The following is a 60948-nucleotide window of genomic DNA, read 5'->3' on the forward strand; positions in this document are numbered from 1 at the left end:
TAGCTGCCCAGGACTCTGCACCTAGCTCTTCTCTCCCTGGTATTCCCAGGGTCACTCTGAGCTAGTTCCTGGACAAGGGTCCAGCCAACTGCTTCTACTGTTCCCTCCCAGTGTTAGGTTCTCTTTTCTCCTCAGTCCACTGTCATCCCCAGCCAGTTCAACCCTTCGTCCCCTGTGGGGAGTAGGCAAGACTTCCCAGGTCTTTCCTTGGGAGCTCACAAACTCTTAGTCATGCTTCAAAACCCAAGTCCCAATTCCTCTAGGCTGCCTTTGCTTTTCTTAACAGGTACTCATCATGCCAGCTCCACATTAGTTCCTTAACCCAAACATAGAGGATGGTGAAACACACACAATAAATGCTCAACGCTTTCACGGCACACACAGTGTTTTTCTCCCTCTGTCTCACAAATTGGGCCACAAACAAAGTTGTAGCAAATCCCTAACCATATCCCTCTCCTGTGCGCACATACACACATGCACAAGAGACACCAAAAAAACCCACAGGGATTTGCTCTCTTCTTGATTATAAAAGAGACACAAAGTCTCTTTCCACCACACCCTTGCACATACACAACATAAAGCAAATGTACAAATTACACATCATAAAAACATACAGAGAGGCATGTTTTCTGTTTTATTTTTCCTGCTTCACCCGCACCTCCACAATGTACATGTAGAGACAGTTTCTCTGCTGAATCTACCAATGCACACACCTGGAAAGCCCGTGCTCCTCTCTGCTTCCCTCCCACACCCACTCGTCCCCCCCCTCTCTCTCTCACACACACACACACACGTGCAGTAACAATCCCCAAATATAGCCGTCTGTCTTTCCTTCACACATAAACACACAGGCATGCAGAATCCACCCCTTCCCCCTTCTCTCTCTCTCTCTCTCTCTCTCTCTCTCTCTCTCTCTCTCTCTCTCTCTCATACACACACACACACACACACACACACACACACACACAGCTGCAGAGCACCGGGTCATACTCCAGTGCAGGCGCCAGGCAGGAGACAAAGGTCGCCAAGACTCCCGCGCCCCGCACAGGACACCACACAGCCTCTCCCCGACTCCTCCTGCCCTCAAAGCCAGTCTCGGCGGGTCTGGACTCTGCACCGCGAAGCCCGAGGCTGGAGCCCGCGCCGGCCCCTCTGAGGTCCCCAGGCAGCCCTGGACTCGAGCTCCCTGCACGCCAAGGGTTAAGGGGCTCACGGGGGGGGGGGGGGGCGGGCGGGGGGGCAGTCTGGCCTCCGCGTGTGATTGGCTGTGCCAACCGGCCCGGGCTCCCGCGCCCCGCCATTGGCCCGGGGCGGGCCCTGCCTTCCAGGGAGTGGACACCAGAGCCTCGAGCGCCAGCGGGGAGCCAGGCGCGCGGCCCGGGCCAGCCTGCCGCGCTGTCTGAGCTGCGCAGCGCGCTAGGAGCCGGAGACAGAGTCGGAGCCGGAGCCAGAGTCGGAGCCGGAGCCGCCAGCCGGAAGCCGCGAACCGGGAGCCCGAGCCGGGCCGGAGCCGAGCACACGCGCTATGGTGAGTGAGGTTCCAGCCTGCGCACTGTTCAGGTCCAGCCTCGACGGTCTCCGCCGGCCGCCGCGGATGGCACCCGGGCCCGCCCGACTCGCGGGGCCTGGGCGCCCGCTGCAGTGCAGCCCCCGCTCGGCCCTCGGGAGCGTGGAGCTGAGGGGCGCCCGGGCAGGGCTCGGGTCGCCCGGGTCCCCACGCCCCGCTCTGGCTTCATGGCCTGAGGCCGGTCGCGTGGAGCTTGGTTCTGGGCAGCCGGCCCGGGCTGGGTGGGGAGGACTCGCGGTGGCCGGTTCGGCTTGGGGACCGTTGGTGCGGCCTGATTTGGGACATCTGGAAGTCCTTTCACCCTGCTTGGCGTGCAGACCCTTGGCAGCGCGCTTGGTCGGGTTTGAGGGTGGTGGTGATTCCGAGGCTCTGAATCCACCTGGACCTGAGTGTCCGGAAAGCTGGGGGCATTCTGGGGCTCCATTGGGAAGTGGTGTGTGGCTGCACCGTGAGCATTCGCAGGGCTAGACTGGGACACTCCGAGACTGCTGATCCCGCTGTGGCATAAGGGTTGGTGATTGTGGCCAGGCCAGGATGGAGGCTGTCAGTGACCAGGGGCACTTGGAGGCTCCACGTCCAGAGGTCTGGTCTCCCCAGCGTCTCCCAGCAAGTCTTCAGAGGAGGGGCCAGGTGCTGGCAGGGATGGGCAGAGGCACCAGAGAAAAGTGGGACCAAGGGGAGGAAGTTTCATGGGGGTCTCTGAAGCCCTCAGGGAAATCCTTTTGGTCCAGGCTGATCCAACATGGTCCTTGTCTGGAGGGAGTTGGCTCCGCCCAGAGCCAAGGCCTCTGGTCACCTCTCCAGGGCCTGGAGATTTCCTCTCCATCACCAGGAAGAGGCCACCTGCTTCTCTTTGGCCCTTTTCCAATGGACAAGTCCCTCTGATTCTGTCGCCTACCAGTCAGGTTCTGTGCCCTCTGCAGTAGGCACAAGGCATCAGGTCAGGCCCCAGAAGAGCATGTGCCAGTGATGGTGGATGCCAGTCCCAGGGATGCAGCTCTTCTATTTCTCTTGTGATGCTGCTGCCAAGACTGAGGGGCACATTGGGAACAGCTGAAGAGCCCCCAGTGACTACCCAGGACCACTCCCTGCTCTGCTCAGCTCCAAGAGACTCCTTACAAACTCCCTTTCCCTGTCAGTCACTTCTAGAATTTTCTTCCTTATGCACCAACTAGAATCTTCCTCCTGTGTACCACCACCTACCTCTTTAGAGAACTGTGGCTTTATTCTACCTGCCAAAGCACCCAGACACGGTCTTGGACTCCACCTACCTCTGATTTAAGAATCCCACAGGAATGCTCTGCTTGGTCAGTTTCACTGTTAGGGTGCATTACCCGGGGACCAGCACTTGATTCAAAGTCTTAAAATATGAGTCATAAAAGAGGGTAAGTCTGTGAGATCATGTCACCCATTGTGCCTTCAAGCCCACTCTGACCTAAGTTACATGGAAGGAAGTCTTTTTTCCTCCTTAAAAACCATCATAAAGAGGAAGAGGGAGAGGTCCCCACCTTGTCTTGGTGACACTTTCCAGAACCTCACATCTGAGAAGCCTCCCAGCCCATCAGGAAGATTCCAGATTCTGGCATCAAACAGTTCTGGGTTCGAGTTCCAGCTCCTTTACTTCCCCACAGGGACTTTGGTCAAGTTGCACCATTTTCCCTGGGTTACAACTTGGCTCATCAATGACAGGAGATGATAAGTCTTATCTTCTAGGGATGACTTGGAAATTGGTTGAGATAACCCAAGTGAGAATGTTTTGCTTGGATATAGCTTAGTTTCCTTACTTTTACAACCTTGAGCTCAGGTTGGGAAGTTCTACCTAATGTCTGACCTGTTTGAAAGTCTGGAAGAAAGATTAATGTTTATCATGATATGAGGAGAAGAAGACAGTGATATGTAGATAATATTTTGTGTGTCATTCAACAGAGATTTATTGAACACTTATTATACCAAACCTTGTGCAGGGGAAGAAAAAACTGAAATACCATGTTAAGAGAGCGTCCACCAGTCCTTCAATGTCTACCTGGTCCTCAGGCTATGTGGCATGTCCTTAGGAGAGGTAGCAGTATCACACCAGGAGAGGGCTGACTTCTGGCTGGAGAGATGAGAGAAGGCATCACTGAGCAGGTGGCATGTGAATTGGAAAATTCATCCCAGTTCAGGGACCTGGGTGACATAGGAGCTGAGTGACATGGAACTCTGAAAGCCCAGGATGGAGCTGGCCTGGCAAGTGTGTGAGGGAGCCGGGAAGAGGGGGGGAAACAGGTAGAGGGGCGCAGGGGCAGAGAGCAGGGTGCAGCAGGCTGAGTGGAGGCCCCAGGGTGGATCCTTGACACACCACCTGTGACAGGCTTCCTTGGCCCCTGTCATTTAGCTCTCCCCCAAACAGGGGTCCCTGGGCCATCATTCCTGAGGTGGGGGTGATTCAGGACTGCCACAGCGTTTGCCCCTGATCTCCTGCTCTGTGGACACTGAAGTCTAGTGCCCTTCCCCTCCAGCGTGGCCAAGGTTCCCCTGGGTCCTGATGGGGCTCCTTGGCAGACCGTGTGGGCTGCTTCCTGCTCTGCTGCCTGACTCCCCCAAGCTCCGCTCCCCACCAGGTCTCTCCCCCGTGGCAGGGAGTCAGCACTGATCTTAAAACTCAGTGGAGGGTCTGGGCTGGGGCTCCCGGGGGGAGTGCTCCCCGGGTTCCAGCTTCAGCACCACCTGAAAATAAATAAAATAAAGGCATAAAAATATAATAACATTATTAAAAAGGAAAAAAAACCCAGTGGACCCACCCCACCTCCGTGCAGGCTGGGGATGAGGTGGCTTTTTGTACCCCGTGCCTCTGGCTGTCCTCAGACCACCCAACATCAGGCACAGAGAGGTGTGTGAGGCTGCCAGGGCACAGTGCCAGGACAGGCACCCATCGCCTGGATGTTTGAGACGTGAGCCAGACAGGCAGGCTCTGGGGAAGAAGACAAGCCCAGCTTCCCCTCTGCCCGCACGGTGCCTTCCCGTTCCCAGCGGGGACCTAAGAACTGCGGGCCATCTTTATTCCCAGTGGTGGAACTGAGGACAGGTCCAGGACCCAAGTTTGAATCCTGTTGAACTACCAACTTGCTGTGTGACCTTGGGTCAGCCACCCTCCCTGTCTGTGCACCTTCCCTACCAAGGGGGGCAGATTGCTCCGTTTCTTGGGGTACCATTGTGAGGACACAATGGGTGCGGACACCATTAAAAACACGAGGGGCAAGGTTATCGTTTGCAGGTAGGAGGACGGCTGCATGCCAGGCCACAGTCGCGCCTCAGCCACTTGGATGGCCAGCACCTGTCTGGTAACCGGGTTACTCATGTTTCCTTGCATTGCTAGGTTTGGGGTAAGTAAGGATGTTGTCGCTTTGTGTCGAGGGGTGAGCCCTCGTTTCCTGCCAGCAGCCGAGGGCTCACCCCTGGCAGACGAGGAGCAGGGCTCCGGTGCAAAGCCCTGGGGTCGGCGGCAGTGCCCTGGCCTGAGCTGAGATCGTGGCTTAGCTGAAGTCCACGCTCTGGGGTTTATAGGGAGGGGGACCTTCAGCAAATGGTGACGACCTTTTGTGCCTCTGCTCAGTGTCTTTTCAGCTGGCAAGGCCAGTGCCCGGGCCACGGCCAAGGAGCTTTGTTCCTATATATACTCAACAAGTGCCTGGCTCAAATGGCGCTGGGGCCGGGGTCAGCATGGAGGGCAGCAGGGTCTCTCTGCCACAGCTGGGGACAGGCTGATGTGGGCAGGAAATGACCAGTGTAGTTACAGTTGCCAAGGAGACATGCGGAGCCAGGGGAGCAGAGAGGGTACCTGAAGGCAGGAATGGTAGGGGGCAGTTAGGAGGCCACGAGAGGGGCCTGGGGGGACACCGGTGGTCGGTCGCCGGGCACTGCCCTGCACCCCCAGGCCACTCCATCACGCTGCCTAGAGGGTCACGAAGACGAGGAGCTGAGGGCCCCTGCAGCCCCTTCCCCTGTGGGCCCCGGCCTCCCCCCCCCTCAACCTTCCCTCCACCAGGACAACACCAAGCGCCATCCAGGGTGTGATGCAGGCCTCCCGCCAGGGTGCGCGCATCAGGGAAGCCATCCCGGGGAGGTGGCGGCTGGCGGCAGTGCCCCTAGGTGCTTCACTCATCCACAGATAAGAATGGGGGGCTGTCCATCCTTCCAGAGCCATGTCAGCAGGCAGTGAGGAGTGGCACCAGTCTCCGCCTGGGCTGCCACCCTGTCTCGGGGCCCTGCAGGTCAGGGTGGCTGGGGTGTCTGCAGGCCTGTCCTGGCCCCTGACAAGCTTAGGAATGGCTCCCCCCCCAGGGCTTGGGGGGATAATATACAGAGGAGCAGATTTCTGGAGAAAATTCAGGGAATCAGCTGAGGGAGGGGCTGCCATCAGGGCCCAAGAGGGAGCTAAGCCCAGAATGCTTCTGCTAAAGGGGGATTGAGAGCCATGGGATGTGTATGGGGGAAGACTGAGGCGTGAAATGAGCACCTACTACACGCCTGCCTGGCACCTGAATGTGCCCTTTGCTGGGCGTGGTGGTGCACTCTATCATCCTGGTGACTTGGGAAGCTGAAGTAGGAGGATCGCAAGTTTGAGGCCAGCTTCTGCAACTAAGCAAGGAACTGTCTCAAAATAAAAACTGAAAAGGGCTGGGATGAGGATCAGCAGTAGAGGGGCCCTGGGTTGGATTCTCAATCCCTCAAAACAAACAAACAAACAAACAAATGTAATCTCCCTGATCTTTGCACCACCCCCAGGCAGCAGCCACTTTTTGAGTTGTGGAAGCCAAAGGCGAGGCTCAGGAGCCTCTCAGGAGCCAGGGGCTGGTGTGAGGCAGCGCCTGCCACCCCATTCTTCAGAGCCGTGGCCTCACCCCAGGGTGCCACTAGATTTAGTGAAACTCCACTTTCCTGGGAAAGCCCCCCACCCCACCAGGGGTGAAGCTCTCAGAAGCTAACGGGGTGGACAGGGTGGACGCTGGCCATGCTGAGCTGCTGATTATTTATCTTTGACCTTTGTGCTTGTGACAGGTAGAAAGCCCTTTCGTCCCCATTCACTAAGTGTCTTGGAACCCACTGGCAGGGCCAGGACTCAAACCCAGGCCTGTGACCCCCATCTCCCAGACTCCAGGCCCCCCCAGCTGTGGATGTCCCGGGCTTTCTGACCCCATGCCCCTGGCCCACAAGCCTCCTCTCCCCACAGACTCCTTCCCTCCTTGTCTGGGAGAAAGGAGGCGGCAGCCAGGAGGAGTCCAGTTACCGTGTAAACACAGTCATATCAATATTTACCTCTGGCTGGAACCCCAGCCTCCCACCTCCCTGCTGCCTCCCACGCCCAGCCAGGTGCACGTGGCCTGCTCCTGGCTCAGGTCTGGCCACTGAGAGTGAGGCCAAGGGTGGGGACCTGCCTTCCAGCCCAAGATGGGCCACTCACCTTTGATGTGACCCTGAACCAAGCACTCTCCCTTCCCGGGCCTCAGTCTTCCCATCTGTAAAATGACACGGCTGGGACGGACCAACGCAAGGGCTGTTTTCAGCAGTGACATGTAGGGGGACAAGCCCAGTGCTGTGGCCCAGACTCGAAGCTACGCAGACTGGAGTTGGCCTCGGACCCTGCTGCTTCCTCGCGCTGAGGCTGCGCGCACATGCTTGACCCCTGGAGCCTCGGTTTTCTCATCTGTAAGTGGGATCCCGATGGCACCTGCTTTGGAGGCTGTCGGCTACTTGCCGTACCCAGCAGAGCTCTTGGCACAGGAGAGGAGAGGGACAAATGGTCGTGGTGGTAGTTGTTATTCCAAATAAACATTTTATGACTCTCTGAATCCAGACGCTGGGTTGCGTCACTTGGGAATCAGAGCCAAGGGTGGGGACTCTAACCTCAAGCCCTCCTGCCTCTCTGGGGCCACAGGCTGGGCTAGGTGATCCCAGGGGTGGAGAAAGACCCCTAGTCAGCACCGCCCCTGTCCCCAGCTGCCCTGTGTTTGGAGTTCCTTCTTATCGGACTGAGGTCCAGGGCTGAAATGACCTCAGAGATGTGCCCTTAGAGGAGCGAGGGAGGGTGGAGGGAGCGGGAAGGGGAGGAAGGATGCATTTCCTAAGCTGCTATTTTGCGCAAGCTCCTGTTCAGGCCTGGAGCGGAGGGTAGCTGTGGGGAGGGACTGGCAGCCCAGAGTGTGGACAGGGCAGGATGGGGACAGGGGACTGCCGAGGTAGTAGGAGTGGGCCTTGGAGGTCTTTTGCAATGGGCCCAAATTCAAACCTGGCTGCGTCACTTTTTGCTGTGTCACTTGGGACAACGTGTCCCCTCTCTGAGTGGTTGCCGCCTGTTTTGATGGGAGGGTTTCATCTGAAGTGCTTCAGAAGAGCCGGGCTCTGGCTGGCACACGGGGGCTCCATGGCAGTCTGCTGCTGTGGCTGGCGGCCCGCACCTTCCCCAGGGCGGAGTGGTGCGTTCTGCCGGAGAGAGAGGGTACGTCGCAGGCAGCTTGACTGTCCCAAGGGCACACCTGCACACCACTGGACCAAAGTGCAGATCATGTCCCCAATCCCCACGTGGCCCTTTGCCAGTCCCCTGCCCTTGCTTTCCCCTTGGCTGGCCTGGTTTGAAGCGCTGTCTGCCTGGTCCATGCAGCGCACCGTTTGTGCCTGGTTTCCTTCGGCGGCAGGTGGCACCGTTTCTGAGGCCCATCCCGGGGGCGTGGGCTCCGGCCTCTGGTCTCTTTAGGCTGAGTGTGTTGGGGGATGGACGTGGCAGTGTCCATGGATGACATTGGGTTGGCCCAGTCTGGTGCTGCTGTGGCCTTCTCGGGGGTCTCCGCAGACCTGTAACCCCCGTCTCCTGGCACATAGCCAGGAGCAGAAACTGGCCGTTGTGCGGGTGGCCTGAGTCTGACCCTCCCAGGAGCTGCCCAGGATCCCAAGGGGCCATCCATTCTCAGAGCAGATGGGTCTCCTCTACTCCTCAGCTAAGTGGGTGCTTGGAGGCAGGCGGGACTCTGAGGGCCTTCCCTGCCCCAGGGCCTCAACCCCACTCCAGCCTTCCTGTCCCCAGTGCCTGGCAGCTCCCAGCTGCATTCTGTCCCATGCTGAGCCTCTGCATCACCTGGCGCTCTCAGGGGTCCTGGCGCTAGAGTCCCTAGCCATGGGGCCTGCCACTGTTAGGCTCTGTGGCCTTGGGCTGTCCTTCTCCCTCCCCATCCTTGGTCTCCTCCCACCAGGAGGCTGAGGAGTCCCTGGTGTCTGGTGGCCTCCCTCCCTTGGTGCCAATGGCTCCTGCTGACTGCGTTCTTCCGCCGCAGGCTGGAGCAGGTGGCAGGTCCTTAGGAAGTGTGAGCGGTGGACCTGCGGCCTCCTGGGACGCAGCCTGGTGAATGGCTGCCTCCTCACTGTGCTGCTGCTAGGCCTGCGGAGCCCGGGAGGTGAGGGTGAAGCCAGCCAGTCTCTTCAGGAGGACCGCTGGGACAGTGGGGCGGGGCTCACGTCCTGGTACCCTCCCTGAGAGCGTCATTGTGGGCGAGTGTCCTGTGGGCAAGAGCCCCCGGATGTGGACACTGCCTTGTGAGGCTCTCTGGAGACCGCCTGGGCACCAGGCCACCTTGGGTTCGAATCCTGCCACCCTCTTGGCCGGGCCCGAGCAGTCCTCTCCACTTCTCTGAGCGACAGCATCACCTTCTGCCAGGCTGTGGGGACCCAACGAGGCCACGACTCATTGCTGAGACCAGCGAGTGGGCAGCCAGGTCCCTGCCCCTGGGGAGCTCCATTCCAGGGGAGGAAGCAGGAGGCTAAACGGGAACATCGGCCAGCCAGAAAGAGCACGTCGGAGAGGACAGGACGGTGCCTAGCGAGTGGCAGTGAGGGATGGAGCTGCTCCAGGCGGTGCCAGGGCAGGAGCCAGCACCTAAGCTGAGAGCCAAGGTCGTGGGACTTCCCAGCAGGAAAAACAGCAAGTGCAGAAGGACGGACCGGGAGCCTGGGTGTTATGGGCAGTGGGAAGGCCCACGCAACCGGGCAGAAGCAGTGAGGGGCAGGGAGTGGGAAGAGGTGGGCATGGCGGGGGGCCATCAGGGAGGGCCTTCCTTGGAATTGGGGGCGGTGGCATTTTGTTCTGAGTGATGGGAAATCACTGGAGGGCGCCAGGGAGATGACTCAGTATGGACTGTTCAGAGGCCCTGGCTGCCGTGTGGAGCGTGGACTTCAGGGGGCAGCAGTGAGGCGGGGAGGCTGGTGGAGTGAGGGGTGAGCCTGACCTCCGCTGTGCACCTGTCCCCAGGGCCAGGAGGCTCCAGCATCTGGAATTTTAGCTACTTCAGGGACAGGAGTGAGGGGACAGGGCCTCCCAGATGCCTCCAGACATTCCCAGCAACAGGGCAGAGTGGGCAGAAGTTCCCTCCAGAGCCACAGACCTGTCCCCAGACCTCCCCTTGAACTCAGCCTCAGGACTCTTCTAGAGTGACCTCCATCCCACTCTCTCAGCCCCCAGAGACCCGGAGGGCACAGAGCCTGATCCTGCCTCCTCTGCTCCTGTGCACCCTGCCTGCTGGGAAGTGGGGAGAGGAAGTCCTGACTGCATGGGGTGGCTGTCCCCTCTGCCCTCTGGGCTGCTACTCCCATGACCAGGGGCAAGGCAATCCTGTGGTTTTGTGGTTCCTGGTGTCCTGGGCTGGTTTGGGCAAAAAACAGTACTTCGTCTTTCCTTGCCCCTGAGTGTCCGGGGTGGTGACTTGGTGTCCTGCTGGAGAGCAGTGGGCAGGGGAGGGTGGCAGGGGCCACAAGGGCTCACAGGCCTGAGTGGAAATGAGCTTTGGTATCACCCACACTAACTTACTCCTGGAGAGGCTGAGACTCAAAAGGGGAAAGGGACTCTGTCTGAGGCCACATGGCAGGTTAGATGCAGCCAGACAGTGCCACTTAGTCCCAGCTGGCTGAAGCAGGTGTCCATCTCTGACCCTCAGTTTCCTCCTCTGTGGCCAAGATGAAGCTAAAGCCCTCCTCAGGGTGGCGCTGTGAGGAGTGGCGGGTGGCTTCTTCTTTGTGATCAAGTGGTAAAGATCAGGGACCATGGGGCCAACTTGAACTTCAGCTTGTGTGGAGTTGAGAAGCTTGTGGGCTGGTGTGTGCAGCAGGTGCTCAGTGAATGGGAGCTGAGAATACCAGGGAGGGTCTGTCACCTGAAGCCTGGGAAGAGCTGGGAGGGTGGCTGCCTGCTCGCTCTCCAGTCCCGAGGAGCGCAGGGAGGGCGGGAGGGAGTGAGATCTCCGTCCCCGGCCCATCTGCAGTAGTTTGTTCTGTTTGCTTCCCCGTTATAGGGGGCAGGCCCTTTGCCCAGGCTCTTGACTGCCTCCGTCACCCAGAACATGCACACACGCTCATGTGAGCTGGAGCTGTACCCTCAGCGTGGGGCAGACAGGCAAAACTGTCACCCCAGGTAAAGACCGGGTGGCTCTTCTCTTTCTGCATTGGTCCCTCCTTCTTGTCCCCAGTACCCGTTTGTGATCAAGTGGTAAAGATCAGGGACCATGGGGCCAACTTGAACTTCAGCCCTAGATCCCCACTTATCAGCGGGCAGGTGAGTCTCCCTCTGAGCCTGCGGTTTCCCATCTGTGAAGTGGGGTTGATGGCTTCCCTTGGTGATTGCAAATGTTAAATGAGAAAATACACCCAGACAGGCCTGGTGCGCGTGGACTCAAAAAAGTGGGCAGCACTAATGACAGATTGGATCCTAAACTCCCTAGGCCCATTCTTCTTTCCATAGCTGCTCTCCCAAGCTTTCTGGGTCACCTCCTGGACCCTCGTGCATTTCTGCACCGCCCCAGCCTGTCTCCTCCCAGCTCTTTTGCATTCTCTGTGCTCTGGCAGATGAGGAGCTGGAGCTCTGGCCCAGAAGCCCCCGTCTGAACTCCCAGATCCCGGGTACCTGAGCAGCCGTCGGCAAATTGCTTAAGCCTTGGCGGCAATTTGCTTCATGAACAAAATAGGATCAAATTCAGAGTTGTTTAAATAAGTGATCGAAATCTTGTAAGGTGCTAGGATGGGTGCCTGCCCTACAGCAAGTGCCTAATAAATGTTAAGTGATTTGACACTAGGCAGTTTTCCACTGGACAGAGCCCCTTGCCTTTTCACTCTGATCCCCAGCACCTGGGAAGGGTGGTATCGGCTCACTAGGGATCTGCACTTTGGGCAGTGGAGAATCCATTCCAAGAAGACTATGTTTGAGACTTTGGTCAAGGTCACACTGTGAACTTATCTAGTGGGTGGATTGACAGGCTTTTCCCACAACCCTGCACCACTGTGTGCTGGGGACAGGCAGGGGAGGGTGCTGCCCTTACTGAGCTCATATTCTGTGGAGGGATGTAGGGCAGAATGGCCCTGACACCGTTAGAAATGACCAGCCCGGAGTGGGTCAGGTTGCTTCAGATTGGTCGTCCTAGGACCAGTGACACTTGATTCCTAGATGACACCAACTCTGACTACACTGGGTTTTCCTGCCTCTAGTGTTTATTGGTCTTGGCAGTAATAGAATGGTGTCTGTTCAGTGTTTGCCAAGTACAGAGATAAATATTCTGTAATAAAGTCACTTAATCTTCCCATCAGTCCTACAAGGTGTTTTTTATTATCCTTCCTTTCTTGGTGGGAAACTGAGGGACAGAGCAATTGGTAGAACCTTCTGTCTGTTGGCAGCAGACCCAGACAGGTCCTTAACCCCATGCTCCCACGCCTTCTCTGCAACTGAGCTTTCCATCGTCCCTGATGACAGCCTCACAGGGACTCTAGAGAGCACTTCACCTGGAGAGATTCCACAGGGTCTTTCTGAGGCCTCCATCTTGGCTCTGTGGTGAGCTGACATAGAACTCAGGAAAGGGAGTCTGACATTCAAACACTGGAAGATAGAGAGAGGGTGCAAAGCGCCTAGCTGGGGGAAGGGGAGCTCAGAAGGGGAACGGCTGGGATTCCAGTTGAACCAATACCAGGCACGGGGGTGCCTGGGTCCCCCAGGAAGGCCCAGCCTGTGGGAGAGGTGAACAAGTCAGGGGGGGCATTGCCAAATGGTATTTGGTAAGCAGTGGACAGGAGCCCTCATGAGGCCCGGTGAGACTGGACAACTAACTGGCGCAGGGAGTCCACGAGTTGGGTCTTGAAGGATGAATAGGGGTTTACCATTCAGGGCAGTTTATCCCAGGGGACTCTGGTCTGTGTTCCCACTCACAGCGGGTGCTCCGCTCCGCTGCCCTGCAATGTCTGGTCTTGGGAAATGTGACTTCTGTGTCACTCAGTGGGAGCCAAAAGCAGTCCCTGTTCTGTGCCTCATGAATTCCACTCCCAGCGCCATCTGGCTCACAGGTGTGAGGCACTGGGTTTGATCCTCAGCACAACCTGAAAATAAAAAAATAAACATAAAAAAACATTTTTTAAAAGTTAAAAAAAATACCCAAGACTGAGGTGTCCCGAGCACACAGGGCCCTCACCCCTGGTGTGCCTGTGGCAGGGAGACCCCGGAGCGTTGAGAAATCACTGGTGGCATAGCAAAAGCCTATTTTCTGTGAGTACCAATTATTTAGACAAGAATTTGAACAAGATATGAATCTCTTGAAAGAAAGATTTAGAAAAGTGGTAATTTTTAGCTTATCGACATAATAAATGTTCATATTATGGGGTACCATGTAAAGTTTCAGTCTATTCAACACTGTATCATATTACCATCAGGACAGATTTTGAAGCATATTGACCTTATGTCATGGCTTGGATCTATATTGTCCCCTAAGACTAATGTGTTGAAGGCTTGGTTCCTAATGCAGCAATGACCAGAGGTAGGCATACAGCAATCTGTATACTGGGTAAAGTTGGGAGTTCATAACCCACTTGAATCAAACTGTGAAAGATGATGTATTAAGAACTGTGTAATGTTTTGAACGACCAACAATAAAAAAAAAGATGCCCACTCTTCTCATTCCTATTCAACACTAAAAAGAAAAAGCAATAAAGACACACAGATTGGAAAGAAGGTAATGAAACTGTTCTTCACAGATGACATGATTTTCCCTGAGGAATGAACAACAATACTCATTGGTAGAGCACCTCTGATTCAATCTCCAGAACTGGAAAAACAACACTAAGAACTCCTGCTCTTCGGAAGATGCTATGAAGAAAATGAAACAAAAACCACAGATAGCCAAAAAAAAAAAAAAAAGAAAAAGATTTGCAAAACATAGATTTGAATTTAGTATAGAGAACTCTTAAAATTCAATTAAGATTTTTTTAATATATGCAAAGATTGGAGCAACAACCTTACCAAATATGGCCAATACAACATGAAAATATGCTCAACATCATTATTCATTAGGAAAATACAAACTAGAGCCTTAATGAGATACCACTACTCATTTATTAAGCAGGCTACAATTTAAAACAAAATAACAAATGGCAGTGTGAAATGTTGATGAGGATGTGGAGCAACTGGAATTCCCACACATTGTTGGTAGAAATTGGAAATGGTACAGTTGTTTTGGAAGACAAATTTGGCAATTTCCTACAAAGTTCCACACACATTTTACTTTATGACTCAGCAATGCTACCTCTAAGAATTTACCCAACAGAAATGAAAACTTATGTCTGAGCAGAGGAGGAAGGACAATGGCCTATGGCCTGACCTATGGAGTCACAGGTGGAGGAGGACCAGATACGGCAGTGGTGGGGTGGTGACTAAAAGGATCGGAGGTGATGCCTGTGCATCAATGTTTGCAGCAGCTTTATTTATAACTGCCCAAAACAGCTGGGCACCATGGCCCACACCTGTAATCTCAGCAGTTTGGGAGGCTGAGCCAGGAGGATTGCAAACTCAAAGCCAGCCTCAGCAACTTAATGAGAACCTAAGCAACTTAGTGGGAATCTGTCTCAAAATTTAAAAATAAATTTTCATAAAGAAAGAAAAAAAGAGTGCTCAGGGGGTTGCTGGCAATGTGGCTCAGTGGTTGAGCACCCCTGGGTTCAATCCTTGGTACAAAAAAACCAAACCAACCAACCAAACAAACAAAAAGTACTGGCAAAAACTAGATACAATGTAAAAACAAAATCCTTCAATTGGTGAATGTATAAATAATCCATAGGGAATCCATACAATACTACACAGCAATAAAAGGAAATAAACAATATGAACAACAACATGGATGAATCTCAAATGCATTGAACTAAATGAATGAAGCCAGATGAAAATGGCAACGACCCCATTTATACGGGATCCTGGACAAAGAAAAAACAGAAGGGCACAGGGAGGAAATTGACAACAAAAGATCATGAAAGGATTTTATGGGGTAATCAAACTCTAAGCTTGATCATGCTGGAGAATGCAGGAGGATCCTTTGTCAAGATCCCTAACTCTAAAGCAAAAGGGTGAATTGTACTGTTTGTGAATTATTCCTCAATAAATGACTTAAAAAAATAAAAAGTGATTGGATCATGAGGACTTTGACCTCCTCATTGATGGATTCATAATTTGATGGCATTTTCTGGGAAGTGGTGGACACCTTAGGAGGTGAGGCCTTGTCAGAGGAAGTGGGTCACTAGGTGTGTCCTTAAAGAGTATACCCTGTCCCTCTCTTACTCTTGTTTTATTTGCTTCCCCATGACTGTAAGACAAGCAGTTATGAACTATCACATTCTCTCTGTTATGACATTCAGTCTTGCCTCCCGTCAAAGAGGTGGGACCAAGTGACCAGGGACTGAAATGTCTGAAACCATGACCCAAAAGGAATCATTAGTTGTTTTTCTCAGTCATGTTGTCACAGTGATGAAAACCTCCCCAGCACAGCTGAATTTTAAATAAAAGAAATCAAATAAAAGATGTCTGAGTTCCCCAAATATTAAAGCAGGTTTTCTGTTCAGTAGCAGATAACATTTAACTTATAAATCATTGTTGGATATTCCTGTTTCAGGTGCTAATTAAATTTGAATCCCAATATAAATTCATAATATAATAAAAGGTAGTTAGAAAAAGTAAAATGAATCTTAACATGATGCTAATATTTTGAAGCATTGGAAACTTCAGCTAATAAATTATCTTCCAAAAGCATAATTATAACACTTTTGCTGCAAACAGAAGCTTGATGTATATAAAATAAATCTGACTTGGTATCCTGACTATGATGCCAGTGGATCAAGAGCTTAAATACCTTAACACTGATGATGAAGATAATAACTGGTTGGTTGTTTGTCTTTAAAAAAAGAAAGGGTCCTGAGTATGGCCAGTTACCCTTCCAACTATGAACTGGCATCCTTTCCTTGTTGTGAAGGAAGAACAAACAATTGGTTCTCTTAAGTTGGTTCTCTTTGGCATTTGGGACTGGTAATGTCAATGTAAGTATATTTTCAGATTTAATTTGCCCCAACCACATGTTATTAGAGTGGTAAATAGTGGTGGTTAGTAAATTAACTTCTTTCAGTATAGATAAACACAATCTGATTTCAGTTAACGCCTTTCCAATGGAAAAATCTGTTTAAAAGTCATGGTATTTCCTCCATGCTGTGCCATAAAAGGAGAAAGTATTGGCTTTCTTTGATGGCTTCAGTTCCAGTCCTGCTTCATTTGGGACAAATAGAGATCATTCCCTAGTTCTTTATCCATTAAGTGAGAGGAATCAAAATGTTCTGTCTGATTTCATGTCTTCAGAGTGAACTTATCACTGGATGCTCACATAGCAGAAGCTAAACAGTTCCAGTTAATTTGATCTGTCTTTCAGGCTGGCCACCTGCCCTGTTACACAGTTCTCCTCTCATTGACCATTTAAAATTTATCTTGATCTTGAACCCAGTCTGGTCACTGGCTCCCCTGATTTAATCTATGCACTGTGTCTTTGCTTTCTCCCTGAGTCCTTGCTCCAGTAACTACTTGTATCAATAAGACCACTTACCTATCAATGACAAAATTATTTCAAATTGTTCTAATGAAAAAAAATCAGGGAATATTGGTCAATAAGATTTTAAATTTCAAAAGCAATGTTCACTGCAGGACTACTGAGATCTAGCAGCTCAACAATGTCAGTAAGTCTCCTATTGTCTTCTCTTCCTCATTTTCATCTGTGTCATATTAACAATATAAACCCTGGGCTTCCTAAGTTGTAGAGGAGATGGCCACTGTCAGCTCCAGCTGTGTAAACTACTAGCTTACTAGCTCCTTATAGTTCCAACAAAGTTGTAGGCTAGAGGATCATTGGTTCTTATTGGCTTAGTTAAATCACACGATGCTACTTAAAACACATAGATCATTACTGTGGTATATCAGATACAATTAGGTTGTTCTAACCATAAAAGGCAAACTGGATTCTAGATAATCATAAACATCTACCTACCATCCACCACATGCCTTGTAGGAGAGAGTGTCCTACTCAGCATAGACACTAGATGTGCTCAGTGTTCCTGGGTGTCAATATTTTCAGCTTGAAGAACAAGGAAAAGTGTATATACTAATGTATGTAGAGACACAGATCTATAAACTTTTTTATGTAACTGTATCTAAATTAAGCTAAATGTGAGTTCATATCGTTTTCTTCTACTCTAATTAATTAATTCATGGGACATTACAGTGACTTCCTTTTGCTTACCTGGCACTGAAAAATGTAACCCCAAATCCACCATCCATATACTTATTTGTTGAATTTCAGCTTTTATATATGATAACATCACAGTCATTAATACATGCACTATATTGGACTGCAGTGCTTATATACAGTTCCTCTTTTCTTTGGTCTTATAGACTTTATTCATTTCCACAGTTACATAGGATAGCACATTTCCCTCACATCAATGAGTTGTTTCATATATTTATGCCACAGTTAGCTTGTTAATTTATAATTTCATCCTGGATCTCTTTTCCTCCCAAATTATTTTTTTTTGTACCAGAAATTGAATCCTGGGGCACTGAGCCACTGATCCACATCCCCAGTCCCCAGGCCCTTTTTGTAGCACCACTGAGCCCAGCCCTACCTAGTGATTTTTGGATTTGCATACATTAAGGTTTGCTCTTTCTTTCTTTTTTTTTTTTGATATTAGGGATTGAACCTAGAGGCACTTTAAAACTGAGCCATATCCCCAGCCATTTTTATTTTATCTCTTTTATTTTGAAGTGAGAGTAGGATTTCACTAATTTGCTGAGGATCTCTCTAAATTAGCCAGGTGGCCTGGAACTTGTGATCCCCCTGCCTTTCAACTGCATAGTGCCATGAGTGTGAAACTGCAGTATCATACAGACTACATTCATTGCCATAAAACATTGCCTGTAGGCAGCCTATTCATCCATCCTCTGAATGCTTGGCAATCCATAGTTTTTATTATCTTCGCAATAGTTTTGTCTTTTCTGAGAGGTTTCAAATTGTCTTTCTAGACAGGCATCTTTCACTTAGCAATATACATTTAGGATTGATACATGTATTTAATTTTTGTTTCCTTGTCACTTTAAAGATTTCTACTTTTTTTCTATTTATCTCAAATGAGATTTAGCATCTTGAGTATGTGTCTAGGTGATAATTTGGATGCTTTTCCTGACCAGATTTTACTCAACTTCCTGAACATGTAGGGTAATATTTTGTGATGAAAATATTTTGGGATATTTTCTCACTATTATCTTTTTCAATAATTGTATGTACTTCCTCTATATCTTTTTGGACTCCAATTATATGTACGTTGTGGTGTTTAATATTATCCTATGTGTCTCTGAGGCTTTCCATTTTTTTCAATATTTCTATTATTTGAACTATAATTTTCTCTTATTCTTAATTTGATTTCCTACTATTTCTTCTCTATTAAATATGCCCTCGAGTTCATCTGATATATTTTTCAATTTAATTACTGCATTTTTTAGATCTAATTTTTCCATTGTTGTCTTTTTTTGTAGTTTTCATTTCTCTCTCACAATTTTTCATTTATTCATTATTTGAATATATCTCTTAGATTACCTTAACATGTTCCTTGTAACATATCTGTATCATGTGCACAGAAATATTTGCTCTAGCTAATATGTGGTCCCCCTTAGAATCATTTTCTATTGCTTTCTTATTTCCAAAGCAGATAAAACATTTTCCTGCATCTCTAAATTCTCAAAAATTTTTGGTTTTGAACTATGTATTACAGAGAGCACATTGTTACAACTTTGCATTCTGTCTTAAAAAAGTACTTTTCTTATCTATGAAAATTTTTCATTTATTTTCTTGTTTGTTTATTATTTCCTTAGTTTTTCTATATAATTAGTAGTCAACCAATGATTTGAAGTTAAATATTTTACACTTTTGTTGCTTGAATTTTGTGGAAGTTGAAGAATACATGTAGATGTATAGGGGATTCATGTTTCCTAGTGCATTCAATATTGCCAGACTCTTTTCCCCTGCATACATGTAATTTAGAAGTCAGATAGAAATGTGTGAAGAGTATATGGCCAGAGCTCTTCTACAGATCTCCTCTCTCCATGTCCGTGATTTAAGTTTCTTACTGTTCTACTACCTGACCCAAACTGAGTCCACCACCTCTTGCTAGCAAATATTTTGAGTTTTTATTGCTCAAGCTGAGAGAGAGACATTCATCAGACAAGAAAGTTATAAATCTGCTATTCCTGTTTAGAATAATAATGACACAATGTGTAGTAAAGACATAATGTTTATGTCAGTAAATTACTTATCTTTCTAAAAACATTTTATGTATGTACACACACATTTTGCTTAACAACGTGGATACACTCTGAGACGTGTTGTTAAGTGAACTTGTCCACACATGGACATGATACTCTGCACTTTCCAAAACCTAAATGGTGTGGCCTACTACATGCCTAAGCTAATTAGTCTGTATGGCATGGCCTACTGTTCCTAGGGCCATGATGAACAAAACAACATGAGATTGTATAAAGCACAAGAGAAAGTGATGCCATCAAGAGATGCAATACACATGGAATGTATAAGGCACCACCATCAGAGCTTGCAGAATGTCTTACAGTATACATTTTTTAAAATGTGTCTATTAGTGCATAATATTTACCATAATAGTGTTTTGACCTACTCATATATGCATGGAACGTGATTTGCTCCACTTCAGTCCCCAGTGCTTCCTCTCCTTCCCTCCTTCTTCCCCCTATTCCCCTTTCTCTACACTACTAGTATTTCTTCTATTTATTTATTGTTTCTTTAATTAAAAACGTGGAATACTTTACAAATTTGCATGTCATCCTTGTGCAGGGCCCATGTAATCTTCTCTGTATCATTTCAATTTTAGTATATGTGCTGCCAAAGTGAGGATGATGGTCGACATTTTAATGTAAGCAGAAGAGGTACTCTCTAAAATAATGACAACATGCATAGTAAATACATTAGCCAGTAGCATAGTTATTTGTTGTCATTATCAAGTGTTTTTTATTATGCTTTATGTATTGTGCTCTTGTATGACTGACAGCACAGTAGGTCTGTTACCTTGAGCACTACCACAACATGAGCAATATTTTGTGCTGTGACCTTGTGATGGCTACAGAGTCACTAGGTGACAGAAATTTTACAGTTCCATGATGATCTTATGGCCCTACCTGGATCATGATTGACCCAGACATTGCAATGTGGCACATGATCATAATAGCAGTGTGAACATGTTAATTTCAATCTGCAAATTTTTCTGCATCTTTCTTTTTCTGTAAGAAATATTTTACACACACAAAGACAATTCTAAATTTCTTTGTGTATTTATTTTATCCAATAAATATAAATTAAATTTATGTATTTGATACTTACATATTTAATATTTTTAAAATATTTTGTTATCAAGAAAAATGCCACAACTAGCAACTCACCCCCAATTTTAGCAGCAGTTTTTGAATCAAAAGTTCATAAGAAGTTTGGCTATTGGTTCTAAGAAGCTCTAGAAGTAATTAGTTCTCCATCCATTCCAAGTCAGGCAGGCCTTCAGTTTTAGTGTCTGGCTTCTTTTACTTTTAATTATGTTTTTGAGTTTCTTTTATATTCTTATGCAAGCATGTATTATCACTTCTTTTCTTCTTAGGGCTGAGTGACATCACATCACATGGAAGTACCAGTTTTGTTTATTGCTTCATCAGCTGATCGGTGTTGATAGTCACTATTGCTAATCTTATGAGCAATACCATTGATTTCTGTATCTTGATGTATTGACATTACCAAACCATACTTTCAAAATGAAAGCTATTAGCAATGTTACAGGAGTTTTTGTGGAGCAAGCACATTGTTTTTCTTTTGCCCACAATTTATTAGTTTACCCAATAAATGGTCAAGAAACAGAACTGGAAAGAAACAAAAACTAATTACCAATTAAGAAAGTGTATCATTATAGACTCTGATAAATACCTGAGAAGAAATACTTGCTCCTCCACCTTCAAATCCATTTCTGGGAATAGGGCATTTGATGACTCATTTTCTACCCATTATAGGTAATAGGCGGCTTCTCTGGGGTGTTTTAAGGTTGTGTCAGCTTAAATGAGTTCTGTTGTTTTTGACAATGGTGAAAATGTATCTTGTTGTGAGAGTAAACCAAACATCTCTTGGAATAAGAAAACCAAAGAACATTGCATTCGATATTATTTTCCTTGATTTCTATGATTTTTCTCACTGGCTGTAAACTAAAGAAAAACATTGCTTTTCTCTCTGAAGAACTTTGCTACTTTGCATCAAAGACAATCAGAACTTCATTAAACAATTCAGAATTGTGTACAAAACAACAATGATTTTCTACTGTGATTTTGGCAGCAGTTTTGTGTTGAAATATTTCATCTTTATTTTGATTCAGAGCTTTTGTGCTTTTTGGTTTTGTTCCTTCAAATATGCAGTTTAGGTACAAATGTTTGCAGATGTTCCAAACTTGATTTATTAAAATAGTTTCAGTACAAATCCCCTATGCAATTAAATGCCTATTCATGTGTTCTTTTCAGAATGAAATGTTGTTAACAAATAGCTCTAATATAATAGCATAACAGTTAAGGGAAAACTTGGGTGCAAGTGGCTAATAGGTATGAGCTGGTTTGACTTTTTTTAAAAAGTAGCATAGTTTTGTTTACTCTGATTAAAAAAGCACTCTGTGCACACTGTGGAAAATTTAGAAAGGACAGAATAGTACAAAGACTACATGTGGCATTTAATCCCAAACTCAGAAATGAGCATTCTCCTTTGCTATTTGTCGTTTCCAGCATTCTCCTTATTCTTATCTTGAGATTTAGGAATTCAGGGATTTTATTTGGATTCATCTCAATAACCATCTCTTTTATGAATTTTGCCAGAAGAGAATATATGTCACACTGCTTTAGGCTTGATTGTCTTCCTTGAAGCGCTTCTTCCTATCCCACTAGGAAAAGAGTCCCACGTGCTTGCTACAGCTGAGCCAGCATGCCCACATCCAGCCTTCTCCTGCTCTGGTTAACCCTCCCTCTCCAACCTCATCACCACTGAATTCTCATCAATCCTTGTTTTAGATGTGAGGACTCAAGGAATTACTGCTCTCTTTTTAGTTTAGAAAATGTATTTGTACTTTTACTTTAGTTATTGCTTGTTTACTTTTTTCCTCTCCTCCTGAAATTTGTGATGTGTATTATTTTCATGTGTGAAGCCTATTTTAGATTGCACATATAGTAAGTCAGAGTGAGCAGTATGTTTCTTGCTGTGTGCTGTTTATTTAACTCAGCATGAAGGTTCTCCACGTTGTCATAAATGGTAGCTTCTTGTTAAAGGCTGGTGATGTTACATTGTGTATATATACTAATCTTTCTTTATCTAATCATCTGTGATGGACACTTGGGTTATTTCCCTTCTTGACCTATTAGGGCTGATGCTTCAATGAACATAGGGGTGCAGATTATCCCTGTGAGGCACTAATCTCATGTATGTAGAGTACACATATAGAAGACAGACAGCTGGATTATATGGTAGTTATAGTTTTCTTTTTATTTTTGAGGAACCTGTGTATCATTCTCCATTAATAGCTTTACCAGTGCACACTTCCACCAACAGGGTACCATGGCTTTCCTTTCCTGTACCTTCGCCAATACATGCTACTTTTTGTCTTTGGCAGTAGCTAATCCAAGGGTTGTGAGCTGATAGTCATTTTGGTTTTGACTTGCATTTTCCTCAAATGCAAAATACTAGCCTCATTGAGTTCTTTTTCATTCATCTTTTGGCCATTTGTATGTCTTTATTGGAAAAAAAATAGTTCCTCAGGTTTTTGTCCATTTTGTAATTATTTTATTTATTTGTTCATTTACTTATGTTATATTGAGTTGTGTGAGTTTGCTATGTGTTTTGGATATTAACCCTTTATCAGATGTATGATTTGTAAATATTTTCTTCTAATCATATGTTGCCTTTTCATTTTCTAGATTGTTTTCTCTGCTGTGCATAAAAGTTGTAGTCTTGTTTATTTTAGCTTCAAACTTTTGGTGTCATACCCAACAAGTTTTGCAGAGACCTATTCCATGAAAATGATCCGCTGTATTTTCTTCTAGGAGTTTTATTAAATTTTACTTGTTAGTGTTAATCTAGTTTTACTTGATTTTTAGGTGTGATCGAAGTGTCCAATTTCATTCTTTTCCATATGGGTATTCAGTTTTCCAAGAATCATGCATCAAAGAGTCTGTCCTTTTTCCATTGTGTATTATTGGTGTCCTTATGAAATCTTCATTGGCCATGCAGGCCTGGATTCATTTCTGAACTCTGCACTCTGTCTCATTGGCCTGTAGGTCTGAATCATGATGCTTCAGTTACTATGGTTTTGTAATGTAATTTGAAATTGAGAAATGTTTTTCTTCATTTCTTTTTCTCTTGATGGGGATTGTGTTAAATGTGTACATTGCTTTGAGTATTATAGATATTTTAACAATATTGACTTCTCATTCATGAATAAGAATATATTTTCATTAATGTGTCTCTCATTTATTTTCTTTCATAAATATTTCATAGTTTTCAGTGTGTGGATCTTTCACTTCCTCAAATATTCATAATTTTCTGTGTTTAGTCATATAGCATTATTCTTTAGCTTATAAGTATTTTATCATTGTTAATGCTATCATAAGTGGGTTGGTTTTCTTGATTACCCTGTTAGATAAATCACTGTTAATGTATAGAAACAACTGATTTCTATGATGGGGTTTTTAGCATGCAACTATATCAAATCTGTTAATTAACTCTAATTTTTTTGTTAAATATTTAGGGTTTCCTATGTATAAGGATGTGTCATCTGCAAATAGATAATTTTCCTTCCTCAGTCTCTGTTTGCATGCTTTCTATTTCTTTTTCTTATCAGATTCCTCTTTCTGGTACTTCTGCTACTATGTTGAACAGAAGTGTTGGGCACCCTTGCCTTGTACCAGGTCTTAGAGAAAATAACTTTCATTTTTTCCCATTGACTATGATGTTAATTGTGAGTTTTTTATAAATGTTCTTTATTGTGTGAAGAAATTTTCTGTTTAAATTCCTATTTTGAGTTTTTACCATGAGTGGATGCTTAGCTTTGCAAAATGCTTTTTCTGCATCTATTGAGATGATCAGGTAGTTTTGATCTCCCATTCTGTTAATGTGATATGTCACATAGTTTGATTTGCATATGTTAAACTACCCTTGCATAATAGAGATAAATCTCACTTGATCCTGATGCATAACCTTTTAGATTAGTTCCTGAATTTGGTTTGTCAGCATTTATTTAGGGTTTTCTGCAGGTGTGTTTATTCAGGGACTGGTTCTCTTTCCTCATTCCCCACACCCCCAGCTTTGGTACTGGGGCAATTCTGGCCTCTTAAAATGAGTTTGGAAATATTTCCCCCGTGGAGAGATCTTTTCTCATTTTGTTTTTATTCCTGCAAAATTTACAGCATGACAGTGCTTTAGCTTGCCTACTGCTTGTCTCTCTTTTTTTCTTTTTTTCTGGTCTGAGCTAGAAAGACTGCACTGCAAGTGAATACGCTTAGCATTTAAATGAACACAAACAATTAGCTTTGCTAATGACAATTATGCTGAAAGTGCACTTCCATTATTTTCTCATCTGTTTAATGGCAATTTTCAAAATCTAAATATGTTTAAGGGGCATTTACATAGCACGTTTGATTAATTTTAATAGCAGTTATCATAAGTAAAACAAATTTGTGAATCTGAGCTAGATGCCCTTCCAGGAGCTTTTCAGGAGCTCTTTACTCACAAGATTACACAGATTTTATGCTAGTTGAGAGTCAGTCTTTTATCATTTTGATGTAGTGTCCATATATGTTAGTACTGGTCATTTCTGTGTCCTCTCCAAACTCCTCTATTTTTTACTGATTTGACCTTTAACTTTGCAGCAATAGCCTGTGTTCATTAATCAGTCAATGAACTGATACCTTACACCATAGCTTTGCATGTTAGTAATTCCAGTGCATAATCTCTTTGATTAATCCAGTCAACTGGTGTGGCAAGCCTGTGACAATGTGCCAGGCACTGAAGTAGGTCCCAGAGATGACATGACCCCTTGCCTTTGCAGTTCTTCAGCTCTGTTAACAGACATGAATAATGTACAAAAGGTAGCCTCATCTGGTCCCAGTGAAAACATAGGACTTGAGTGCACACTTAGAGCCACTTATTCCAGACCTGGGGAATAAGAAGAATTGACCTAGAAACTGCTATGCCACTGGTATGTGGAAGAAAATTAGGCAGAGGGGTCCTAAGGAGATGGCAGTGAGTAAGAATAGGAGTTTGGAATGACAAATGGGCAGAGTGCAAAAGACACAAGCTAGTGAGACATTTGGTGACTGAGAAAGCAAAAGAGGGTGGTGGCCTAATCTAAGTTCCTTTAGTGGGGTGAAAACTGGATGGAATCAAGAGTTATTCAGATATCAGAATACTATACAATTTTGCAATTGATTTAATTGGGAGGAATGAAGAAAGGCATTTGTCTGAACTGTTCAATCATAAAGACCAAGTGAAAAAGGCTTTAATTCACTGATTCTTACCCAGCCTCAAATTTGTTAAATAAGAAGATAAGCAAAATTTACATTTAGTACATAGTACTGGTAGTGCTGATAGTCTCAAAAGCTTGGAAACACTGGGATAAAGGACAATGTTCCTATTGTTCACTTAAGTGACTGAGTAGATCAAATACATTGACTCTGATAAGGACACCAGAAGAGAGGATGGGAGTGGAGAATGTGGAATGGAGAAAACGGTGAAACTGATTTTTGAAACATTGGGGGTCAGCACCTGTTTAGATTTGGAGAGGTGGTTTGCAAGCACCCAGACAGGGAGGATTGATGCTCATGGACACCATCTAATTACAGGTGCAGCCTCGAGAAGCAAGCGGGTAGTGGACTGTGTGTCTAAGAAGGATGATGTTAACAAAAGTCTGAGCAGGAGAGGAGAAGAGGCCTACAGCCATTCAGGTGCCTATGGAAAGAACTTCCTGCAAAGAAGTCTCAGCAAGAGCAGACAGATATTCCTGAAAAAAGTGAGTGACCAGTATGCTATCCATGGTGACAACTCTCCAGAAAATTGAATGAAACATTGAATAGACATTAAATCTTTGCATTTAGCAATAAGATGTTTATGGATAGTGAGCTACATGTGGTAACACATGCCTGTAACCCCAGCTACTTGACAGACTGAGGCAGTAGGCTCCATTGCAAATTCAAGGCCAACTTTGCAACTTGAGGAGACTGTGTCTCCAAATAAAATAAAAATGGATGGGGATGTCACTCAATGTAGAACACCCCTGGATTTGATCCCTATAGCATGGAAAAAAATTTCAGAAGTTTACTTGTGGCAATAATTCAGTTGAGTTTTGGGTAATACAGTCAATTTTAAATGGCTTAAAAGGCTTTATTTTTTTATAAAGTGTATCATAAAAGAGTTGTTTATATTAAATATATAAATATATTTATATTATAAAAGATAATATAACTCAAAAGCAAATCTTTATTGTGTATATTTCAATGGGATCCATGTCTCACCTGTATTTGTATTGAAGTTTTATGACTTGTTCCAGTAATATTAGGGATTCTTGGGTTATTCTTGTTTAACTAGTTGAATAAACAATATCTTAAGATAATAGAATTTTACCCAGCATGTAAGTTCAATTTCCATTGGATGTTTTGGTGTCCAAGGACTGGTTACTCTCTTCCCCACTAAGTTGCCTCCCAGCCATTAATCACTGCTGATCTTTGATAAATGGGGTTTGCAATCTTTCCTCTTGTAAGAATCCCTCTAAATTAAAATCACCCACAGAAAGCCAATAAGGCTAGTGAATCCCTAAATAAACTGCTTCACTCTCAGTCTCTCTGAAGAGTTAAAATTGTCGGACTAACTTCTGTAAGGCATTTCCTAACAATTTTAGTGTCTGGGCAAGCAAATTCAAATGATCCCAGGTTTGTCTGCAGTTCCAATATTATTATGTTGGAAATAAAACAGGAGTTGTTTCTATAGTGCACTACCTTTATATTCATAGATTAATGTTGCCCTAGAGTCAACCAAAATTGAAATAAAAATGAAACTATTGAAAAAACAACTTTTTATCTGATTTTTTAACAGCTTTAATGTTTTACCTGATTTGTGGAGTAATTATTAATTAAATAAGTACTATAAATATTTTTAAATGCCCAACAGTGTATATGTATAGTAAAATATTCTATTGTCTTTTGTTTGCTTGTTTGTTTGATTTTCAGTCTAGTCTTCAAATCCTTGGTCCTGTTCTCAAGAGCAAATTATTATTGCCATATTCTCTCCATAGCATACATAAAGTTAAGTTTGTGTGCATCATGAGTCTTAACACAAACAGGAATAAATTTTCATGTGCTTCAATTTCAAGGAGATTAGACTTCATTTAATATCTTCACATTTTTAAAGGTGCTACAGCCTATGAGTTTATTGTTATTGAATAAATTCTAACATCATAGAAAGATACTAACATACTTGGTCTATGTTAATGACAGCATGATCATGACAATTACTATTTAGCCATGACATATTATATGTCCAACCCACTGCATTTAATGCTTAATTTGATCTTTACATCTTCTCTACATGGTAAAGATCATTTGCATTTTTCTATGACAAAACCATGAGATAATTTCCTCAAACTTAATTACCAGTAGCAAACCCTCAAGTCTTTGACTCAAATACATGTTGGTTTCAGGTAATAGAAAATATCTCCCAAAAGAATCTGGGATTAAGGGACTCTATCCAGCAAGAACTACAAGGTATTATGAGTAGGACAGATCATAGCCAAAATCACTTCACATACAGTCAAAAAAATGGACAGACAGTAATTTTAAAATCAAAATAAAGGGGAGTAAATAATGTAAAACATATGATCAATGACCAGACTGAACATACCATCAGAATGGCAAGGGCCTCAATCTAGTGAGAGTGGGTACATTCCAATCTGAGTCCACAACTTTGGACCTAGCACTTACTTTCTTTAGGCCTCCTTTCTTCATCAGTTCTTTTATTCATTTTTTTTTTTTTTTGGTATGGAAGGTTAAACCCTGTGGTACTTAAACACTGAGCCACATCCCCAGCCCTTATTTTTTTTAATTTTTTTTTCCTTTTTTTGCATTTCAAATATTTATTCGAATTTGTTATACATGATGGCAGAATGCAATTCATTTCACATTACACATATAGAGCACAATTTTTCCAGTCACTGATTATACACAAAGTATTTTCACACCATTCGTGTCTTATACATGTACTTAGGTTAATGATGTCTAACTCATTCCACCATCGTACCCCTTGTTCCCTCCTTTTGCCTCCTTCCCCTTTGCCCTATCTAAAGTTCCTGCACTCTTCCTTTGCCCCCCAGCCCCATTATGAGTCAGCATCCTCATATCAAAGAAAACATTTGGCCCCTTACTTCACTTAGCATTGTATTCTCCAACATCATCCATTTACCTGCAAATGCCATGATTTTATTCTCTTTTAATGCTGAGTAATGTTCCATTGTCTTCACATTTCTTTACCTCATTATTCTTAGTGTTTTATGTGTATTAAGAATTTTAATAAAAAAACAAGTACATGTATAATGGCATAAATTGACGAACATACTTTATTTACAGAGATATGAAAAATTGTGCTTCATATGTGAAATAAGGATTGTAATGCATTCCACTGTTGTAAGCCAGGAATATTCAATAACTCATGTCATTCTTCTACTGGAGAATATTTAAACTATCTTCAGGATTTTGTAATTGTAAACCATAACCCAATAAACATACATGCAAAAAAAAGTTTTCATAAACACAGGTGAGTGAATCTATATCTCTAGGAGACATTTTTGAGCAAAAGTTATTTTTAATACTTGAGAAAGCCAACAAAAGTTTTTCTACATTTATATATATTTTATATAACCATTGCAGATTCTACTGAAACAAAATCACAGTGGTGAATGTGAAACTAGAAATGTAGGGATGCTTGGAACAATTCTGATTTTTATGTTTTAATCCTTCTAACTCTGTCAGTGAGCATAGCCACTGGTCTACACAAACTCTGACACAGGCCAAGCCCTATGCTAAGCATCTGTGGAGTCAAAGGCTGACATGGTACATCAGTTAATCTAAACCTCACAGTATCCTAGGATGTAAGCAGTATTATTATCTCCATTGAATAGATAATAAGACTGAGTCTTTAGAGAATCAAATTCCAAAGTTTGGCAGCTTTGTGACTTAGAAACTCTTTACTTTTATATTAAAATTAATGATGGCCTAGGATGCTAGTAAATACAAGATTTGAAGTTATACAGGAATCACATCAGCTGTTTTATATAACCCATTGAAAGCTAAAAATCATGTTTTTTTAACCAGCTAATCTAGAACAAGAGATGGGGATTCACCTTGGGATATCATTAATTAATGACTTAATTAATTAATTAGTACCCAATTAATTAATATCATTAATTGGACAACCTTGAGACCTGGTCATTATGACCTTATCACTGCATGGTTGCCTAGAGCCACGAGGCTACGTTTTCATTCTCCCTGTTTGATGCTATTGTACAGAACTTATTTCACTGGGTCTCATAACTTTGCATAAGTGATATCCTCCTTTAAATTTATTATTTATTCTTTCTTTTCTTCATCCATTCATCCCTCTTATTCACTTATCATTCAATTATCCATCCAATATTTATTAAACAGGAGAGATTCAGGACCATAAGAAAATTATAAACTGAATATTTGTAAGAGAAATGAGCTTTCTGATTAGTTTTCCACTAAGCGATTGGGGAATATGTAATTACAGAATGTTATAAATGGTAGGGTAGATATCAAAGTGTGGCTTGTGCCTGGATCTGTGCATAGACATGCCGTGGGTGCTTGCTGAAGGCACGCTGTAGTTGAGCAATGGGAGTTTTATTTTCCTCAGCTTCAGTTAATTGAAAAGCATGTCTGTTAACAGCAAATGTCCAGTACATGGTGGACCTTATTTATAGCACTGAAAAGTTTCCCATGCTGTACTCCTGCTTCTGCGCCCAGGACATTTCGGACATTATTTCTCGCTTTCACCCTTGATCTCCCCATGGGCTTTGTCCTGCCCCCACCCCCAGCCCAGGGGCCTTCCTGTCTAGGAACTTGAATTTTGCTTTTTGCTCATTCTAAAAAGCCCATGTCCCTTGATTCCATGTGGTTTCTTTATTCACTCTTTCAGGTCTCTGTTCTTTTGCATTGTTCTGTTTGGGGCCAGGGATTGAACCCAGTGCCTCCTATATGCTAAGCAGCTCTATCACTAAAGGACGTCCCAGCACCCACATTATTTTTTGAGACAGGTTATTACCATGTTGCCCAGGCTGACCTTGAACTTCTAGACTCAAATCATTGTCCTGCCTCAGCCTCCCGAATAGCAGGAACTACAGGTGTGCATGACCTCCCCAGACCAGGTCTCTATTCTTCTTTGTGTTATCCAAGGAGCTTTTCACACCATGTCATGTAAAGGAGGAGGTGGGTGCCCTGCATGTCTCACCAGCTGGCATCATTTCTCACTCTATCTTCCCACTTGGTTTTTTATTTGTTTTCTCATGTAAGTCTCACTGTTAATAATCAAGTTCCTAAAGTGAGGCACCTTTGTTGTTCTTAGACTTTGTGAGGACACTATCTCGAGCTGTGCGTTCAGTGGGTACTTCAATCAATATTTGATGGTTGAGTGAATTGCTTAATTATTTTGACCACACACAATGAATGAGTCCTATTCTAGACCCTGACATTCCTAGTAATTGAGAAGAAAAACTGAAGGAAAAGTTTGGAACATGGCGTGCTTAGCTTTACAGACCCCCCCAAGGTTTTCATCCCCTGGTTGTTCACTTAAACATGGAACTTCTGTATCTCCAGGAAGGGGCTTCATAGAATTAGACCTTAACACATGAGGACTAGTCTCCTGAATTACCCTGTTAAGTCCAGTGTAACCTTGAGTCATTAAAGGCATTGAATCCTTAAAAGCAGAAAAATTTCTCAGGCTGGAGTCGGAGATACGAGAGGAGAGTAGAAGGGATAAGACAAAGAGATCCAGAGTAAGAGAATGGCACCCATTTTGGAGGGGGTTGAAGATGGAGAAAGGGGGGTCTCAAGTGGGGGGATGGCACAGCTGAGAACTGCCTCTGCCCCCAGCCAGCAAGGCCAAGGTAGCTCAGGTGACCAGGCATGGATCCTGCCAACAGCCTGAGTGGGTGCAGACCTGAACCCTCCCCCACGACCTCCAGAACTCTTCACTTGGGGCTGAAGCATCATCAGCAGAGATCCAGCAAAACTCACTGGACTTCTGAACAAAAGAACTTGAAGATAATAAACAGGGATTGTTCTAAAGTGTGGATTTTTGTAGGAAGTTGTTTTAGCAGCACAGAAAATTATTATGTGTATTGAAATTATACTCTTTGTTCTCAGATAAACACCATGGTAGTAAGCAATCTGTACATAAAGTAAAGGGAGAAAAATCATAATGATCTAGGCAGAATATGTTTCCAGCTTCTTAATATTTTGCTTTTTATTCAGCAACTGGAGACTGATAATAGAAATCATTGAGGTGAACTGTGTTTTACTAATATAATTATGATTCTGTACTGCTGATCCGAGGAGGAGTATGTATTTTACTTGTCAGTGCCTAAAAAGGGGGTTTCTTTTACTTGACAATGAACTTGGGGCATTACTTGTGCCGTCTACAGGTAGTGCAAGGGAACAACCCACCATGTCAAACTTCTCCCAGAGCTTCAATGGCAAATCCCAGCATTTTATTTAAAATAAATAAATGGAAATACGCTCACATGCTACTCTGAAAAATCACTTCCATTTTAGTAGTTAAAGGCCAGTACAATTAATCAATTATCTGCAGGATTTTTAGCAAATCACTTACCCGCTGTTCTTTGAAGATTCTCCTTCTGCCTGCAGGGATTGATCTAAGAGGGCACAACAGGTGCAAAAAGCCTTTCATGAAAGTTTGCCCATTAAGCCCGTGTTTGGATAATAGTTACAATCAGTCTTCTGTTAAATTTCTATTTCCTTTTGTTGCACTATTTTTTAAATATACCTTCCTAGAAATTCCTTATTCTTTTGAAAATTATTGGGGTAAATCTTCCTCTTGAGGGCCATCCTTGAACTCCTCCAGTTTTCCCTCTCATCACTCCTCCTTCCCTTTCTTCTCCATTTCTCTATCACTTGTGTCCAAACTACGTCTTTCCCAGGAATCTTCCCCTAGAATGGTCCTCCCTGAAATGCACAATGGCCTGTCTCAATCAGAGGAGCTGGGCTATATCCTGAAGTTCACCATGTACTAATCTTTGCCCTGGAAAACACTTCTACAACCCCAAGCCAGAACCAAGAATGAAAACAGAAAAGTGGTTCAGAGAAGGCTATTCAAGGCAGAATTACTGTTGATAAAAAATGAGTGGAGATATACATATGTTCATTAATGGGTAACTTGTTAGATAATTTACAGTGTATCCACAAAATGGAATGTTTTGGGGAAAAAAAAAAGAGAAAGATCTCTTTTAGACTATCTAAGATAACCAAATAGTTAATGACGAAAAATTCTCTTTAGGAATGTTTTGGTTAATCAATGAAAAAGAATGATGGAATTAGAATACCATTATTTTACAACACCTGAGAAATTAATGGATTTAGGCAAGAATCAGTAAGAAGCAGCCAGATGTGTTCTTCTAAATGTGACTTAATCTTGCACACACACACACACACACACACACACACACACACGAGAGAAAAAAACACACCATGTATACACACAATTGAATTTGAATCTAATCAAGCCTGGAGATTTAAATGTCAATTTTCAGAAAATCCTTGGAACTTTCAGACCTGTGGAACCCCACCAGAAGGACACAATCAGCTAAATTCAAATAATTTAAAATCAAACAAGATACTTCTAAATATCCATGGATCAAATAGGACTCATAGGAGAAAAAAAATTACATAGAACTGAGTAGAAATAAAAATACAATATGTCAAAATATGTGGGCTGCAACTAATGCATCTCTGAGAGGGAAACTTGTGGAACTAAAGTGCCATCATTGGAAGAGAAAAATAAAGCTCCAATTAACGTTCTAAATATCTAGTTTAAAAAAAAAAACTTGAAAAAGAAGATAAAAATAAACCAGAAGCCAGAAAAAGGAAAGAGATAATAAAGAGCAGGTATTAAAATTTTTAAAAAAGAAGATAACAAATATAATTAATCAAATTCTGATTCTTTAATACAAACTACCCTGGGGAAAAATAAATCATTGCTAAATCTCTAGTATAACTAACAAAAATAAAAAGTAAAGATAGCAATCTCCTGTATCCCGGATGTAAAGGGTAGCTGCAGAGCTCACAGCCATTGGGAAGGCAGGTATGCTGCCGCAACAGGCGGACTTCACAGCTTAGATGAAATGGAGCCTTTCCTTACATGACAGAGACCATGACAACTCATCCAACAGGAAATAGATCACTTAAATTGTCCTATAATTATTAAGGACATTTAATTCATAATTTTAAAACTCAAGTAAAAGAAATTTTCAAGCCATTGTAGTATCAGTGGGGAATTCAACCTAACATTTTAAATAGATTTAACACAAATTATACACAATCTCCTTCAGAAAATGGAAAAGGCAGAGATATTTCTGATTCCTTTTGAAAGAATGATCAAGGCTTGCCATTGGAGAAAATGCCTGTTTATTGAGGAATATCTCTGCATGTTATAGAGCCAGGGGTGGTTTGACAGTTGGCATGGGGTGCTTTTTGATTGGTGGGTAAGGATCAGGTGAGCCAGCAGGGCTAGTCAGTTTGATGGGTAAGGATCAGGTGAGCCAGCAGGGCTAGTCTGATTGGTGGGTAAGAATCATGTGGCAGGATTATGTGAGCCAGCAGGGCTCACCATTGGACAGTTCTTCTTGGGGGAAGTTAGTCTTTGGAGCTGAGATGACTTCCAAAACCTTTTATGAGTCTACTCTTCTCACTGGGGCCTCACATGGCCATTCCTTTGTGTGCATGAGAGAAGGAGAGAGGGAGATAAGGAGAGAGAGAAAGAGAGGGGGAGAGGGAAAGAGTGAGGGGAGAGAGGAGGAGAGAGAGAGAAAGCACATCAGGTAGGAGAATGAGCTCACTAGAGCAGATTCTCTTTGTCTCTTCTCACAAGGGCAATAATGCAGTCTATTCTCAGGCCTCACCTTCCAAATATAACCACATTAATCTTTAACATATGACTTTTGGGTCAAATAAACATTTAATTCAAAACAGCACTACATAAATAATATTTTTTTAAAAATATCCTCAAAATTTAGCACTGAAACTTCAATTAGAAACCAAGCAAAAAATATGAGCAGAATAGTTGTTGCTTATACAAACAGGCATGTGAAAAGATGTTCAATGTAATTAGCCTTTAAAGAAATAAAAATTAAATCCACAATGAGATATCATTACAAACTATGATTAAAATGTTAAAATAAACATGAAATTTACAAACAAGAACTCCCTACGTGCCCTGCTGCTACTCAGTGTCCCTCTCTTGGAAGTTTGCACATGAGGTACAGAGCCTGGCTCTCTAGGGGGCGCTCTGGAGCTGGGCTCTGTGTGGCTTTGCATTGGGAGGCTCATTTGTCTATGGTCAAATGAAACATCTGTCTGCAGATTGAAGCAAAGGCAAGAGCTAATCATTTCCCTTGGGCTGAGGAAGGGGAGGGTGGGGCAGTGCTGTTACCTTGGCTCCTGCCACCATTCTGCTTCATGGATCCAGTATCTGGTTCACCCAGTAGCACTTGGAGTACTTGTGATGAATCTCCCTTCCCTTGGCGTGACTGCTTTTGTTTCTCTCACAGGGTCTTCCTGACTCAGAGGGTCCATTTAACGACCTCTTGGATCTTCATCTTCCTTTCTTGCTTCTACTGCTTTATTCTGGATCCTTCTCTTCAGGATACTGAACATCAGAGCACTGGAGATCAACACCTTGGAGCTGGCAAACTTGCTTCAAGTACAGCTTGACGGTTTTGTGAGATGGTGAAATGACTAAAGTTACCTATTTTCCAATGAAAATACACTCCAATTCCACCGGGTAATGTCACTCCTAAACCCAGGAATGGAACAAATGTAAAGTTTTAAAATAAATTTGAGACACTATACCCAGTGCCTACATCCATTGCTTGTCTGTGAGGATGTGGACATATTTTGATCACATTGAACAGTTGAAAATTTTAAATATTATAAAATGGCAATTAAAATTAAATCACTAAAAATCCTGTGTTGATCAACTAAACTTATGGTAAAACCAAAGCCTATATTCTTGTTTATTACATACTCTACTATACTAAACCAGTACATTGGCACTGTTCTTTGTTTTATTTATCTAACTAGACCTGGTAGCTTAGATGGGAGAAAAAAATAGCCGTTAAACCAATTTATTGGTGTTTCATGTCTTTGATATCTAGGTTTGATCTCAATTTCTTACTTTTCCTCTCATGATTTGTACTGAGGCAATAATTTCTAAATATATTTTCTGAAGAACTTTAAAGCTTTCATAAAAGTAGAATAATTTTTTAAAGTATTTTCCATTCAGGTAATACCATAATTATGATGAGATTTGGAATATTCTCTTCTCATGGAAATGAAAATTTTGATGGATAGAAATAGTTTACATAAAGAATTAAATGCAACAGCTTTTTAAAGGTCTATTTGGCAATTTATTTATTTACTTAGCATTTCATTTGTTAGACTGGAAGTAGTCAAATAAACTATCTCAAAATAACAGTTGAATTTCTTCACTTAATATGTTGTTAAATGCACATGGAAGCAAGTTGAATGCAAAGCTGTCTGCACCCAAACACTTTAATTGTTGAGAAATGAGCCTCCACAATATCTCCAGTAAATTAATACATCTGTAGACTTTGGGACATGATGGTGTGGCTTAGTTTAATTTCACTTCAAAAGTCCATTAGAAGTAAAATAGCTGATCTTTTTGAGTGTTTTTATGAATATGACATAAACAAATAAGGAAAGTCTAAGCTAAAAGTCTAAATTTTAAATGGTGTGTGGAGATTTTTAGACAGAAGCAGGATAAGTCTTAGTTTACTTTGGTTTGCTCTGTGGATCTGTTATGTCATCTGAATGTAAGAGATTTCTCAGTAATAACAAGCAATAAATTCAATAACCACCAGGTACTTTTCTCACACATTGAGGCTGTAACCTTATAAAACAAAGGAAATTTAATTATTAGCCTTTGAAAATGAAAACCAACACTCAAATGTTATGTACAATTTTAATTTGTGTTTATTCTAAAGAAAATCACATTAGTAGAAACCACTTCCTGAGCAGGAAAGAGAAAGCTTAAATAATTTCAGCACAGCTAAAGCACCCAAAGATATGGATTCTAGAGGAAAATAACAAAAATATAAATCTGGAATTTCAACAGGCTAGCTTTCAGAGCCCTCCTGGGAGAAGATGAAGGCAAACGCGTCACTTCCTGATTAGTTAGAGCTGAACATCCAATTTATATATTACATGGCTCAGGCTTGGGGCGTGAAGCTCTAAATTGCTTTGGATGAAACCCCAGTTGTCAGTCTTTTTATACAGCAAAATCAGTTTGCTATAGAAATCAAAGACATGTACTATGTACCAGACCCTGTTCTAGGCTGAGTGGATATTGCAACAAAGAAAGAAAGGGTGGGTATCTGTAGCTGGAAGGGCAAGATGGACATTAAATAAGACAAAGGAGTGGCATAGATAACATGTCAGAACAAGAGGGCAATTGCCAAAGAGAAAAAGAATCAGGAAATGTGGACTGGCAATTTTGTAGTGAAGAAAGGTCCAAATTTAAATAGAATGGCCAGGGCAGAGTTCAATGAGATGTTTTTTGACTAAAGACCTGGAGAATGACAGGGAGGAAACGAAGAAGGGAACTCCGTGGACCTGAGGCAGAGCATGCTAGAGTGGCCCAGAAGAAAGAGGGGACCAGTGATGCGGCTCAGCACCTAGTGAACCTGGTGAGGAAAGTAAGAGGTGAGGTTATGAGGAGTAGCGTGGGCTTCCTGATATGGGAAGGTGCTGGAAGATAAGTGAAGGGCTGACTTGATGGGATTGAAATGGCCACCGTCTGTTGTGCTGGAAGTATACTGGGGTGTCTAGGTGGACAGTTGTAGAAGCTTCGAGAACAGCCCTGCCATTTTCAGGCAAATTACCCGCCACCAACACACACACGCTTTAGTTTCTTCATCTTCGAATTGAAGATGATCATACCTCTCCCTCAGGGTTGTGAAAGCAAAATAAATTGTTATCTATGAAATACACAGACTAGTGCCTGGTACCTACTGCACTGTCACCTTTTGCCAACATTGCTGTCATTACTGTAACAATGTAGCAACAGATGAAGGCTGTTTTCCCTAGACTGGTTGGTAAAGGGAGCTCTGAGTTTATCTTCTGAAGGTAAAGCCAACAGGATTGGCTGCTCAGCTGGAGGGGAGGTGAGCACAGGAGAAAGATGGTGATGTCAACATCTGAGCAGTGGGGAGTACACAGGTCGAGGGCCCTCTAGATGAGTAGCTCTGGGGGCAAGAGACTGTATCAGGATCTCAGTGTCAGTCCAATTCTTGAGATGCCTTTTATTTCATCCAAACAGGGACCCTACTTGAGTGAGCACCTGTATATAGAAATTTGTCCATATAGAAGGCCTCAGCTCAGTTGATTGAAAGTACATATAAGATTATGATTCCCTTATTTTCCTACTTAGCATTAGTTTTATATAGATTTTCTGCTATGTTCCAATGACCAGCATTTTTACATCAAAATAATCTATTTGATATGAAATAATCACATTTAGCACACAATTACAAAACAATCGAGAATTATCACTTCCAAATCCAAGACACAATGAAGAGGGCTGATGTCACTTGCAGCTGCTATCAGAATCCTAGTTACTTTCAGGATTTTGTATGCTATTAATATAATAACATCATTTGCATTTACTGTTAGCATGCAATTATGAGCACATATTGACAGTTTACCAGCTTGATACTTGAACTCACTTTGCAATACTGGAAATATTTCTTCTTTTCTAAAGTCATTAGAATGGGAGTTAATGGTAGCTTTTACACATATCCTTTTGTGGGAGACAATTCTAGAATTGTTGATGTGCTTTTAGTGGTAAATAAGGAAAGCCACTTGTCTCTATCTATAGCTAGAAGTAGAGAAAAATGTATAAACAGTGCAGATGTATAGAGAGTCTCTTGTGTCTCATGTGCTGTGCTATGCATTTTAAATGCATCCCCATTTTCACATACAGGTAAAGAAACCCAGGTACAAAAGGGTTTAGAATTTTGCCTCTGGTGACATTCTACAGAATGGAGCTGGGGTTTGAGACCCAGACACCTAACTCAAGCCCACACTCTTTACCCTACAGTAGACTGTTCCGAGCTCCAGTTCGCCTGCTTTTCCTATCCCAGACCCTTAGGGTTTTATCCTTGGTGTGTGCTCTAACTTAACCTAGGTTTCTACTTTCTTTCTCTACCTGACTATCCTACTTCCCAATTGTCATTTCCAGAAGGGATAAAGAGTGTACAGAGAAGCTGAGAAAACAAACTAGTAAAGTTTTTCTAGTTGAGATATACTTAGATGGTTCAACTTGGAGCCATTGCTGTCTAAAGGCAGAGTGCAGGGGATGGGGTGGGGCACAGGATAAATGTAATAGACAGAATGAGGTCTGTGGATTAGTTCTGGATTTTAATTTCCTGGTCACTCTATTCAGTAAGGAGTATTCTTTCTAGTGGCCAGAAGAAAAGAATTGCACAAAGCTCCCTAATTCCTTCTTATAAATACTTTGTTTCATGGATGTCACTACCTATTACCTCTCACAAAAACCAAATACCTAAAGACCAGAATTGGAGATGAGAACTGAAAATGTGAAAAGTGCTGACACAGGCTAAATCTATTTGGAAAAAAAAAAGATTAAGAAACTCCTTTCCCTTTGGATTAAGTGCAGGTTATGTATTTTTATCTGGGAATAAGTCCTATTACTGACATTCAGAGGCCGAGCTTCAGCAGCTTTTAAATATCTTCAGGAGTGAGGAAGACTATTTCTCAGCATTGCTTGGCATTATTTATTAAATGATTTGCCTTAGCTCCTTTCAGAGAAAGAGAAACAAAAGATTTGCAATTCCTTTGGCTGCCCTTCTTGATAAAACTCACTCCGCCAGACAGAAGCACACATTGTGTTCATCCACAGCAAAGAGCAATTTTTTTTTGTCTTGAATGTCATCATGACCACTGGGATCTGAATTAAATTAATGTTAAAAACAAATTCTGACATTCAGAGTTAATGGTTTCTTAGAAATATATCTGCAAGGGGCCACTGCTATTAGATCATATGCATTATTGTGTGTATAGTTATAGATGATAAACTAGTACTATTTTTGATTACAGAATCATAGAATCATTATGGTTATTTTTTTAAGATGAGATTCTCCGATGCTATTACATAAAATTTCACAAATGTAGTTGTGTACCATGATGAGAATATTACTTCAGAGAAAAACATTTTTTTGGGTTGCTGGTATCTAAACCCCCTTCCCATTTTGGGGAACTTCTTCATTAGGAGGGGTTTGATGGGAGGAAAGACCCAGCAACCCTCAACCTCACTTCATACCTGAGAAGCACCAAAGGATCATGTATATTTTCTCCCCCTCACAGATGTGCAGCTGTGGGCATATAAATTATGCTCAAGCAAATGGAGTTTCTTTTTGACATATTGAATTTGAGCAATAATGCAAATATGACAGAATATATGGACTACTTTAGGATCAGAAACCTTAGGGGTTATGTCTAAGGTGAGTCCAGTGGCACAGCCTCTGTGGGACCAGTAGCCATAGCTGATGAGGATGAGCATGCTTGACCTTGGCCAGAGACACAGATGCTTCCTGTTTTCTGCTCTTTATCAAGGCCTATTCTCAAGGCCCCTCTCACTTCAGTGACCCAGTCAAAGGCCAATCAATATATACTGTATACATAGGTAGTCAAGAAACGGTTTCTCCAACCCATAACTCAGAAACTTGCCTGGTAAAAAAAAGCATTTGTAGATATTTACTTTAAAATTCATTTTTGATTCTCAAAATGGTTCATACTAAAAATGCAGAGAAGAAAAAAAAATATAACTGAAGAAGCCCATTACAGTCTGGACTCTCTATAAACCACTTCTTCTTAAGGTGCTAAGCTTTATGGTCTCTTTTCCTCATTCTAGTTTTTATTGGCGTCATGCAGGTAAATTTCTTTTTCTAATTATTTATCTGTAAGAAGGTGAGCTCTTTTACTGAAGTATAATTAACAAACAAGAGACCATTTCTATTGCTCTTGAGTTTACCCACTGACAACTCTAAGAGGGTTGATTTTAAATGTTTTTTTTTTCTGAAAGACATATTTGAGAATAAGACTTGTGTAATCATATCCAAGCAACAAATTGTCCAAGTACCACCTACTGCTTTTATGAAGAAAAGGGACACGGGGCTTACTGCAAAACAGGTCCTGCAAGCCTACTGCTCAACGACACAACAGACCTTCAAAACCTGGAGAAATCCTTTATGTGTGTAGATGTTTTTTCAACCCAGTGTCCAGTAGATATTGACTTTATATGTTAACTGGGGGCTGATTTTTTTTTCCATTTCTACTACAAACCAGCAGAATGTTAACAAAAGTAATCTCCCATTACATGTGTTTATAACCCAAGTGTTTAATCTCCTGATGTGAAGTATCTTACCAGGCAAAACCAGCTCCAGAGTCTGCTCATGCCCTTTTATAGGATCAATTCAAAGCAGGTAGTCTGTTGACTGATTGAAACCTGAGTTCAAATCCATGAGTTTTTTTTTTTGTTTTTTTTTTTGTGTGTGTGTATGTGTGTGTGGTCTCATTAGCCACCATGGTAGCTGGGGCTCATTCTCATAGTGGAAGCAAGGTTCCAAAAGGAAGCAGAAGTACAGGACCTTGAATACTGGGCTTAGAGCTAGAATTTGGTCATTTTTCCCACATTCTTTTGGTAAATCAAGTCAAAAGGTAAATCAAGTCAAAAGGTCCTGCCAAGTTCAAAAGCGAGGTAAATAGCTCTCTTTTGGGGAGAGCTACACAGTTCACCACTGAGAACTGGAGGCCTCTTATGCAACATTCTACCATAAATTATTATAAGACAAGTGCTGCTTTACAAGCTTTATTCTTATTTTAATGTACAATACACAGAGTCACTATATTATTAGTGTATCTATTTGATGATAAATAACATGGAAGAAAAGGGAATGGTGTCCCAACATGGAAAAAATACAGTATCTTATCAGAGGTCAGCAAGGGGGCTTCTCTTCCCCTTCCTCCTCCTCCTCCTTCTTCTATACTTTGTACTTTTAAATCAGAGGAAGACAACAGAGGAGAAAATAATGCAACTTTTATGATGACAAGTTTCTTAAATATTAAATGTTTATTAGAAATTATGCAATGTATCTCTATGTTAAATATATCTAGTTGATGAAAATTAATAAAAAATCCTGTCTAGTAGCTGTGGTAAAAGCTATGGCTGGAGTGGTCTATGTGCATTTATTTCTGAGTTATAAGCATTTTGGTATAAGTTTGGAGTAGGCTGGCATTGACACCGTCTGTCTACTGGAAACAGGAGGCTCTATTTCTCTGAAATAGATCTCAGCCTTGGCTACCATACAATTCAGTCCATACCACATCAACTAAGCCAAGCTGAATGACTAGGGGGGCTGACTCCAAACAGTTCTTGATAGAATTTTTAATATTTTTCTTAGATTTAGGCACATACTACCTTTCTAGTAATTCTACCCATTAGTCATTTCTGTGATTAACCTACCTAGTAGAACCTTCCCTAACATTTCCTATTTACTTACATTGGTTTATCTTTATTGTTGTGCTTCCAGTCACTTCATTTTGGAATTTTTGGTTTGGCTTGCTTTGTATATCACTATTTTTCCCACCAGCATATTCACATTGAACCCTGAAGTTAAGGACTTGGTTTTGTCCACTGTTATTATCTGCCAGACATAGGACACTGTTGAGCACATGGGCAATTAGTAAACTTTGCTGGATATATGTGTGTCCCCCTTACTAGACAATAAACTCTATCACTACTTAGCATGGGAAGTCCAGAAATCTGAGAATACTGCTTTTTTTTGTACCAGGGGTTGAACCCAGGGGTGCTTAATCACTGAGCCACATCCCCAGCCCTTTTTATGTTTTATTTTAAGGAAGGGTCTCACTAAGTTGCTTAGGGCCTCCCTCGCTAAGTTGCTAAATCATTTGAACTTGTAATCATCCTTTCCTCAGCCTCCCAAGCATCAGGAATTACAGGCATGCATCACCTGCCTGCCTTTTATATGTTTATCAAAATTCCTGAAAGAATGTTTAAAAATGGAAGCTGTGTAAAAAATAAGGTGGAAGGCACAGAGATATTACTGAGATATGGGCAAAATTAACATTGTTTGGATCATTATTCAAAGTTACGAATCCCCTACTGGTGCTTTAATCCAGGTTATATTTCTCCATGACTTTAAAGATATGAAAACGACATCTAAGTCAACCAATGTGTGATTGAAGGTAATAAGATATACAAAGAAGGAATAGGTCAATTTAAAAGAGTCATAAAGAACAATCATATTTTTAAAATAGGACAGTCACAAGGGAAAATTACAGATATCCATCCCAGGGAGAGAGTTAGAATTATCCTTCTGTCTGAAGAGAGCTGTCTCACTGAGAAAGTCTACCACCAGTGGACAGAACCAGTCCTCCCATCTAATGCTACAAAACCAGACCTTTTTCTTTATTTGGATTTGGGCACAGCATGTCAATAGAGAAAGGATGTATTGCTTATCTGATGCCAGTATCTTATTTCACTTTTGTTTCTCATTTGAATTCAGAAGTTTTCTGCCATTCTAGAAAAGCCTGTTAATCTCTGAGCCTTGTTGCTATGATTCAGGATCAACAAGTCGCGTCAGCTGCAGGACAATGACAGGAGCATGTGTCTGAGTTTGGAAAGTGGAAAGACTCAGGATTGGGTTGAATCCATCTTTTTGAGAGCCAGGGGCCTTCCAAGGCCTGGAGGCACCAGCCCTGTTGCTGGTGTGCAATGCTTTGAGTATCTCTTGCATTCAAATCAGAAATCATTCATGTGTGTTCCCAAAGTAGACCACTGAGACATTTTCATCAAGCAGTGTGACTATATTATTGTCCCCCAAATCAAATACATGAAAAAAAAGTAATTGAAAGAGTATACTCCTTGCTCTCAGGATCACCTCCCAATTTATTTTCCCAAATTATCTAAAACCATTATAGGAGGGGACATTAATATTTCCTTATGATTTTTTTCTGCATTTGTATTTACTCCAGATTGTTTTTTTTTAATTCAGAAGCATAATTCTCTAACTAGTGAACATAGCATAAGACTTATCTTTAGGTAGCATTCTTCATGCTGTTGTGAGATCTGGCTTCCAGATCCTTGGTGCAGATTTTTATTGCCAAAACTATTTTGTTTCTTCCTTTCTTTTTCTTTTTTCCTCTTGTATTAAGTGACACAAAAGAGTTGTGATATGCTCTGGGGAAATGAACATGTTACTTGCTGGATGCAATGCACGAGCTTCAACTATAATGGATTCTGTAAGAAAGACCAGTTCACAGCTAGAATTCTTTTATCCCACAGTGGTGACAGGGTAAGAGGAGCCAGGGATTTTCATCAGTGAAGAATAAGAAATATGGGAACTTTTCAAAGGATATCATGATGTACAAGTTCTAAAAATATTCCATTTGCATTTAAAACATGCTCTTATAGTTGACAAAGAATTTTTTTTTTAGATTTTAGATAATTATACTGACACATTGGTGCTTTTTAAAGTCACTGGCTATCTATTAGTTAGAAGAAAATAGAGTAGATTTAGGTATAAATAAAAAGTTTGTATGTATTTTGTGTACTGAGAAATATTAGTTTTTTTCCCCTTAGGCATCAAGTTGAATAATAGGAACACATTAGACGATTTTTGAAACTTGTTTATTTCAAAATGTGTGTTTCTAATGCCAAAGTCAAGTTTTCCTCTCTTTAGGGTTCTGTAGTTTTCATTGTATAAGTCTTTCACCTCTTTTGTTAGGTTGATTCCCAAGTATTTTATTATTTTTGAGGATATTGTGAACGGAGTGGTTGTCCTCATTTCCATTTCTGAGGATTTGTCGCTGATATACAGGAATGCCTTTGATTTATGCAATTCACAATAGCAAGACTGTGGAAGCAACCTAGATGCCCTTCAATAGACGAATGGATAAAATAAATGTGGCATTTATACACAATGGAGTATTACTCTGCATTAAAAAATGACAAAATCATAGAATTTGGAAGGAAATGGATGGCTTTAGAGCAGATTATGCTAAGTGAAGCCAGCCAAGCCCTAAAAAACAAATGCCAAATATCTTCTTTGATATAAGGAGAGTAACTAAGAACAGACTAGGGAAGAAGAGCACGAGAAGATCAACATTAAACAAGGATGAGAGGTGGGAGGGAAAGGGAGAGAGAAGGAAAATTGCATAGAAATGGAAGAAGACCCTCAGGGTTATACAAAATTACATACAAGAGGAAGAGAGGGGAAAGGGAAAAATAATACAAGGGGGAGGAATGAATTACAGTAGAGGGGGTAGAGAGAGAAGAGGGGAGGGGAAGGGAGGGGAGGGGAGGGAGGATAGCAGAGGATAGGAAAGGCAGCAGAATACAACAGACATGAGTATGTCAATATGTAAATCAATGGAAGTGTAACTGATGTGATTCTGCAAGCTGTATACGGGGTAAAAATGGGAGTTCATAACCCACTTGAATCAAAGTGTGAAATATGATATATCAAGAACTATGTAATGTTTTGAACAACCAACAATTAAAATAAATAAATAAATAAATAAATCTATTTGTTCTTTTTTAGTTATACATAACAGTAGAGAGTATCCCCAGCCTATTCAGGCCTCCACAGTTTCTCTTAGAATTTATACTGCATTCTGAATAATGTGTTTTACGGGGCCCCTTTTGAGAGTGGGATCCTATAAAGAACTTCATTCAGAAAGAAACGATAAATACTCCACTGTAAATCTCTTCATCACAGAATCTAGAATAAAAGAACACAGTATTTTAACCAGTACAACATAGTACTACTATGCAGATTAATCTGAGGGAAAAATTCAAGGAAGTTAGTGACAGTTTTTTTTTTCTCGTCATTTCTCATTCTTTAAGTTTCTGATGAAAGATTCTCTAACTTATTATTACTTGATTGTTTTGTTTTTGTTTTTGTTTCTGTTTGCAGCACTACAGATTGAACCCAAGATGCTGTAAAGTGAGCTATATCCCCAACTCCCATTTTATTTTCAGTTTTGAGATAGGGAGGGTCTTACTCAGTTTCCCAGTCTGGTCTTGCACTTAGGATTCTCCTGCACAGCCTTCTGAACAGCTGGGAAGTGGGATTATAGGTGTGTGCCACTGCACTGACTAAATTTGACTTTTTCTTTTCTTTTTTTAAATTTTGATTTGTTATATATGATAACAGAATGTATTACAATTCATATTACACATATAGAGCACAATTTTTCATATCTCTGGTTGTACACAAAGTAGAGCCACATTGTTCTTGTCTTCTTACATGTATTTAGGGTAATGATGACCTGGATAGGGTGAAGAGGAAAAGTGAAGGGAGGAGCCATAGGGGTAGGAAAGATGATGAAATGCGATAGTCATTATTTCCCTAAATTTGTCTTTTTATATCCATCTTTGAACAGGGATTAGTCTCATTCTTGACCAAGTTCTAACTTGGTGAAAGGGTGGGGGCAGGGGGGCAGGGAGTTGTCGGTTAGTTTAAGAGTACTTTGTCTTTTGCAGAGAGACTGATGCAGCTCAGTGAGGAGCACGAGCCCTGAAATAACAGTCTCAAATTCTTATTCTAGGCCCACCTTTTAGCACCCTATGGTGGTCAGAGAGATCAACCACTTCTTTATTCAGCTCAGAAGTGTCCTGCTGCAATTTGGCTGGGCAAAATAACCGGTGGGGGGGGTGACAAGCAACTTGTGAAGGTTGATACAGCGGGAGCCGCTTTATTACGGGACAGTAGAGGTATATATACTTAACTAATTACACACAGCTTAACTTAATTAACATCATCTAGATACAGCAGTCAGTCATTAAGGAATCATCATCATCTTAATGACTCGCTGGCATTGCTTCACAAACCACTCCTCCTGGCAAAGTGCCAGGTGCCATCTTGACTTGATTGTGGCCCTCAACAGTGTCCCTAAGTGGAAAAGATTTCACTGTTTCCAACTATTTTCCTTGTTTCCACTGTTTCCCTTGAGACCTTCAGATAGGCAAGTGGCCTGTCTCCCTGGTTCTTTATCTGTACATCATGGGTAATAGTTGAAGTTAGTCTTGCCTAAACTTTCAGGATCTACTTTCAGCTTTCATTTGATATGATCAAACATGCTGGGTTTTAAGGAAATGCTAGCAAACCCTGTTTTGTCTATATGGTTGCAAAGACACCGTTTTGGTGAGTTACTTGTGCATAAACACTTTTCTTCTGTGTAGACAACGTGGAGATTTCTTTGCAGCTTTTTCTCAGTTCTGAGAAAACACTGTCAGAATGCTTATGGAAGATAAATAAACACTAGAGCAACAAGTAAAAGTGCAGGTTTAGAAGTGTCAGATTACAGAAAACTCACTCTTACATAGCATAAGACTGCCAATTTTTCATTTTTGTCTGTCTTAGGATAGTAACATGATACCCTAGGAATTTGGTTATTTCCCACACTGGACCTCCCATTTCATGGGGGTTCAGAATAAGCTCCACTTTGATGTTTCCTCAGGCATTTCATTTTAAACAAAGCCCAAGCTGAAATCATCATCACCCCCTAAAATTACGTGTGTGTGTGTGTGTGTGTGTGTGTGTGTGTGTTTTCAGTGTGTGGCACCACAGCTTACTCAGTTGCTCCAGCCTAGAGATTTGGGGATCTTCTTTAATTCCTAGCTCTATCTCAACTCCCTCATCTAGTTCCAAATCTCGGGAGCTTTGCTTTCTCATTTCCTTTCATCCCCACTGCCACTAATATAGTTTTGGACCTTCTTTCCTTCTATTTTTGCAACAGTCTCCTCATTGGACTTGCTGACCCTAATATGGCTCAGTCATCTCTTATCCTCTTGCACCTACTCTTTATTAAATAAATTAAAAATTTTCAACAATACTTGTTAAAGCATGGTCAGGAAGACTTTATCCTGGACCACTTCAACAGATACAGGGAGCACTGCAAACAGGTCTAGCAATGATTGGAGAAGATTGGGTTCAGCCCCAAATACAGCATGGGCAACTGGGAATTTACAGCCAAAGAGAAGACTGGGGTTAGTGGGTGGAGAAATTTTTAAAAGGAAACCTCAGAGGTAAGGGGATTGTGGCTAAACTGACCTAAGAGGATTATTGTTGAAGGCAGGCCAGTGTGATCAGACAATCCCTAGGGGAAGATGGAGGATGAGGAATCTGATGGTAAATTGAGGAGGAAGACATATTGAGGTTGGGGGATTCTTGCTAAATTGACTTATCAGGGTTCTTGCTAAAGCCACGTTTTACAAGGATGGGCACATATGGGTCTAGTAGAAGATTTAGAAAGCTGAATAAAAGTTGGTCAAGTAGAGAATCTTTTGTCACCTTGTAAAACAATTTGTTCTCTATACTGCTGTTAGAGCAAAGTTTCCAGAATGACCAATCACATACTTCCTTAATGAACACATACTTCCTTAATGGTTTAGATCTGCTGTTGACAAAGACTCAGTTCCCTGCTGTGCTGCCTTGCTCTGGGCCCAGTTTAACCCAGCGGCTTCATCTGCTGAGGGGATTATAGTGGGTTGTATTGTAATCTCCCCAAACTCAAGTGCAAATTATATCCTCTGATACCTGTGAATGGGGCTTATTTAGTCAAAGGATCTTTACAGATGAAATTATGAAAAGGGCCTCTAAGTGAGATCATTCTAGATTCATGAGGGTGGTCCTAATCCAATGACAAGTCTATTTATAAAAAAAAAAAAGAAAAAGTACAGCAGGGAAGAGAAAAACACTGAATATTTCCTCATGTAAAGAAGGAGGCGAAGCCCTGGAAAGCCAGAAGCCAGAAGAGAAACAGCAAGTTGATTCTCCCCCTAGCCCTTCCAGAAGGAACCAGTTCTTCTGACATCTCAATTTCAGACTGGTGGCTTACAGAACTTTTCCTGTATTTTGATCCACTAAGTTTACAGTAATTTGTTATGGCAGCCCTGGAAAATGAATACAGCTTCATTTTCTTTGGGGGTGGGAAAAAGGAAACATTTTCTCTACATTACACAGAAATCTTTGCAGAGCTAGCTGTGGCTCTGAGCCCTCCATTATGTGATTGCTGCCCATGCCCAGGATCATTGGTTGGCATTGCTACCTCTATTCCCTGGGCTAAGTCCCATTTTCCAGGACTTAAAATGCAGCTCAGGAGATGCATTCTTTGGGGCGCCTTTCCTAAAAGCCATTTCCCTGCCCCTAGTCTAGGTTTTGCCTCCCATGCTTTTTCATGGATTTATGGCATTATGTCATGTCCTCTGCTTACTTCATGGCTTCTCATAAAGTCTTTGAAGTTCCTGAGGTGGGGGGTATGAATGTTTCTAGCACCTGGAAAAGTTCTTGGCTTATGGTAGGCACTGAAATGTTTATGGAATCAATGGGGGAAAAATGGTAAGTGGCAGAGCTGTCAAAAATCATTTTTGGTTGAGTACTCATGAGCACAACCAAGGCAAGGCCATGATATCTGGTTCTATCTGCCCAGAGAAAGATTGTCTTTTTCTAATTCACACAAATGTGCCATTGGCTAGTGATGACCTTGGGGTTGGCAGGACTGACCTATTTGTGTTTAGTAGAAATGTTGTGCTTCCAGAATTTTTCTCGAAAACCCATCTGGCAGAAGATAGGACTATTTGGGTTGTCTAGGATAAAAGTGTGGTTCCAATTTTAGTGAGGAAGGAGCGCTTCCTAGGTGGTTGACATTCACAGAGTACATCCAGTAAGCAGGAAGTTTGGAGGTCAGAAGTTCTGTAGAATAGAAAATGAATTGTATCTGTCTTTTTGACTTCCAGGCTACTCACTTGTTTCTTCCTATCATTTGCCCTCAATAAACATGTAGGATTTTGATCTTGCCAAGCCTTTATGTCCTCAAATTCTTTACTTGAAAAATTAGTACTTGCTTGGCGTGGTGGTGCACACCTGTAATCCCAGTGGCTTGGGAGGCTGAGGCAAGAGGATTGTGAGTTCAAAGCCAGCCTTAGCAAAAGTGAGGCTCTAAGTAACTCAGAGAGACCCTGTCTCTAAATAAAATGCAAAATAGGGCTGGGGATGTGGCTCAGTGATTGAGTGCCCCTGATTTCAATCCCCTGTATCATCTCCCACAAAAAAAATTAGTGCTGTATATTTAGCATGTTTATATACCTTATTTCTTAATGAAGTTCTCAATAAGTTTATTCCCACTGGGATAGGAAGATTGACAAGTTGATAGTGTAAAAATAAGGACTCTTGAGTCAAACTGCCTGGGTTCAAATGCCACCCCTGCCACTCTCTGTCTGTTGTAGATCATATGTGGTAGAGCATCATCAGAACAGTTCTCCTTCGGCTTTTCTTACAAACTGACATTGATACTACTGTCATCAAGGTGTGGACGGGCTTGTGTTCCCTTCTCTTGGAAATTCACAGATCTGTTTTATGAAAGTGCAATTGTGTGACTTGCAAAGCTAGGACTTAAAAGGTGATATGTGGGATATTATTTATCAGTAAAAGGAACTATTGACACTTGTGTAGTTGGCAGATCCCAAAGGCTTAGTGGAAAAAAGCCTGTCTCAAAAGGTCATGTACTATATGTTTCCACTTATACAACACTCTTGAAATGACAAAACCATAGGAATGGAGAGCAGATTAGTGGTTGCCAGTGTACAGGTATGGGGACAGGCAGGGGTGGATGTGACTATGAAGGGTCAGCATAAGGACTCCAACTAAGTGCCTGTAAAAGCTGGCATAACACATGATCATCCAGCCCATCCCACTGGTGGGCGAGTGCTACTCTTCCCCCATTGGCAGTACACTTGCCCTCTGTGTTTTTGCTCTGTGCTCTGACATTTCATGCCAAAAGCAGGCCTGTAAATCCTTGAGGAAATGCTTTTTCCCTTTTCTTTTTTTTTCTTTTTTTTCTTTTTTTTATTGGTTGTTCACAACATTACAAAGCTCTTGACATATAATATTTCATGCATTAGATTGAAGTGGGTTATGAACTCCCAATTTTACCCCAAATGCAGATTGCAGAATCATGTCGGATACACATCCACAATTTTACATAATGCCCTATTAGTAATTGTTGTATTCTGCTACCTTTCCTATCCCCTACTATCCCCCTCCCCTTCCCTCACATGTTCTCTCTCTACCCCATCTACTGTAATTCATTTCTCTCATTGTTTATTTTCCCATTCCCCTCACAACCTCTTATATGTAATTTTGTATAGCAATGAGGGTCTCCCTTCATTTCCATGCAATTTCCCTTTTCTCTCCCTTTCCCTCCCATCTCATGTCTCTGTTTAATGTTAATCTTTTCTTCCTGCTTTTACTCCTTGCTCTGTTCATAGTTGTTCTCATTATATCAAAGAAGACATTTGGTATTTGTTTTTTAGGGATTGGCTAGCTTCACTAAGCATAATCTGCTCTAGTGCCATCCATTTCCCTGCAAATTCCATGATTTTGTCATTTTTAAGTGCTGCGTAATATTCCATGGTGTATAAATGCCACATTTTTTTTTATCTATTCATCTATTGACTGGCATCTGGGTTGGTTCCACAGTCTAGCTATTGTGAATTGTGCTTCTATGAACATCGATGTGGCAGTATCCCTGTATCATGCTCTTTTAAGGTCTTCAGGGAATAGTCCGAGAAGGGCAATAGCAGGGTCAAATGGTGGTTCCATTCCCAGCTTTCCCAGGAATCTCCATACTGCTTTCCAAATTGGCTGCACCAATTTGCAGTCCCACCAGCAATGTACAAGTGTACCCCTTTCTCCACATCCTTGCCAGCACTTGTTGTTTGACTTCATAGTGGCTGCCAATCTTACTGGAGTGAGATGGTATCTTAGGGTGGTTTTGATTTGCATTTATCTGACTGCTAGAGATGGTGAGCATTTTTTCATGTACTTGTTGATTGATTGTATATCCTCCTCTAAGAAGTGTCTGTTCAGGTCCTTGGCCCGCTTTTTCCCTTTTCTATATAGTTTTTCAAATATTCTAGGATGCTTTCGTGGCCAAAGGTGAGCCTTATCTATTCTGTTTTGTCAAAAATTTGCCTGGGCTACAGTATAGTGCTAAAATGAGTGCCCTGCATTCAGGAGGTTCTTGTTGAATAGCCATCACAAAAAAAGAAAAGGAAAAAAAAGGAAGAAAAAAAGGAAAAATAATAAGAAAGAAATTACTCCAAATCTGATATCTTTTTTTGGTTTGTAAGTATCTTCCTTTAAAACTAGTCCCAGTATTAAATGTATGTTTCAAATAGATATGGAATGTGTAATAATAATTATCAAATTGAATTAAAATGAGGTAGAGTTAGGATACTAGCAACTAGCAGGACATTCTTTTTTTTTTTTTTTGTAATGGGGATTGATTAAACTCAGGAGCATTTAGCCACTGAGCCACATCCCTAACCCTATTTTTTATTTAGAGACAGGGTCTCGCTGAGTTGCTTAGTGCCTCACTTTTGCTGAGGCTGGCTTTGAACTGACAATCCTCCTGTCTCAGCCTCCCCAGCCACTGTGATTCAGGCATATGCCACCATGCCGAGCACCATTCTCTCTCTCTCTCTTTCTTTTTTTGGTACTGGGGAAATCTCTAGTACCACCACCAGCACACAAAAAAGAAGAGAAAAGAAAAAAAAAGACAAAAAATAAACCCCCAAACTGGCAAAACAGAATAAGTTCTGTCATTTTGCAAATGCTAATTTCCTAGTTATGATATTATTTTATAAAAACAGAAGATCTCATCATTGGTAGGAGCCAAGTAAAGAGTACACTGAATTCCATTGCTATATTTGTAATTCCTGGTTAACCTATAATACTTCAAAGTTTAAGAAATTAGGAAGGCAACACAACTTTTACCTGTCCCATTGGGATGCTGGCTTTTAGAGACTAGCATCAATCCTGTGGGGAAGTTCAGGCCACATAGACCATAAGTAGGGTTCTGAATGAGCAGCCTATCTAAGGTCCCAGCCATAGCCACCATCTAACTTCAACTCCATGGAAGACCCTAAGTGAGAATTGCCTCCCTGAGCCCAGTCAACCCCCAGGACCAGCAGAGGTAAAAAGAAAGTGATTATTATTGTAAGCCACTACATTTTGAGATAATTTATTTTGCCATAAAGGATGAACAGAATACCATAAATATCACCTGAACATCTCTGTACCTCAACTTTATAAATTTATGAAGTGAAGTAACACACAAGTTTACTATAAGCATGAAATAAATAACCAAATAAAGAACCTAAGGAGTGATTAAATGAGATTTATAAATGAGATAATAAATTATTGATTAATACATGTCATTATCCTAGGGTATTCAAAGTATAAAAAAAAGGACAAGAAAGATATGAAATAGCTCACATAACTTAAGTCAATACCAAATGACACCGAATGACTTTTTGCTTTTTGTCCCCAGAGATTGAAACTACGCCACAAGAACTTGGCAACAGAATGGATTCTATCTTGGGCACATCCTTAGATGACCTCTATCTCTTTGGTTGGTGTGTACCTTAAACATACATTCTAAATATAAATGATGGTTCTATTGAGATGTCCACTCCTCCTGAACCCCAGCAATAGTAACTTTTGTTTTTCTTTATCGGTAAAGGCCTGTAGAGTCAAAAGTACCTGAGATTGTTAATATGCCCCTGGGGTCAAAGGATATTCTTTCATGGATATTCTATTGCCTTTGCTATTTTGGAATCCCATTATTGTAATACACAGCATTATAAAAGGTCTTAATTCTCTTTTTCCAATGTATCATAATGTGTTAAATCAAGGTATATTTAAAGGTTCATTTTTACTACAAACATTTATGGAAAAAAATTATAATTACCATAATTTCCATTATGCTTTTACTTCCTGAAAAAATAGTTATTGTCAGTGTCTTTATCAGTAAGATCAGCAGACAGCCTTTGGAGGGAAGGAAAGGCAGAAGGAAAGGCAGAATTAATGAAGAGCTAGGGGTCCAGAGACCACCCTCAGGGCTAGTGCCTGGTCAGAAATCAGGATGGCCCATTTCCCCTAAAGATGCTGACTATGGCTCTCTGGAAGGGCAGGCATGCACATTTGCTATAGAAGCCCTCAGGCAGCATTTGGAAAAGTACCTAAAATTTCAGACTCTGGAAAATAACAAATCATTAACTATTAGATTCTGGCCTATGCCCCTGGTCTGTTATGTTTTTTGGAGATTGACTAGGAATCTAGATTCATCATGGTTGACTCAGCTCAAGCCAATCTTACCAGTAATATTTAATCCCTAGACAGAAAGAAACAGAGAGAAAAGTGATAATTGGTGTCTGGACAGGGGGAAAGTTAAAGAGGGATGCTAGGGAAAGCAAAGATCTAAATACACACACACACACACACACACACACACACACACACACACTGCAATAAACTGAGCACTGCTGCAGGGAGACATTGTTATATTTCCTGATTTATTTGTGGTTAATGGCCTTCATGTTTTTCATATGCAAAGTGGCTTTGGATGTGAATAAGCATATTACCCAGAAGATTCTATGGAAGATGTCACAGACTTGCCTGAAGACTACCAAATGTCTTGGCAGCTGCAGAATCCAAAACTCCTGACAACAAATCAAAGGATTCTGTTTTAACAAAGGGTCACAGAAAGCCCTGCCACTCCCTGAACTCACTAGTGGAATTCTTAAAGGAATAACAATGACACCAAACCCAGATTAACCATTTGAGGTTCTGAAATGGAAGAAAAGCAGTTGAAATCAATAGCTTACAATAGTGGGCCTAAGAAAAAGTCTTCTACAAACAGAAAGTTGCTGATGTTAGCAAGGAACAAATTAATGATAAAGCTTATTGGATGGTCTTAGATTATATGCAATAGAGAGATTCCTGCAATTCATCATCATCATTGTGTTTGTCTGCTTCACTGTGACCAAAATACCTGACAAGAACAACTTACAGGAGGGAACGTTTACTTTGGGTTCACAGTTCAGAGGTTTAATTCCGGGGTGGGAAGATCCCATGGTTCTGGGCCTGAAGGTTAGGCAGAACTTGCTGGTGGAAGGGCATGGCAGGGAAAAACTGCTCAGCTCAAGGCAGCAGGGAAAGAGAGAGAGGTTAGGGTACCAGGAACAAGATATATAATCCCCAAGGGCACACCTCCAGTGACCTACTTCCTCCAGCCACACCTCTCCTGCCTACAGTTACCACCAAGTAATCCATTCATTATTCATCCATCAAATGGATTAATCCACTGACTAGGTTACAGCCCTCAAAACCTATCATTTACCTCTGAACTTTCTTACATTTTCTCAGACAGGAACCTATTGGGGGACACCTCATATTCCAGTCATAATAATCATCCTCTTTTTAAAACAGCTGATATTAGCCCATCAGGACTTTTTGAAAATTTATTACATCTGGTAACTGCACCTTTCATGGTTCTCAAACTTTACCTTTCCTAAAAATCACTTGGGGATCTTGTTAAACTGGTGATTCCTGGAGCTCTGCCCTCAGAAGGATTTAGTAGATGGAATTCAGGAATCTGCATTTGAATATCCAATTGGAGGTTTCCAATTGAATTCTCTAATTGAGTGCTCTGCTTATCCCTGGTAAGTCTCCTGTAGGTAGCCTTGGTTCATATTTTGGAAAGATTTATCTAAGATGCATAGAGAAAATGGCAGCTTGACCTTTGTTTAGCTACTTAACTGATCCTGAGTAAGACATTTCTATTCTCTGAGTCTGTTTCCTCCTGTGTAAACTGTAGTGATGGATTGTGGAAATTAAGTGAAAATATCTGTAAAGGACTGCATGCCTACATGTGGTTTCCCTAAACCTTTACTTAGAAACTGAAGACTTTCTACATTGCTTTTCTAAGAAATTATGTATAAGCGCTGAATAACTGAAGTCTCTGAACTCTGGAAACAATTTAAAAGTTTGCACCTTTAATCTGTATAAGGCTAACCTTATTTACAGATCATTTGTCCCCAAACCAATTTACCTTCTAATGCTATAGACTGTCTGCACAAATGCTAAGGTCCTTAATTTTACAGAACTCAGACTGTACTTTTCCATAATTTTAGTTTACTTAGTATAATCCCACAGAACTCAGTCTGTACATTTCCATAACTCCAGTTTACTTAGTCTAATCCCAGTTGTATATCCCCACCGCTCCAATCTATATCTAGAGTTTGTCACCCTTTCTCTATCTCAGCACTCTGTAGGCACTTATTCTTCCCTTTTCTTCCTGTTTCTCTCCTCGTTGACCCTCCCCCCACAGAATATTATTAGCTAACTTATTTTCTATGAGATTTAAATAGATCTGATTAAGAAAACAGTGCTGAGGACATTGATAGTTCCTCAAGGTTTATACATAGCAGATGAAGAAAATAATTTTAAATATATTAGCATTTGAAACTAAAATTTTAAAAGTTTCTACACACATTACATCTGAATAAAACTGAGTCTCTTGGGAATAACTGATATAATTGTTGAAGTAGTGGATTTCATTTGATTTACAAATGTTGCCTGTATAATTTATGTACATGGTCCCTGAGTGCAGAATGACTGCAACCTTGCTAGTCTGCTTCTCTTTTTGGTGATATGTAAAAGGTATAATATTTAACTTTGAGGGGCAGAAGCCAAGACTGATTTATCACAATGTGCCAATTGGCTAGGCCACTGCCCAGCACATATGGACCACGCCCATCTCAAATATTTGTTGAGTAAATGCATAGGTTTGGAGTTTCAGTAGGAGATAAATTTCTCTTAGATCTTAATTGTCTACATGATACTCTGTATTTTGTTTTTTCACTGATAATGATTTTATTGCTTTTGTTCAGGGTGATTCCTAATCAAAGATGGTGAAGAGGATCACTCCAGGAGATGGGAAGGTGACTAGCTTCATATAAATGAGTCAAAAATTTATTTTAAAAACTTACAACTTTAATATAGTGTCTCCTGTCACATTTCTTCAATGTCTGATAGTGTGCTCCACATAGTCCTCTCTGTCTCTTCCAGTGTGTCATGTTTGATCACCACCTTTTGGCCACTCATGGTCACCATGGAGCAAGGCTGGCCCATTACAATCGTCTCATATTGAAAGTGCACTCTTTCTTTTATTTTGAACATAAACAATGAAATCTGCTGAGTAGACAATGTAGAAGCTACCATACTGTCATTTTAAAGACATCCTGATTCTTAAATCCCTCCCCTGTGCCATGAAGAGAGTTTATGAGGCTGCCACATTGGGCCAGATATTTCCCAGTAACTGCCTGAGGAAACATAAGTGCATTCATGATAATAAGGCACCTACACCACTGAATTTCGCCAGTTAGTCAAGAATTAAAGCATTTGTAGTACTGAAAAAGATTGCTTAGCCTGCTTTAGGACATTTGAAGAATGTGTTCATGGAAAACATAGACCCATGTTAATTCCAAATACATTTTGAAAGGCATTCCCACTCTAAAAATAATCACACTCAAGCCCAACAACGGCCCCACTGACTCGGAATCCATAACTGTTTGGAACTCAGCACTGGTTCAACTAAGAGCACCTGCTATGGTCTGACCTGAAAGAGAAGAGTGTAGGTTCTCATGGGAAACACTGATTTCCCATGAGAGTGTCATGATGAGAAGACATACTCAAAACTATTTGTTGGATGATTTGGATTCAAAGACATAAGAAAGGAAAAACCCTCTCCCATAAAGATGGAAAAAAAACATACTCAAAAGTTTGGCTGAGATCCAAGTTATAAGTCTTCATGGAATAGTACAAGGATAGGGCAACTAATTTGCAGGAAATAAGTCACCAATGTCCAGGTAAATACAAATAGAAATATGACCAAAAGAAACACGAACTCACTGAGTAATTCTACTAAAAGGAGTTGCAACTGGAAACCATGGAAATTTTTAAATAGGCAAGAGCTGCTCTAGGACACCAGAACAAAAATGCAAATTATCAGTTTCTGTCATATAGTTTAGACATTTTGTAGTGTACCTGGGACATTTTTAGCATTGAAACCATGTAGGACTCAAAAATTCTTGCAGTAGGAAAAGCAGGAGAAAAATTTGGAATCTAAAAATTTCATGTTTTGAAAAATAGGAAAATTCAGTTCAGTTAGAATATATCTTAAAGCTTAACCTCTGAACATATAAATAATGTTCAAGACATTTTTTTTCCAGACAAAACAAAGCAAGGCCAACCAGGAAAACAATTATTCTTATTCAGAAACCAAACGAAAGATTTAACCCCTAATGTTTCTAACAAGAAAGCATCAAAGCTTCCCCAAGGTGAGGAAATCAAGGTCCATAAAACCAACTAAGAAGCCCCAGAGGTCCCTAAAAATAATACTTGGTGTATGGTCCAATCAAGATTAGGGAATTTTCCAGTTGGATGCCAGAACATTTTCTTAGAGAGCAACTTTCTGACTTATATTTGAAAAGATTGAGGATGATGTGACTGAAATAAATGATGTCACTTTCTTGATAGCAAAGTAAAGGTTTGTCAGGAAGGTAAGCCAGCGCTGGGGCGAAGGTTCTGGGCTTTATTCCAGGAGAACATGATCATATGCCAGTTAACTCAAAGGGATTCAGAATAGGTTTCCTGGTACATTTTTAAAAACTTTTCATGTTCAAAAGAAAGAGATACAGTAAACCACACAAAATAAAGGTAGAACTTAGTAAATTACTACAAGGCACTCCAGGAATCATGACCCTTGTCAAGAAATAGAACACTGCTAGCTGCCCTGAAGCCCTCCAGGGCCCGTCCCAATCCTACTTTGCCCTGCTCCATGGATTATCATGTAATCATGTAGCCCACAGATTTTAGTTGTTTCTTCTTCTTCTTCTTCTTCTTCTTCTTCTTCTTCTTCTTCTTCTTCTTCTTCTTCTTCTTCTTCTTCTTCTCTGTCTTCCTCTTCTTATTTTTAAATATTTTTAGTTGTCAATTGACCGTTATTTTATTTATTTATCTGCAGTGCTGAGAATCAAACCCAGTGCCTCACACATGGTAGGCAAGCGCTCTGCCACTGAGCCACAACTCTAGCTCCTCTAATTCATTCTTAAAAATAGAACTTTCAAAGTGGATTCCAAACCTGGCATGGTGGTGCACACCTGTAATACCAGGGGCTTGGGAAGCTGAGGCAGGAGAATCACGCCACCCTCAGCAACTTAGCAAAGCACTTAGCAACTCAATGAGAACCTGTCTCTAAATAAAATATAAAAAGGGATGGAGATATAATTTAGTGGTTAAGCACTCCTGGGTTCAATTCTCAGTACCAACAACAACAACAAAAAGTAGATTCCACATTTCTCCAAAGGGTTAGGAACTGGTGGTCCCAGCACCCTAATATCCTCTTATGTTTCTAATCCAGACCTGACTTTTAATGCTACCTTTAAGTTTTTAAATAAGTCTGTAGTCTGGAGATCCCATCTTGAAAATGGCAATCTCCCAACAACAATTTTTGCTGAGCCACTGGGGTGGGGCTGGTGGGAGGTCAGATCTAGAAAGAAGGCAAGGACAAAGACATTTTACTGGTAGAAAAAGAAGATTGTGTGTGATAGCCCCTTTCAGAAAAAGTGTCAACTAAGAAAGTGGGTGGTGATGTTAGGTGCCCTAATATATACAGAAAGTATTTTTCTCTTGTCAAATTAACTGCTTACAAAAAACTTAATGTTACAATTCTCTCAGGACCCTACTTGATGAAATTCACACCTGGCCAACTCTGAGGCAATTGAAACATCAAAATATATAGTGATGGTGATGGATTATAGTCCATGGAATAAAATAAGAATCTGTGAGTACACACTAATGTCAATGAAGGAATAAATGGATAAATAGAGGAAGAAAAATCTGTTCATTACAGTGGAATATAAACACTGATTATAATTATATCATATGTAAATTATGAGTGAAGTTTGATGATGCATGCATGGCATCTCTGCCTACTATGTGTTTACAAAGGGGAAAACAGTCCATCCACAGTGGAGGAAACAAGAACTACCTTAACCAATCGAGCAAAGATAACTTTACCAGTATTGGTGCAAACCAACACCATGCACACTTCCCCCTTTCTCCCCACTATTACACACTAAGGGTGCAATATTGCTTTGGTGCACTCTGAAAGTTCCTTTATCTACCTCACCTGATCATCCAAAGAAGAGCACAATAATTGTCTTTAGTCCTTTTACAGAAATATCATTAACCAGAGAAAACTAAACACATATGGTGGGTATAAAGATTAAAGTCTGTCAACACACTTGGGCAGACTTCTGTCACACTGCATTGTCCTCTACTTTGGACCCACAGAGAATCATTTACAACCCATTGTCTGTTCTGCAGGGCCAAGGGACTAGGTCTCAGGATATTGCATGTTCTCTAAGCCCATGGATTTTTAAAGATGTTTCACTATCACCCATTCTTCACCTCCATCACCTTATATACCAGAACAAGGGGAGTATATAAGTTTCTGAATAATGGAAAGTTTCTGAATAATGGACGAGTTGTTTATCTCATTCCTGTGATTTTTCTCCTTTTGTACGTTAACAAGTTTGCATGCCTTTTCTCCTATTTAATCTGTCTTTTTCTGTTTATTTCAGTGAAATTTCAAAGAGGAGAGAGAAAATTTTCCTTCACCTTACACTAGCCTATGTTATTAAAAAAATATCAAGGTTTAGGAAGACAAAGAAAGGCTGAGGACCTATTTAAGACAAGTGGAGTGTGAAAATAAAAAGGAAAATCAGGTGAAAGCAACACCAGAAGAGTTTTTGAAAATGAAGTGGAGGGAAGGCTGGGGTTGTAGCTTAGTAGTAGAGCTTGCCTAGCATGGGAAGTCCAGGGTTCAGTCCAAAGTACTGCAAAACACACACGTTTGCACACACCATTAAGGAAGTAGCACTCATGTGCATCTCCAGATTATGCCTGAGAACCTGGGAATGTGAATTTTGGCCACCTCCACTCTTTGAGTGCAGGCATCTGAAATGACCAGATAATTATATCATGTTCAGAGACTCAAGATGTGGGTCAAGAGGTTATTGAGCTCTAGTTTCACAGATATTCTTACTAAGCACATATATTCTTTTCTCTATCTTCTACCCACCTAACAGTGCCCGTGCTTTCCCAGTATTCAATAGAAGTTTCCTGTGTAAAATTTTTTTGCCATTTTGTCATAATTCAGAACTGCTTTCCCAGGAAAGATTCTTGCTTCCCCTACTTCTTTGAAACCATGATTTAGAACTGTCTGAGCTGTTTTCCAAATTGCAGATTCTAAGATCCAAAATAAAGTATTCTTTAGTTTCTGGTTTTGAATTGATAGACTGGAAGCATGACAACTACATGCAATGTATGATCCTGAAGGTGAACAGGGGAAGCCAGAAATATCACTGGGGCAGTTGTTGAGATTTTAATAGAGACTGTATTGCATTGTATTAATGTTAGATTTCCCAATTTGGATAATTTCACTGTGTTTGTATAAGAGAATATCCTTGTGTTTTTAAAGAAAATACACACTGAAGTATTTAGGAGCAAAGGATTAAAATTTCTTCAAACTACTCTAAAATAGCTCAGGGAGTGTGGGGGAGGAGGGGGAGAGCATATTTGCATGCATGGGGCAGTGGAGAGAATATGAT

General features: G+C 41.7%; 1 long non-coding RNA gene and 1 other non-coding gene across 4 annotated transcripts; one reads left to right on the plus strand and one right to left on the minus strand.

Moving 5' to 3' along the window:
* Window positions 1–1244: 1244 nt before the first annotated feature.
* LOC144374752 (uncharacterized) lies at window positions 1245–60182 on the plus strand. 3 transcript variants are annotated; one of them, XR_013434067.1, is made up of 6 exons: window positions 1245–1528; window positions 25851–26017; window positions 52761–52845; window positions 56164–56214; window positions 59012–59117; window positions 59920–60182. It is a non-coding gene; the product is annotated as an uncharacterized LOC144374752 (long non-coding RNA). The 3 variants fall into 3 exon arrangements; XR_013434066.1 differs by having other exon boundaries at window positions 1246–1528; window positions 59012–60182; XR_013434065.1 differs by lacking the exons at window positions 52761–52845; window positions 56164–56214; window positions 59012–59117; window positions 59920–60182 and adding an exon at window positions 34853–35150 and having other exon boundaries at window positions 1253–1528.
* Window positions 19735–19840, minus strand: LOC144374754 (U6 spliceosomal RNA). Its single transcript, XR_013434069.1, has one exon. It is a non-coding gene; the product is annotated as a U6 spliceosomal RNA (small nuclear RNA).
* Window positions 60183–60948: the final 766 nt, after the last annotated feature.

Source organism: Ictidomys tridecemlineatus, unplaced genomic scaffold (genome assembly GCF_052094955.1).
Source record: "Ictidomys tridecemlineatus isolate mIctTri1 unplaced genomic scaffold, mIctTri1.hap1 Scaffold_85, whole genome shotgun sequence".
Lineage (NCBI taxonomy): Eukaryota > Metazoa > Chordata > Mammalia > Rodentia > Sciuridae > Ictidomys > Ictidomys tridecemlineatus.